General features: G+C 43.4%; 2 protein-coding genes across 2 annotated transcripts in view; one reads left to right on the top strand and one right to left on the bottom strand.

The window, feature by feature from the left end:
- Positions 1–8,722, bottom strand: part of LOC140909014 (pannexin-1) — a 117,844-nt gene extending 109,122 nt beyond the window's left edge. The window contains exon 1 of the mRNA XM_073337319.2: positions 8,502–8,722. Within this exon, the coding sequence (XP_073193420.2) occupies positions 8,502–8,671 (170 nt within the window). The 5' untranslated portion in view covers positions 8,672–8,722. The remainder of the gene's footprint in view (positions 1–8,501) is intronic.
- Positions 8,723–55,390: 46,668 nt separating this feature from the next.
- Positions 55,391–69,980, top strand: LOC140900767 (transmembrane 4 L6 family member 1). The gene is made up of 5 exons (XM_073318595.1): positions 55,391–55,561; positions 59,444–59,509; positions 68,103–68,248; positions 69,077–69,263; positions 69,960–69,980. Exons 1-5 carry the CDS (start codon positions 55,391–55,393, stop codon positions 69,978–69,980), a joined length of 591 nt encoding a protein of 196 aa, XP_073174696.1.
- The last annotated feature ends 2,109 nt before the right edge of the window (positions 69,981–72,089 follow it).

Raw genomic sequence — 72,089 nt, 5'->3', positions numbered from 1 at the left:
CCATACAGTAAATGTATGTGTTACGTGTAATTTCTACACCTATTTCCTCCATCAGTCCCAAAGAGTATTTTGCCAAGGATTGTCACCTTAAATGATATTTATGTTGCCTTTGATCTTAAGAGTCATAATACTTGATTTAAGATTGGCAAATTTCACAATCACAGTACAGGAACCATCTGTTAACTCAGTGAAACAACCGCACCAGCACAGATATGTATTAAACAGGCATTTACATGGAGGGAGTTTTGAGTATGTAAGTGCTCAGCATGAGGACCTTAATTTGTTAGCATTTTTCTTATATAAAATGTCAACTTTTATGGTAGCAAAAATCATCTGGATTTCAGTTATGCTGTTCATTGTATCTAGCACAGTGAATCGTGCTATAGAAAACCCTAAGAGTGACAGGCCTTGAACAGGACAAAAAACAGGACTAGCCCAGTATAGATACAATAGCTTCTAGAGATTTGGAGCAAGATTCCTCTCTGGTGCAATTCCAATGGCTCTTTGAGTTTATGCTGCCACTTGAAGTTACAGTGATCTCCACTGAAATGTCAACATTTCTCATTATTATATATTGTTTATATTACTGTAGCACATAGGAGCCCCAGTCATGGACCAGGACCCCATTGTGCTAGGTGATGTACAAACACAGAACAAAAATACAGTCTCTGCCCCAAGGACCTTACAATTTAAAGTACAAGACAAGAGATAATGGATGCATACAAACAGATGGGGAAGTAAGGGTAAACACTGAGACCATATTGGTAAGCATGACAGGCAGCAGAATCCGCACAAAAACAGCCTAACCATTGTCAAGATTTGCTGGCATCATTTGCCAACAGTTACCAGACAAGAGGTTGAGTTTCCCCCTATACTTAATCTAGGGACTAACTGCAGCTAAATGTGGATTTTTAATGGCCACCATACAACTAGCTTCACGAAGGTTGAACATTAGTCTTCGTTTAAAAACCACCATTTTCTGGGTTTTGCCCTCCCATATAACTTTCACTTTCTCTATAGTTGTGTCTCTGCTAGGCTTTGTTTCCTTAAAATTCCCCACTCTTGCAACGATTGGTGGTAGCTATGGAAGTAGCACCAGAGTAGACAGGCTGCTGCTGACATTGTAACCTGTGTGTTGTGTAACCCTGCTCGGAGCACTTCTCTATGGTACAGTGGTTAAAATGCCAGCAGCCACCAGAACAGCCTCTGCGCGATTGCTACTGCTAGGAGAGCTGAACCAGTAGGGGGGGAACTTAAACACAGACAAGGCCTAAGATCACACAGCATCAAATCAAATGGGGTGGCGGTGTCTTTTTAAGAAGGTTCAAAAACATTTAGCACTTTCCCTCCATATATTGATACATTTGGGGTTCAGGGAATCCCTAAAACCTTAGGAGAACCCCCAGTTTGTTGCTGGTTGAATGTGGTTATAGCGGGTACATCCCTGAGGTGAAGTTCTGGCTCCATTGAAGTCAAATCACAAGACTCCCACTGGCTTCAGTAGGAAGCCGATTTCACCTCTGGCCTTCTGACACCCAGCTGTTGCTGACCCATGCCACAGTGATTGTTTTGGTGATGCAGATGGGTCATTTGGTCACCTAAAGCTTTAGCTATTAGTTTAGCATCTATGATCAATGTATTGTCTTCATTTAGCTGGACAGGATCAGCCAGTTGGCACATTTCATAAATGATGTTTGATTCTCTGGTAACGAAGGCTGCCCCTTGGTGTGGCTGGATGCAGCTGAGGGCAGGTCTTGGCCCACAGCTCCGGTGGCCTGCTGTGAGAGACTAGATTCACCTCAATTAATGCCTAAATACTGTCAAAACTCAGCAGAGATTTAAAAGATTTATGAGCTGCAGAATTAATTTGGATGGATCAGGGCACTTCATAATCAGCTAAGCCTTATCCTGAGGCATACTGAAGACAGGGAGGAGTTTCACTGAAGAACCAATGCCTGGAGGTATTTTTTCTTTCAAAGGTATAATGCTTACTGTGGCAATGAAGGGAGCAATGCATTTAGTGTATCCTGAGCTCTCCCCAGCACAGCCAGATGGGCCCCATTCGTGTCCCACTCCCTGTTGGGGTCTCTAAGGGTATGTCTACACAGGGATAAAAGACCCATGGCATGGCCACGGCTGGCTTAGGTCAGCTGACTCAGGCTTGCAGGGCTTGAGCCTACTGGGCTAAAAATTGCCATGTAGATGTTTGAGTTCAGACTAAAGCCCAAGCTCTGGGACCCTCTACCCGCATGGGGCCTCAGACCTCAGTCTTAAGTGGAGCTCAGGATCTGGTCCATGAGATTAATATAGCTGAACCGCTTGATAATAGAAAGCATAATATAATTAAATTTAACATTTGGGGGCGAGGGGAATACCAAAGAAGCCCACCATTTACCTTCAAAAAGGGGAACTACACAAAAGTGAGGAAGCTTGTTAAATGGAACAGTCACAAGAGTAAAATGCCTGCAAGCTGCAGGGAAACTTTTTAAAAACATCATAACAGAGACTCAAATTAAATACCCCAAACTAAAAATATATAGTAAGCAGATCCAACAAATGCCACCATAACTAAACAGAGTAAAAAAGAGGCAGTTAGAGGCAAAAAGGCATTAAAATTGGAAGTGAAATCCTACTCAGGAAAATAGAAAGGAGCATAAATTGTGGCGAGCCAGGTGTAAAAGAATGATTAGGCACGCCAAACAGAAATTGAAGCGCAACTAGCAAAAGTCTCAAAAATTAACAGCAAAATTTTTTCAAGTACATCAGAAGAGGAAGCCTGCCAAAAAATCAGTGGGGCCACTGAACAATCGAGGCACTAAAGGAGCACTCAAGAAAGACTAGGCTATTGCAGAAAAGTGAAATTAATTCTTTGCATCAGTCTTCACTGCAGAGAATGTGAGGAAGATTCCCACACCTGAGCCATTCTTTTTAGGTGACAAATCTGAGGACCTGTCTCAGATTGAGGTGTCAATAGGAAGTTTTGGACAACCTGATCAATTAAAAAAACAACAACTCACCAGGTCTAACTGGTATTCACCCAAGAGTTCTGAAGGAACTCAGATGTGAAACTGCAGAGCTACTAGCTGTGGTATGTATCGTATCCCTTAAATCAGTGCCTGTAACAGCTGGAGGACAGCTAATATGATGCCATTTTTTAAAAAAGGCTCTGGAGGCGATCCTGACAATTACAGGCCAGGAAACCTAACTTCAGTACCAGGCAAACAGGGTGAAACTGTACGAAAGAACAGAATGATCAAACACACAGGTGAACACGATTTGTTGGGGAAGAGTCACATGGCTTGTGTAAAGGCCTCACCAATCTCTTAGAATTCTCTGAGGGGGGTCAACAAACATGTGAACAAGGGTGATCCAGCAGATCTAGTATACTTGAACCTTCAGAAAGCCTTTGACAAGGTCCCTCACAAAAGGCTCTTAAGCAAAGTAAGCAGTCATGGGATAAGAGGAAATGTCCTTTCATGGATCAGTAACTGGTTAAAAGATAAAAATAAAGGGTAGGTGTAAACAGTCAATTTTAGCATGGAGAGAGGTAAATGATGTCCACAAGGGATCTGTACTGGGACCACTGCTGTTCAGCATATTCATAAATGGTCTGGAAAAAGGGGTAAACAGTGAGGGCATAGTTTGCAGATGATACAAAATTACTCAAGATAGTTACGTCCAAAGAGCTACAAAGGGATCTCACAAAACTGGGTGACTGGGCAACAAAATGGCAGATGAAATTCCCTATTGATAAATGCAAAGTAATGCACATGGCAAAATATCATCTCAATTATACATACAAAACAATGGGGTCTAAATTAGTTGCTACCACTCAAAGAAGATGTTGGAGTCATTGTGGATAGTTCTCTGAAAACATCCTCTCAATGTGCAGCAGCAGCCAAAAAAATAAACAAAATGTTAGGAACCATTTGGAAAGGTATAGATAATAAAACAGTAAATATCATAATGTAACTATATAAATCCATAGCACACTCAATACTGCATGTAGTTCTGATTGCCCCATCTCAAAAAAGATACATTAGAAATGGAAAAGGTACAGAAAAGGGCAACAAAAATTATCAAAGGTATGGAACAGCTTCCATATCAGGAGAGATTAAAAAGACTGGGACTGTTCAACTGGGGAAAGGGATGACTAAGAGGGGATAGGATAGAAGTCTACAAATTCAGAAATGGCACAGAGAAAGTGAGTAAGGAAGTTTTATTTACCCCTTCACATAACATAAGAACCAGGGGTCACCAATGAAATTAATAGGCAGCAGGTTTAAAAAACAAAAGGAAGTACTTCACACAACGTACAGTCAACCTGTGGAACTTGCTGCTAGGGGTGTTGTGAAAGCCAAAACTATAACCGTGTTAAAAAAATATTTAGTTAAGTTCATGGAGGACAGGTCCATCAATGGCTATTAGCCAAGATGGACAGGGATGGAACCCCATGCTCTGCCCTAAGCCTCTGACTGCCAGATGCTGGGACTGGATCATGGGGGATGGATCACTTGATAATTGTCCTGTTCTTTGAAGCAACTGACATTGGCCAGTGTCGGAAGGCAGGATACTGGGCTAGACTGACCTTTGGTCTGGTCCAGTATGGCAGTTCTTATGTTCTCAGAGCTGTGCTGGATGAGAATTCAGGCCAGCTTTGAAGACCAGCTAGCTTCAAAAGGAACATTCCTTAATTTCTGTGCACTAGCTCCTTTAAAGAGAACCATCTTAGGTTGCCTCCTCTATGTCTTAGATTCCCCATCAATAAAATTGGGGTAATAATACTTACCTACCTACATCAGAGGGATTTTGTGAGGATTGCCACAGTGTGCCCTTGTTGCCAAGAAGGCCAATGGCATTTTGGGATGTATATTTAGGGGCATTGCCAGCAGATCGAGGGATGTGATCGTTCCCCTCTATTCGACATTGGTGAGGCCTCATCTGGAGTACTGTGTCCAGTTTTGAGCCCCACACTACAAGAAGGATGTGGAAAAATTGGAAAGAGTCCAGCGGAGGGCAACAAAAATGATTAGGGGACTGGAACACATGACTTATGAGGAGAGGCTGAGGGAGCTGGGATTGTTTAGTCTGCGGAAGAGAAGAATGAGGGGGGGATTTGATAGCTGCTTTCAACTACCTGAAAGAGGGTTCCAAAGAGGATGGATCTAGACTGTTCTCAGTGGTAGCTGATGACAGAACAAGGAGTAATGGTCTCAAGTTGCAGTGGGGGAGGTTTAGGTTGGATATTAGGAAAAACTTTTTCACTAGGAGGGTGGTGAAACACTGGAATGCGTTACCTAGGGAGATGGTGGAATCTCCTTCCTTAGATATTTTTAAGGTCAGGCTTGACAAAGCCCTGTCTGGAATGATTTAGGTGGGGATTGGTCCTGCTTTGAGCATGGGGTTGGACTAGATGACCTCCTGAGGTCCCTTCCAACCCTGATATTCTAGGATTAATCAGTCATGGTTTGAAAATGAAAATTACTGTGTATTGTAATACTAAGCATTATTATTTGCAGAATGCTGCCTTTTCAAAGAGTATTGCCCTGTTGTCCCGGTCATCTGGAATGGCATGAATCCAAAGGTTTTATGGAACTAGATTATCCTGCATGGCTTAATGCCTTTAGCAATCAATTTCTTATTTAAAAGATTTAACAATTACTTGTAGGAAGTAATGTCCTGTAAAAATTAGACTATAAAAATAAGCAAAGAGTTAATTTAAAATCATTAATGAAAATTTTCTCTGTCTATGAAATAGGCATGTGAATTAATGTCACTGACTTTAAAGTACATGCAATCAAATTCAGAGAGTGCTGTGTGTGAATGAGCATGCTGGTCCAAACAGCAAACTGTTCAGCTTAGTATTCAAATAGTCCAAAGGGCAGCCCAGAAAAATACCATTACCATCACATTCTGTAGGACAGATACAAACTCAAAGTTTGGATGCCCATAAGCAGAGTGGGGTGAAATGGCTGCAGTACAGTTCTAAGCACTCAAGATCTGAACATTTTGGTGCTAAATCAAAACTGGTCCTGTTTTCCCAAAATGCTCACAGGAACATGGGACCATTTTCAGTTCTATGAGCCTAGCATTATTATTTTTTCCTCACTAAAATGTCAGTAATTTTCTGAGTGAAAAAGTCCACTTTTCAGTGAAGTTGCTGTTTGAAAACGTGTAGTTTTATAGTTTTGCTGTAAAACTGTTTTACACAATTCTGCAAAATGGAGAGATTTCTGGGAGTGTGAATGAATTTGCACATTTTCTTCACAAGTTTGCACAGCTCCATTTGTTAGTCATTCCTTTTTTTTTTTAAAGCAGAAACAGTGGTTATAGAATGTTATGCCATTTCTTCACTCCTTCTCCGTAACCATCATATCCACGCTAAAACAAAAAGTGAGAAGTCCATTCATTTCACTTGCTAATACTGCATTTTTGGTACTTTTATCGTAATTATCTGCAAAGCTGTGTATGGTTTTCACCTGAAGTTATTTTAAAAAAATACTTCTTGTATTGCTTGAGACTTTTCAAACTATCATGAACATATCAGTAGGGATGTATGGAACAATCCTGCATTGGCTTGGTGTTGCCTAGATAGCCATATAGGTCTTTCCCATTTCTAACTTCTAGGACAATACAAAGTTCTGAACTTTATCACGATCTGCTAGTGAGGACTCCTACATCTGGGCAGGATCCTATTTTCTCCCAAACCCTACCCCCATCCCTGTGCATAGTCCCGTACCGGCTCTCTACAGTAGGTGGAAGGTCCCTTAATTTTCTTAATAAAACTGAAACTTTAAAACATCCCCATGTGGGCCTCAATGAACACACAATGTTCAGAAGTATAGCCGTTATGCCAGTTCCCAGGGCTACAGGGATACCTGCTCCTCTAGAGGTCTTCCATGGAGTGTAACGGATGGAGAATCAAGCTTAGCTGTGTGTGTAAGAAGAACATACACATCACAATACTGTGGTCACAGCTCGGAAAGGTACTTAGGCACATGTCTAAATTTAAGTACATGCATGTCAGTGGAAATACTCACGTGCTTAAATTTAAGCACTGACTTCTGTGGCTCCCTGAACCGAGGCCTATATGTGCAGTATACAGTATGTTTGTATGGACCATCTTCTTCTCATCCCACTCGTACATGTGTATTTGAATCTTGAATAAGTCTTTCCCATCTCTAACTTCTGTGGTTCCACATAGAATCATAAAAATGTAGGTTTGGAAGGGACCTTGAGAAGTCATCAAGTCCAGCCTCCTGCACTCAGCCAGCACCAAATAAAACTAGACCACCCCTGACAGATGTTTGTCCAGTCTTTTCTTAAAAACCTCCAATAATGGGGATTTCACAACCTCCTTTGGAAGCCTATTCCAGAATTTATCTACCCATATAGTTAGAAAGATTTTCCTAATATCTAACCTAAATCTCCCTTGCTGCAGATTATGCCTATTACTTCTTGTCCTACTTTCAGTGGACATGGAGAATTCATCAGTCCCCTTTATAACAGCCTATAAAATATCTGAACACTCTTATCAGGTCTCTCCTCAATTTTCTTTTCTCAAGAGTAAACATGCCCAGTTTGTTAACCTTTCCTCATAGGTCAGGTTTCCTAAACTTTTTATTCCTCTCCTTTGGAATCTCTCCAATTTGTCCACATCTTTCCTAAAGTGTGACGCCCAGAACTGGACACAGTAGTCCAGATCAGCCCTCACCAGTACCAAGCAGAGCAAGACAAATACCTTCTGTGTCTTTCTTATCATATCGCTGTTAATACACTCCAGAATATTAGCCTTCTGGGCAACCACATCACATTCTAGACTCGTATTCAGTTAGTGATCCACGATAACCCCCAGATCCTTTTCAGCAGCAGTATTACCACCTAGCCAGTTATTTCTCATTTTGTGGTTGTGCATCTGCTTTTTCCTTCTTAAGTGAAGTACTTTGCACTTGTTCTTATTGATTTCAAACCAGTTTTCCCAATTTGTCAAATTTCACCAGTTTACAAGAGATTCTCTTCAGTTTTCATTGTGGAAAAGCTGTGCTTAGTGGTGACAGAACTGTGATGTCACCTTGGGCCAGCACTCACAAATACCTGATTTCCCACATGAATCCTGGTAAAGCAAAGCTGCAATTAAAAAAAAAACAAAAACTTTTAATCCTTTGAGAACTAACACCTGAAATTCACCCTTCAATAAGTGTCACAGCAAGTATCCAGTCCTTGCACCCCACCCCTATTTTATCAGTACTAAGGAAGAGAAGCCATTTTAAACAGCAGAGGCCTGATCCAACTCCCATTCAATTCAGTGGGAGTCCCTCAACTGACTTGAATAGAAGTCATATCCAGCCTTAAATGTATATTGCAGCCATACTAGCAAAACTTTTTTTTAAAACTAAAGTCCAGTGACGGCACAAACTTAAGACATTAAGACAATATGGGTGACCTAAGGATTTTTCTCTCGAGACATGAGATCTGATTTACCAGAAACCTGAGGGACTTACTCATCTTCTGTGAGGCTTTGTCCTGTAATCAGATTCTTCCCAGTTGGTGCATAGTCCCAGTTCTCCTCCACAATCCCAACATAATAGGTTCTGGTAGTTGCTTCTAACACCACAAACAGCCAAAGGAATTTAAGAGCCAGAATGCAGCCACCATACAACACAGAAGGCATTTGTAGGTGTAATTGCAACTCAGGCAGCAGAGATGGCTCACCCCTCCCTCCCTTTAGCTCTCAACAAGTTACAAATAAGGAATGGACAAAGCAAAGCTCCTCCTATTCAGCAATTTGGGGCTGGGATAGGCAAGAAAGCTTGTGCAAGCAAAACAGGCCTATTGAGGGGTTGCTATGGTGACAGGACTTTTGCCAGCCCTTCAATGAATGTGTAACTGGCTTATTTTTGTTTGCCTTTCAGACTACAACAAATCAGTGTTTTGGGAAGTTTGGATGCTTGTAAGTCCTTCCTCCTCTTTTACCAGAAAGTGTGGTTTGTAATGTTAGGCCAGGATTTTTTGGTCCTCATCACATCCACATATTTTTTTAATATTTGCTTTTCATCATTTCTTTATACCTTAAAAGCTAGACTCTTAGACTTTGCTTAGTAACTTTAAGTCACTGGAAACTAGGGTGACCAGGTAGCAAGTGTGAAAAATCAGGACAGAGGCTGAGGGGGTAATAGGTGCCTATATAAAAGACAAAGCCCCGAATATCAGGACTGTCCCTGTAAAATCAGGACATCTGGTCACCCTACTAGCCACTGCACAGTTGAGAACAATCAGCACTTTCTAAAAATCAGGCCCCTTAAAATTCTTTCAATTTGGACACCTAAAAAATGGAGGCATCTGGCATAGGGTTGCCAATGTTCTAATCATGGAAAACCAAACGCCCTTCCCCTTCCCTTCCCTGAGATCCCACCCCCCCTCTCCATCACTCACTCTCCCCCACCCTCGCTCACTTTCACCGGGCTGGGGTAGGGGGTTGGGGTGTAGGAGGGGGTACAGGCTCTGGGTTGAGGCCAGAAATGAGGGGCTCAGGGTGCAGGAGGTGGCTCTGGACTCGGGCACAGAGTTGGGGTGTAGGAGGGGGTGCGGGCTCCGGGAGGGAGTTTGGGTGCAGGAAGGGGCTCAGGGCTGGGGCATGGTGTTGGAAGTTGGAGCTCAGGTGCTGAGCGGTGCTTACCTCAGGCAGCTCCCGGAAGCAGCTGGCAGGTGCCTCCAGCTCCTTGGGGGAGGGACGGCCACAGGGACTCCACACGCTGCCTCCACCCTGAGCTTCAGCTCCACAGCTCCCATTGGCCAGTGGAGCCAGCGCTCGGGATGGGGGCAGCACGCAGAGCCCCTGTGGCCCTCCCTCTGCCTAGGAGCTGGAGGGACGCTTCCAGGAGCTGTGCTGGGAGCCTGCCAGTCCCACTGCGCCAGCAGTGCCACCAACTGGACTTTTAACGGCCCAGTCAGCAGTGCTGAGAGGAAGCGCCAGGGTCCCTTTTCAACCAGATGCTCTGATAGAAAACCAGACACCTGGCAACCCTAATCTAATATCATTAGTCACTTTTGAACATCCAGGCCTAATTGTCTAGAAAAGAAGACTACACACAATTATATATGCAAAGTATATTTGGAATACAAATACAAACAATGTTAAAAGGACATTATTAAGATTGCAATGACAAGCACTCAAATTAGGAAATGTCAGAATTAAGATTGGTTGTTCTCCTTTAATTTAGCCCCTTTTGCATATTCATTTTGATACAATCTTTAATTACATGATCACCTATTTTCCATAGATGGCTTATTCTGTGTGCAGGATGGATGATGCTCATTTAATGCACAGCTGTTGAATATTTTGTTTTTCCCCCCCCATTATTCAGCGTTTGGTCCCATGCCTTATTTACTGCACACTATTCAAACTCCTCCCTGAAAACAGAATTATTAATTTCCTCCTGGGATTTTCTGTAGTGCTCAACACCATGGTACCGGAATGGTTTACTAACATTAATGAATTTATATTTACAACACACCTGTGAGATGAGGGTGGTCTTATTATCCCCATTAGACAGATGGGGAACTGAAGCACAGAAAGTGATTTTGGGTGCTGCATCTGAGATTCCCATGACCTGATTTTTCAAAGGAGTTAACATTAAATAGTATTTCATATGTTCAAAGTGCAACTTTCATTGCAGACATGAGTACTCAGCACTTCTACAAATCAGTCCTCAGGGTCTCAAGTTGGGCAACCAGAAAATAAGGTGCACACAATGAGTGACCACCTGGTAACAGTTTGTTTTGCCCAGCATCACATCTAGGACTCTGGGGCAAAGACAGGGACAGAATCCAATTCTCCAGGTCAGCATTCAACTGCCTTAATCATGAAATCATAGGTGCCGTGTTTCTAATCTGTCGGGGGGTGCTCCCCCTGGCTCTGCCGAGGCCCTGCCCCCACTCTACCCATTCCCCCCAATGCCTCACCCAACCTCTTTCCTGCCCTGTTCTGCTCCCTCCCCCAAGTGCACTGCACCCTCACTTCTCTCCCTTCCCCTGCAGTGCCTCCAGATGCCACGAAAACTCTGATCCACAGCAGGAGGTAGGCGCTGGGAGGGAAAGGGATGCACTGATTGGTGGGACCCGCCAGCAGGCAGGAGGCACTGCGGGGAGGGAGAGGTGTTGATGGGGGGCTGCCGGTGCATTTTTTCCCCTGTGGGTGCGCCAGCCCCTGAGCACCCACAGAGCGGCCTATTCATGAAATCTTTTCTCCTAGCAATCACCTTCCTCAGTCATGACACACCTTCCAGCTTCTGCAACAAATTAAACACGAGTCCTACAGACAACAGTATCCTTCACTGCACAACCCTGAGTCATACGTAGAGCAGGTATCCTGTACTGAATGAGGCAGGGTCCTGTCGAAAATATGGTATGGGAGCACGTAATTATGTTGCCAACATTGTATGTCAAAAACAAGGGCTGTTTTCATAAACCCCCGCCTCAACCCTCCTCCTGATAGGATGATGATAATAAATGAATGAATAATAATACAATAATAAATAAGAATAATAAGCAGTACTCATGTATTCACCAGGGGTATTTCTTTCTGCTTTTTGCAGCACTCAGCAACTTACAATCTGGATGAAGAAATAACGGACATCCCTTCTAATAAGGGACTGTTGGCAACCCTAGGGCTCTCCCGCAAAGATGCACCCATGAGTACTAGCCCCCTGCTGTTGAAATACTGGATAAAAGGTGTCCTGTGCTGATTTAGTACAAGACAGGCAATTTTCTATTTAAATAAGGGATGTCCCTTGTAATATGAGACTGTTGCCAACCCTACATGTAATTAAAGTCTGTATCACAATGCATAAATGCAAAGGGGCCAAAGTGAGATTGCATAAGCAGCTTGAATTCTTAAGTTTCCTTATTTCTGAGTGCTAGACTTTGCAGTCTTAATAGTGTTCTTTTAATGCGTTTGTGTGTGTGTATACAATTTCCTTGGTTTTCAAACAAGCAAACTGAAAAACCAGAAATGCCCTCATATGTTATCATATTGACAACAAAATGGTTCATCAGCGGGTTGGAACATTTTAGATCCTCCTCACAGATCTTTACCACTTGAGCTAATGACGTAACTGATAGTAGTAGTAGGTTGTCATCCTCTATATGGACCAGCACGGAACCATGCATTGAGACGGGGGTTTCACAGAGAGTTGCTGACAGCAGAAGAATGGTGCGATTCAGGAATCTTGAATTCCATTCTATACTTGGGGGAGAGAAGGGGGTGAAGTGTTCTCTAGGGGTCACAGACCCTTCTGCCTATTTGCCCCAAATGTGACCTCTTCTGCCCCATCCCCTCCAACCTGTCCCTGTCCCAGTCCTGTCCATTCCCCACCCCCGGCTCCTCCTCCCAGTCTCATTCTCTTCACCTAGCCATTCCCACTCTCCAATCCTCATACTTCATCCCAGTCCCAATTCACTTGCCCAGCCATCCTCAGATTTGTGTCTCCTCCACCACATTGCCTTAAAAATTCATGCTGAGGCAGACACGTGGCATGCAGAACTTCAGTTCAGTTAAAAATAGGCAAAATGATAAGCACATGAAAACAGGGTCTATAATGGGAAGTTTTGGGCAACCTTAGTAACTGGTGCTACCAGACTCACCTATAAGATATTACCCCCAGTCCTGCCCTGATTTACAACATGTACAACCCCAATGATTGGGCAGAAGTTGGCCCTTTATAGTCTACTTACCCCTTTGTAAGTATGATACATATGTGACCCTTCAGTTAACATTGGTTTTTATGTACACTAAATTACAGCTGTTTACCTCTGCACATACTCAGTGAGCTGTGGCCATTGCAGTACCATTGGAGCTGGCATCTGGGTGGCCCATGATCCCAGACCTACCTGCAACCCTTGTGCATGGTATAGTCTATATAGATCAGTGGTTCTCAAACTTGTTTGATCATGCCCCCTTCTTTCTGTCTGTAGTAGTTTATGTCTCTCCCCCTGCACCTGCCACACAAGTACACATACCAATTAAAAATAATCAACATGCAACTCTCACTAAATATTAAAAACAGCAAAGCATTGATTCAAACAGAGCCATTCAAGTATATAGTAAGGTAGGTAATTTTAAGTGAGATACTGCTTACTGGCATCACACTGCTACTAGTGTGATGGGTGCGCCTGTTTTCTGGAGCAGAGCAATCTCATGAATTGCACGAATGAAGCATTGTTTCAGAGTAACAGCCGTATTAGTCTGTATTCGCAAAAAGAAAAGGAGTACTTGTGGCACCTTAGAGACTAACCAATTTATTTGAGCATAAGCTTTCGTAAGCTACAGCTCACTTCATCAGATGCATATCGTGGAAACTGCAGCAGACTTTATATATACACAGAGAATATGAAACAATACCTCCTCCCACCCCACTGTCCTGCTGGTAATGAAGCAACAATCCATTGCAATAAATGTGCACAATGTGTTGTAGCAAACAGATTAATGTTCAGATGGCAACGACTTTGTATAAGGCTAGGCAAGCTTAACAGAAATCTGTCAGAATGCACAGTGCCATCTGAGGACCTGATATGTCTGGAGGAATCAGCTTTGCTAGTTATTCATGGTTGCAGGTAAAATGTGCACAGTATTTGTGACAGGTTCTGCCCAGGGTGCCTTCTGGAACTGGGGTGCCACTGAGCCCTCTGACCCACCAGCCTGGGCTCCCTCTCTCACTGTGCTGCTGTGACAAGCTGCAGACCCGCTCCCAGTCCTACACTTCCACCAGCATTCACACAGGTAGGGACACACCCAGCTGCAGTTCCATGCAGGCTCTCTGACCAGCCACTGCATGAAGCAACAGTAGAAAGGCTACAGCCAAGGTAACTCTCAGCTCCCCAGGCATGCACCCCCTCTGGAGCATAAAGCCAAAATTATACCTTCTTGCACTGCACAGGGATTTGTGGAAAAACACTGACATCCCAAGATGGAGTCCAGAGTCATGTGGCCTGGTCACAGGCCCCTGCATACCTTGCTGAGTCATAGCAGCCATTACTTACAGGCTGTCTGGAATGTTCACAGGAAGGTGAATTTCTTCCAGGGTTCATGGTCTTTGCTTATGGGCCATCAGCACTGTCTGGCTTCTTTGTTGTTGTACCTGAAAGACTGACAGTGGGTGTTTTCCAGAGTAAGCCCATTTGAAATACAGATCCCAAGTCAATATTCATAACTTCAGATACAAAAATGACATGCATACAAATAGGATAATCATATCCAGTAAATTGTAACTTTTTCATTGACACCTCACATGACTTATCTTGTACAAAATGCATCATAATATTACTATAGTAAGTAAATGAGGTGCAGTGTCACAATATTTTTTCTAAAACTTCTCACACCCTCCCAGATTACATTCCTTGCCCACAGGTGGATTACGATTTATTGGGGCCCTAGGCACAAAGAACGTTGTGGGGGGTGGAGACACACACACCATGGGGCTCTGTCTGCTGCTCTTCCCCTTCCCCCCACGGCCCTACCTCCTAGCCTGGCCAGAAGTCAGGCCGTGGGTAAGAACTGCCCAGGGAGTGTGGACTGCTGTGGGGAGCTCTGGACCCTCCACCTGTCCTAGACGGCATGCCCTGGGGGCAGGGACACGGGCCAGGGGCTGCTCTCGGGTATCCTGGCTCCTTGCCCAGGGCAGGTGGAGGGTCTGGGGCTCTCCACAGCTGCCCGGGCTCCCTGGGCAGCTATTACTACAGTCTAGGGTGACCCTCCATCCTGTTTTGGCCAGGACAGTCCCCTTTTTAAGCCCTGCCCCAGACTTCCCAAACTTTTTGGCAAAACTGGGCATTTGTCCAAAAAGGGACTCGGGGGAGGGGCAGTGTCATTGAGGGGAGGGACGAAAGATGGGGAAGGGGGGCCCCTAGAACTGAAGGTCTGTTTACAAATACAGGGAGCAAAGGAGCAATGTGTATTTATTTTAAAAAGAGGGGAAATTCTGGCTGTCTAAAAGACCCATTCAAATAGAGAAGGAATGAATCAAAGAGGGTAAGAGGGGAGCAGAGAAAAGCCTAGATAGCTTATATATGATGTATTGGGCTGGCTGGAAAAGTGTTTTTTTTTTTTTTTTAAAAATCAGCTATGGGGGAAACCAACTATTTATTGAAGACAAAGGAACCATGTACAGTTGCTGCACTTTATTGTACTGCCTTTATTGTTTTAAATGAGTTAGAACTGCCTATCTTATTGCAACTGGTTTAAGAAAGAAAAACATGTAATGACTTAAAATACTTCAATTATTCCTGTGTAACTTAGATATGAAATGTAAATTTTCCTTTTTAAGTGGTCTGAGAAGCTGATGTAGTCAGAGCGTCTGAGCACAGGCTGTGGAGCCAGAAAAATGAGTTCTCTTCCTTGCTAGACGATCTTTGCTTATTGCATAACTTTACATTGTGTGAGTTTCCACATCATAAAATGATTTTTACTTACTTACCTCCCAGCAGGGAGTGAGGATTAATTATTTAGCTTTTATACAGCAGCTTGAAGTTTTAAAACACTCAATATAAACTACATATTTATGGGGAAAATACTAGATTGTAAGCTGCTCAGGGCAGGAGCCTTGTCTCTTTACAGGTCAAAGAATCAAACACTAATATAAAATAGGCAGCATAGAAATAAATTATGAATAAAAATAAATGGTTCGATGCACTTAAAGCTGTCCTCTTGTCAATACATTGTTTGGATTTGAATTAATAACCCTGCTGATACTTGTGACACTAGTTCTGGAGCCTGTAGTTTCAGGTGAGTGAGTGTGGACAGCTGCAGCTGTCCGTACACATAATACAGCATTATGCCAGAGAACTCTGTCTAAGTGCCAGACATTGTAATAGCCGAGTCATGAGGTTTTTTATGAAAACAGTATTGTCTATTGGTGAGTGTTGGAGATGGGCAGTCAGGACTCTTGAGTTCTCTGATTAGCAGTGATACTTGATTCACTCTGTGCTTGAGTGTAGGCAATGCACTTAACCTGTGTGTTTCACTATACTCATGTGTAAAGTCGGGGGGGAAGGAGAGGGGCTGGAGGGGGCAGTTCCATGCAGGAAGGAAGGGGGAAGGAGAGTGGCTTGGTGGTGGCAGCTCTGCACATGGAGGGGGGGAATATGCTTACCTTACAGCTTCTGCATCTGGCCTGGCCAGGGGGAAAGGAGGAGCATGACCCCTGGGGGAGGGAAAGAAGGCACCAGAGAAGGTGGAGCCAGAGTTCTGGCTTGTGGGGGGCCCCCCCAATTGGCTGGGGCTCCTGGGCATGGGCCCCATGGGCCAATGCAGTAATCCACCACTGTCTGTGCCCATCCAGGGCAGCCCACCTCCCACTTTGAGAATGTCTGATCTAGATCCATAGATGGCCCCCATCACTGTGATATCTGAGTGCCTCACAAACTTTAGAGTTATCCTCACAAGAGAGCTTTGAGATAGGACAGTATTATCTCCATTTAACAGATAAGGGAACTGAGGCACAGAGATTATTATTCATTAAGTGACATGAGGAAATCTAGGTCAGAGTCAGGAAGCGAACACAGGCCTCCTGAATCCCGGTGTCCAACTCATCAGCCCAGCTGGCTCTTGCTGAACTTATAAATGGTCAGCTTGGTGAATGCCTGGAAGAGGTCAATGAGGAAGTCTCTGGAGCTATAGGGTGGGATTTTCAGAAGTATTTAGGGCCAGATTTTTAAAGGTATTTACACAGCTAAAGATGCAAATTGGCATCTACTGGGATTTTCAAGAGTGCCCAGGCATTTAACTACAATTGATTTCAATCCCATTAGGTGCCTATCTGTATCTTCAAGCACCTAAATACCTTTAAAAGTCTGGCCTCAGGAGCACAAGCCCCACTGACTTTCAGTGGGGTCTTAGGCTTGTGTTCCTTAGGCTTGTCTACACTAGCATTTTACAGTGCTGCAACTTTCTCACTCTGGGGTGTGAAAAAATACACCCCCTGAGCACAGCAAGTTTCAGGCTCTTTTGAAAATCTCACCCATGATGCTTAGCCTGTTTGACCTCAGTCTGCTATAGGTAACAATCCTGCAGTGGCAAGGGGGTGGATTAGATTACCTAAAAGGCCTTTTCCATCTCTAATGTCTGTGCTTCTCGGAATCACCAATACAGCAATTGAAAAAAAAAGAAAAAACCAAGTAAACCACACACCAACCCAGTTTCATAGCACTTGAATGAGGCTGGCCTCATCTGATCCAGAGACAATGTAGACTGCTTTTACTGAAGTATCTTTATGCATTTCTTTATGTTAAATATTCCTATTTATAATGCATATATCTGTATCTTTAACATAATCTCTAAAGCCCAGGAGGCATAGTTAAGCCCCAGGAGAGTGAAAACTAAAACCACTGTTGATAAGACAAAAGACAAGTATAGTCCAAAGGATGAGCTATGCTCTTATTTTCAAGATCAGACAATTCTCCCTCTTATTTTCCCCCCCAACCGCTTTTGAGTCAGACCTGCTGATATGGTTTAATGTTTAGCTATCAGCCTTGCTGTTCCCTGATACAAACTAAGTTCACTATCACAATCAGTTAACTGTGAAAAGAAATTTGGAGAATCTATTTATTACTGCTATCATAAAGGCAGTGAAAACAGGAGACTGGATCCTGAGAGCTGAGGTGAACCCACAAGTCTCATTCCTATCTTAAAAGTCTTGCTCTGTTCTCACCGCTTCTACTTCAAAGACTTTGTCTGGCTTCCTAACATCTCACTTCATTCTACTCCAGCCCATTTAAAATGCTGGTGTTAATAATCACCTTCCTCTTCCATTGCTTAAAGCTCATCGCTCAGCTATTCAAATAATCCCAAATTATATTACTATGTTTCCAACATTAATCACTAGAAAGAAAAAATGGGGGAATGGAGATGGTAAAGCTGTCAGAAAGTTAACTTAGGGTTGACAGGTTTCAGAGTACCAGCCATGTCTGGTGAAGTGAGCTGTAGCTCACGAAAGCTTATGCTCAAATAAATGTGTTAGTCTAAGGTGCCACAAATACTACTTTTCTTTTAACTTAGGGTTGTTGCTCTTATAAATTTGAATGTGAAGTAAGATAGATAGGCAGACTAGTCCATGATCAAGCAAATTCTGACTCTCATGAGTAGCCCATACTCAGGCAAGTAGTCCCATTGAGCTCAATTGCACTATGTGCCTAAGTCTGAGTTATTCATGTCACTCACAGTTTGCAATATTGGGTCCTTACTATGTAACCTATGAAAACAAGGTCTGTTTGTATTTTAATATGAAAACTTTAGAGTATTTCTCTGAGGGTAAAATGCAACCTGTGCACTATGTAAATTTCAGTGAAGTCATCAAAATACAGATTAAGTGGAATTAAAGCGGAACATAGGCCGTGTACTGGCATCTGCTTAGGCTGAATTTCAACCTGGCAGCTTTACTATTGCCTTTCCTCTTTTTTTAAACTAATGAGTTTTACATTTTTTAAATTTCAATTTTTATTAATGTTTATATATACACAGCTACAAGAGGGAAGGAGAAAGGCTGGGGAGGGGGGCAGCTCTGCACAGGACGAAGGAGAGGGGCTTGGGGGAGGGCCAACTCTGCGTGGGAGGGAGCAGGAAAGGAGAGGAGCTCAATAAATTCTAGTTTTGCCACTGATTATCGTAAGAGGAAGATTAGGCCCCAGATGTATATTTGCTGCAACAACTTAAAATCTGAATAGTAAATCAACTTCCTTGCTCCTTACTGTGATAGTTATTTGCAGAACAGCAATAATGTGTGGATGCGATTAGCACCATATACTGGAAAACACTTTAGCCTGGCTTCACCCTTTACTAGACCTGGCAGCCTTGTATACATTAATGCTTCACTACCTTGTTGCATCATTAAATTGAGGCATGTCTAACATTCGTTAAGGTGCACATCACTATTCAGAACAAGATGAAAGAACAGTTTTGCCCTGACATCTGGGAAATTCTTGGGAACTTCCCCAGGCAGTGAAGCAATGCATTGAAATCATTTTGCCAATCAGAATGTTGCCAGCACCCAGTGCCGAGAGGCTGAACAACAGCTTGAGTTGGTTCGTTACCCGGTGTGCTGCACCCAATAATCACAACGGGGTGGAGAAGCAGAAAAGTTTATTTGAAGCTTCAAAAAGGTACAGGGAGATTTGAATCTCAAATCCTGTACAACAGAGCAGGAAGTTACACAGGCTTTTATACATCCTTTTTTCCAGCATACTTATCCAATAGCAAGCTGCTCCAAGTATCCATATAGCCAGCCAATCCAGTTCCCAGCTAGTTCCCTGATTCTCTGTATCATTTGTTAAACTATACATAAAGCTGCTTTATTCAGCATTGTTCTTCCATATCTCCCCTGTTTGGCCTTGCTTAGTTTCAGGCAGTCTGACTCTGCAACATACTGTTGCAGATTCTCAGCATAACTGCTGTGTGTGCCTCCAGGCGGGGGGGCCAAGGACACTTGGGCCTAGCATGCAGAGCTGCAGTGAGTGCCTCCAGGCAGGAGGGGGTGGGGCAAGGACACAGGGGCCTAGTGCGAGGGGGCTTCATCGACACTTGTGGTCTTCCATCCCCTCGAGTTACCTAGTGGCCATGCCCCAGTGTTCCCAACAAGAATGTCCACAGACCTTTTAGAAAACAGTCAGAGGAGCCATGCCACAGCTTTTTCCACACATTTCAAATCCAAATCTTGTGCAAGGTTGGGTATTTTCAAGTTTTATTATAGAAAAAACATTTTAAAGTCATGAATGATTATGTCTCAAGCACCAGTTTGGAAATGAGCCTTAAAGGGAATTTCCAAACTCTGGTATGATTACCTGACTACAGGAGCTGCTTTTCTTCAACCACATCTATTTATAGGAAAGCCCCAGGTTTTTGAATTCCCAAAACCAAGACCATGACTTCCTAAATGTCATTCTCATATATTTCAGTAGTTTGCTTTATCCAGTCCAATAAATGACTTGCAAATTTGAGTTGCGATCAGTTTCTTAAAAATATTAGATGTTTTGTTTTTAAAGAGTATTTTTTAAATAGTTCTCTTTTTTCCTTTTGTGTTTCTGAAAAAGAGGGTTCAAGATCAGTGCTCCATTGTAGTAGGTGTAGTATATAAACATGGTAAGGGACAGTTCCCTCCTTGAGAAAGTTACTGTCATGAAGTGTGGGGGAGTCCAGGCCCTGCACCCTTCTTCCTGGGATTCACCATGACTCTCAGCCAGGCAGTAAAACAGAACGTTTATTGGACAATAGAAACAGTCTAAAACAGAGCTTATGGGTACAACCAGGACCCCTCAGTCAAGTCCTTTTGGGGGGCAGGGAGCTTAGACACCAGCCTTGGGGTTCCCTGTGTTCGACTACCCAGCCCGAAACTGAAACTCCCCAGCCCCTCCTCCTCTGGGCTTTTTCCCTTTCCCCGGGCCAGGAGGTCACCTGATTCCTTTGTTCTCCAACCCTTTAGCTCTCACCTTGTAGGGGGAAGGGCCAGGCCATCAGTTGCCAGGAAACAGGGTGTTGGCCATTCTCTGTGTCCAGATTCTTGCACACACCTGCCCTCTAGGGCTCTGCAATGATCATACACCCTTATCCCACCACCTAGATACTTAACTGCATAGGGGAAACTGAGGCACCCCCACAATATTCAGAGAAAACATTAATAACAGTCCCACTTCATCACAGTTACAATCTAAACAGAAAAGGAGTACTTGTGGCACCTTAGAGACTAACAGATTTATTAGAGCATAAGCTTTCGGTTATGCTCTACTAAATTTGTTAGTCTCTAAGGTGCCACAAATACGCCTTTTCTTTTTATGGATACAGACTAACATGGCTGCTACTCTGAAATCTAAACAGACAAGACAAAGTGGGAGAAAGGAACAATTATGACCCACTTTTTAAAGAAGAGGAACTGAGGAAGAAATAGATTGTGATTTGTCCATGGTCACATAGAAAGCTTGTGGCAGAGTCAGGAATTGAATGATTATGTTCCAAATCCTTAACTGCAAGAGCATCCTTCTGCCTCTGTTTTCCCAGGCATGGACACATACTATCTACCAACTATTACATTAATTAAAAACAACTTTACTCACAATATTTAATTTTAATTATTTTTTGAGGGACAGACATTACCGGCAGTGGGTGAACCTCAATATGTTCTGAGGTCAGATTCTCTTTGTAGAATGGGATGCTTAGGCAAAGCTTATTTGAATTACTCCAAGCTTTTTGACTTTACACAATTCAGATGGAAATCTCATGAAAACATCCAGTCTCACAAGAATTCCAGCACTTCTACTTTAATCCTGGATAGAAATTTTGTGAAAAAAGCTTTTCTTGCACTATATGGCTATTTCCAGGTCTAGTCCCTAATTGAACCTGGCAGTGTAAAGGTTACTGGGACCAAAGGGTTAGTGCAAAGGGAGTGTCAAAAGTGTTATATAAGCATATCAGAACTGCAAAAAATACTTAACCTTTTTCATAAAATGCTTCAAAGCACTTTACAAAAGGAAGGTATCATAACCCCATTTTACAGATGGGGACCTTGAGGGACAGATAGGTGAAAGGACTTGCCCAACGTCACAGCAGGTCAGTAGCAGAGCTGAAAATAGAATCCAACTCTCCTGATTCCCAACTGAGACCCCTTATTTACTGGGCAATATTGCCCCCTAAAAGCTTTGGTTCAGCTTGTGTTCTAAAATAAGCTAAAGGCTCAGCTGTGTGGAGGGGCAGGTGGGAAGAAGAAAGCTCAATTTTTATCTGAGCCAATCTCCCAGCCCTGCACGTCTCTTCTTTTCTAGTGCATGACCTACCCAAGTCCAGTAACTACTACAAGGTCCAAGAGAGATGCACCCACTTATGCAAGGGCTGAGTTTAGACCCAAGTTTTTAGAATAACTGATCATAGGAGAGAGAACAACTTGGATTTGAGGATTGTAATGGAATCAATAGTCCAACAACAAGAAATAAGGTGCTTAATAGAACGAACTGCATGTTCAAAGGAGAGATTATATTAAATTTCCAAAAGACTGAGTAAGTTAAGTGCATTCAGCCTCAAAAATCTATTTTAAAAAGAACAAAATCAGAGAGTTGTGATCCTAATCACTTGTGGTAACTCATGTATCTATAAACAAACAATAAATAAGGCTGATCCTTGTACAGAATTTCAAGGGACATTTATAAGTTTCTTTATGACTTCAAGGGACATTGTTTATGGGCTTCTCTCTGGTGATAATCATATCTCACAAGCATTAAAGAGCTTAACTTTACAACACTACTGTAAGGCAGGGAAGTATTATCCTTATTATACAAATGAGGAAACTGAGGCATGAGATAGTTAAGTAACTTTCCCAAGATCACACAGGAAGTCTGGGCAGAACCAAGCAGAGAATCCAGATCTTTTGCCTCCCAGTCCAGTGCTGTACAACAAAACCAACATTTCTCTTTCTTGTTGCTTACTTCCTCAGATTAGGGCTATTTGGAGATTAAATTGTTTTCATATGTGACTTTTTAATGAGAGTATTGTTTGAAAGAAGCTTTGTTAGCCTGACTAGGCCCCTTTTATACCAACCCATGCCTTTTTGAAGGAGGAAATCTGCGTCATTAGACAGGGTAAAGGCCTTCTACCCCAGTGGCATGTTGTCATTACTAAGACTAATGGCACCATGTAGGTGTTTCCCCTTTGGTGTAGTTGGCCAGATCTACCTGCAGAGACACAGTGAGATCCATATGCAACTCCACTGATTGTGCTGGCAGTTAAGGGCACTCAGCACCTGCCCATTGGGTGGGTTAGTCTGGAAGTGTTTGTGATCATTCAAAGGCAGCAGTGACAGGACAGGATGGACCTCTCTGTGGACAAAAGAATATGGCAGCAACTTATGTTTTCCCTAAGGCTGGAGAAGACAGCCTGGACTAGAGGATTTAAAAAAAACTTTGACCTTCACTGCACATATTGTAGTATTTCCAGTGCTTTAATGACACTGGGCCAGATTCACTAGCGGTATAAGTTGGTGCAGTTCTGTTGACTTTAATGGTATTGACCCACTTAATGTCATGGTAAATTCTGCCCACAGGATTTCAGATTATTATACTGCCCCATTTTCTATCTCACACACACCTGGGAGTTGTGGCAAGAGTTTCAGGCACTGAAAAGCCCAATATTTAAGGTAGATAACTGAATAATTGAGGGTGCAGAACAGCCTCCCTGGGGAGGGAGTAAGTGGTGTGATTGCTTCTAGACCATAGGCTGTTGTATTTGCTGAAGGAGTTTAAAATGACCGATGTTCTCCAGCTGATCTGTTAAAGTTCTCTCACTTAGAGGAACTGGTGGAGGAGATGTCATGGCATTTTGGAAGTTTGGTATCTTGCCCACATTGAAGCAGCATGATTTTACACCACTTGTGGGATATTTTCAGCCCTTGTAGAGTCCTTAGTTTGTCTAAAGAGCTTTGTAATAAAGACCAACCCTGCCAGTCTTAGCTGACTTTGCTGCTTTCTAGTTGAAGAAAATTGTATTGTAGCAGCAGTAAAGGCCTCCCAACCTAGTATTAAAAAAAATCAGCATCAAGTAAGGGAATGAAGAGTGAGAGAGCTCCCCCTTCTCTTAGCCCAATTGCTACACAAGTTAAAACAAACAACCCTTGCTACTCACCTGAACGTGTTCACTGCTTATTTCCAGACCATCATTTGCCTTTAAGGTCAGTTCTTAACCCCTCCCCAGCATCCCTGCTGCTGCTTTTATACTGGTCTCTACCAGACGACCTACCCCTGCACATTTGCAGTCACCCAGCTTTTACTCATTGCATCCTTTCCTTTTAAGTGCTTGAACCTGTGAGGAGCTGAGCACCTTCAGTTCCAACTGATTTTAGTAAGATTTGAACGGGCTCAAAACATGACAGGATCAGACCCTTAAATTCCATCACTGCATTGATTGTCTACAGCTTCAGTACATGTAACTTGGAGTCATAGCTTTAATCTGTGCCTACTGACATAGGGAAGTTGTGTGATTGGTAGTTAGACTAGGAAAGTCTCAGAGCCAGGATGCTTGATCCCTGCACACACTACTGACTTGCTGCGTGACTTTGGGCAAATGACTTAAATCCAAATTTTCAATTTGGGAAACTAAAATTAGGCATTTAAATTAGGCATCTTTAGGCACCTAAACAAATGGCCTGAGTTACAGACGTGCTGAGTGCCCACAGTTCCCAGTGATTAAATATGCATTTAGCTGCCTAACTTTCGGCACTCAAATTTGATAATTCTCGACTTAGTTTCTCTCTGGACTTCAGTTTACTCATCTGCAAAATGAGGGATAATTAGATTTAATTCCCTCACAGCAGTGTTGTGAAGCCAATGTAATTAATGTTTGTCAAGCACTTTGAGATCTAAAGATGAAAAAAACCCACAGATAGGCAAAATTATTATTCATTATTTATATTATGCAATTGGACTTGAAATCAGAAAGGATGACGACAATGATTTGTTTCTGGTACACTCACTATGTGCTTGGAGCTGTACCAACACATAGGGAGGCCCAGTCCCTGCCCCAAAGGGCTTGCAATGTTACAAGACAGACACACCAAGCAAAGGGTTGGGAAAAGGGGTACAACTTCCTAGAAAAGCGGTCAAGGTGGTGACTGGTCACAGTCTCAGGATAATATGCTAATAGACTTTTTTTTCTAATTTAGCTAGCAAGGTCTGGATTACCAACCCTAAGCATTCAAAAATCATGACTTAGGAGCCCAACAAACCATTACATTTTAAAAAAACTAATAAATTTAAAGTTGTTCTTTTTTGCCTTCTGCTTTGAGTTTTTAGGGCTCATGTTTTTGAGCTTTTCTTCACAATCTTGAGGGCTAAAATTTTACATTTTGTTTTCAAATAAAAGCTGAGAGTCTCACATGACTCCAGGAGCTGAAGCTTTAGGAAACATACCAAATATTATGAGACTTGTGATGAAATTGCAAAAGTTGGGCTCTCTGGCTTCACATACATGCATATCCAAATACACACAAGGCAGAGAGAGCCAGTTTTAGGTTGGAATATAACTCTACTTATCTCTCAGGGAATAGTTGAATGCCTCCTGTTGTTAACAAACAACGTTGTCATTCTCTGACCACATGCATTCTCCCAGGAGGAATCTCAGCATGTACAGAGCTCTTCCCAAGACCCCATACACCACTTAAACTCTATGTTAAAGGTTTAAGAGTAGCATAAGTCCTCATGTGTGACTTTTGCCCTTGCAGCACCTGTCCTGCTCTGATCTAGCGTGAAGGCCCTGCCTTGGTTAGAAGTTCTTTGATTTCAGAAATACCCTAGCCTTATTTCCTTTGTGACCTTGTTTTTAAATACTAATTGAGTTTCATTTAAAATGCATCTTGTGATATTATTGGTATTATTCATATGACGGGAGCATCTGGAGGCTGCAAATGAGATTAGGAGCCCATTGTGCTTGGTGCTGTATAAACTCATGTAGCTCCTGTCCCAAAGAACTTGCAATCTAAATAACCAAGACAGACACAGGGCAGGAGAGGAAACAGAGAGGTGAAGTGTCTTGTCCAGGGTTCCATAGCAGGTCAATGGAAGAGCCAGGAACAGAAAAGATATGATCCCTTTCCTTCCCTGATGTTCCTTTCAGCTTGTTGTAACAGGACAATATGCAGATTTAAATCTTTTGGGTATCAATTCTTATTATATTTTTAAGAAGTAGCATTCTGTAAGAACATCTAAACTGAACTTCTAAACTGAGAATTGCTTCATTGCACACATCTCTCAGTGTGAGCTTCTCATTTACATGGTAGTAATGTAGTTCTTGTGAGGCAAGTGTTAGGTGGTCTTGTTTAGCACTACAAAGAGATTTTAAATTACAGGGTTGGTTATAAACTCTCACCAAATCACTACCTTGATTTTCATATTGTCATTATTAAGGTTGTGTTTGGCTTCTGAGCTAGAACTATTTCCCTTGATAAATCAAAAGTAATTTAATTGTAAATAATAGAGACTGAAGTAAATGATAGCAGGGGATGATTCCACACTGACTTGTCAAATCACTTGGCAACATGGTGACTTACAAAATATGACCCAATTCCTGCATTGTGATCCATACAGCCACATTGCTGTATCCCTATGAAACCCCACTATGTTCAAGAGAGCTCTCAACACCATTTATTCAATTGTACATGGAACTATCTATGATACTTTTATGGCCACAATATCTGAACACCTCACAATCATTTGTACTTATCCTCACAACGCCCCTGTGAGGTAGGGTAGTACTACCCACTCAGTGCCACAAGTACTAAGGTGCCACAAGTACTCCTTTTCTTTTTGCGTGACTTCTCCAAGGTCATATGGGAAGTCAGCGGCTAAACCAGGAATTGAACCCAGACCTCCTTAGGGCTAGTCCATGACCATTTCCACAGAGACCCTCTTGCCTTATGGGACCATTTTGATAGATCCTACTACAAAGCCCCAAGGAAGGTGTTAACACCAGAACACTGGCTTGTGTGCAATCTCTGAAGTTGCTATGAAGAAAAACAGATAATGCATTCCTAGGGCTGTAGCCTATTTGTTGCAGCATAACTGTTCAAAATAACAAGTTTCTTAAAAATCAGCACCCAGTGTTTCTTCCTGTCAACAGCAAAGAGCATAATTCCCTCAGCTTTCTGGATTTACAGGGCATCAAAAAGCTAGGTTTACAAGACGAATGAATTATCCAGCATGTACAAGCTTCACTCTAAAGTGCTAGCTTTTATTCTTTGGATGCAGGACAGGCTCCCTCTAATGGGCAGAAATGAAGAGTGTTCTTATGTGTGGTAAGTCACAGTACAGTCACTTGGGTGAAATTCAATGCTACCTGGTACATAGGGCAAGGGACAAGATTTAAAGGATTGGGTCCTCCAGTTATCAAGTGCATCTTTCTCCTAACTCCTTTTTGATCCTGTCTCCACCTTAGCATCTTCCCCCTTCACCTGACTTCCTCTGAGTCTTGCCCTTTCCTCAGTACTCTTAGGTCTGGTCTACACTATAAGTTTATGTCGGATTTAGCAGTGTTAAATCAAATTAACCCTGCACCCATCCACACAATAAAGCCATCTTTTTCGACATAAAGGGCTCTTAAAACTGATTTCTGTACTCCTCCCCAATGAGGGGATTAGCACTGAAATCAACATCACCGTTTCGAATTAGGGTTAGTGTGGATGCAATTTGAAGGTATTGGCCTACGGGAGCTATCCAACAGTGCACTATTGTGACCGCTCTGGACAGCACTCTGAACTCAGATGCACTGGCCAGGTGTAGAGAAAAAGCCCCGGGAACTTTTGAATCTCATTTCCTGTTTGGCCAGGCGAGCTCATCAGCACAGGTGACCATGCAGTCCCAGAATCGAAAAAGGGCTCCAGCATGGACCGAACGGGAGGTACTGGATCTGATCGCTGTATGGGGAGAGGAATCTATGCTATCAGAACTACGTTCCAAAAGACAAAATGCCAAAGCATTTCAAAAAATCTGCGAAGCCATGAGGGACAGAGGCTCCAGCAGGGACGCAACACAGTGCCAAGTGAAACTTAAGGAACTCAGACAAGCGTACTAGAAAACCAACGTGCTTTGCTTGGTATGGGAGAGGAGGGTGCTGCTGTTATGAAGGTTGCAGAAGCCGAAAGACTATGGCTTACCATGGCCACCTGCAAGCCAAATTCTGTTGCCTGGAATTGTGTGTGCGATCTCTAACACCAAAGCCGGAGGCACTCAATATAAGATGTAAAATGTGACCTTGTACCAAAATCACATGTGCTGTGTAATGTGAATAGTGTTGTTCGCCGTGAAAGAGTATAGTCATTGTTCTGCAAAATGTATCTTTTTAAATACTTCACTCCCTTTTTTTCCTCCAGCAGCTGCAAATGTTTCAAGCCTCCCTCCTCCGTCCCAAAGGCTATCTCAGATAAGGCGACGAAAAAAACGCACGCGCGATGAAATGTTCTCTGAGCTCATGCAGTCGTCTGGCACTGACAGAGCTTAGCAGAATGTGTGGAGGGACACAACAGCAGAGTATAGGAAAGTGGCCGATGAACGTGAGGAGAGGTGGCGGCAGGAAGTTCAGAGGAGGCATGAGGCGATGCTGGGGCTACTGCGGGATCAAACGGACATGCTCTGGCGTCTGGTGGAGGTTCATGAACGGCAGCAGGATCACAGACTGCTGCTGCAGCACCTTTTTAACCACCCTCCCTGCTCCCCGAGTTCCATAGCGTCATCACCCAGATGCCCAAGAACGCAGGAGGGGGAGGCTCCGGGCACCCAACCACTCCACCCCAGTGGACAGCCCAAGCAACAGAAGGCTGGCATTCAACAAGCTTTGAAGTGGCCTTTTCCTTCCCTCCTACTCTCCTCCCACACCCCACCCGGGCTACCTTGTGAGTTATCTCCCTACTTTTATAATCATTTAATAAAGAATACATGTTTTTTAAACCATAGTGACTATTTCCTTTGCAAGCAAGCTGTGATCGAAGGGGGGAGGGCGGCTGGCTTACAGGGAATTTAGAGGCAACCAAGGGGGTGGGTTTTCGTCAAGGAGAAATAAACAGAAGTGTCACACAATACCCTGGCCAGTCATGAAACTGGTTTTCAAAGCTTCTCTGATGCGCAGCGCTTCCGGCTGTGCTCTTCTAACCGCCCTGGTGTCTGGCTGTGCGTATTCAGCAGCCAGGCGATTTGCCTCAACCGCCCACCCCGCCATAAACATCTCCTCCTTACTTGTGGAGATTGTGGAACACACAGCAAGCAGCAATAACAATGGGAATATTGGTTTTGCTGAGGTCTGAGCGAGTCAGTAAACTGCACCAGTGACCCTTTAAACGTCCAAATGCACATTCTACCTCCATTCTGCACTTGCTCATCCTGTAGTTGAACAGCTCCTGACTACTGTCCAGACTGCCTGGGTACAGCTTCATGAGCCAGGGCATTAAGGGGTAGACTGGGTCCCCAAGGATAACTACTGGCATTTCAACATCCCCAACAGTTATTTTCTGATCTGGGAAGTAAATCCCTTCCTGCAGCCATTTAAACAGACCAGAGTTCCTGAAGACACGAGCAACATGAACCTTTCCTGGCCATCCCACGTTGATGCTGGTGAAACGTCCCTTGTGATCCACCGGTGCTTGCAGCACCATTGAAAAGTACCCCTTGCGGTTTATGTACTCGGTGCCCTGTTGGTCTGGTCCCAAGATAGGGAGATGGGTTCCGTCTATAGCCCCACCACAGTTAGGGAATCCCATTGCAGCAAAGCCATCCACTATGACCTGCACATTTCCCAGAGTCACTACCTTTGATAGCAGCAGCTCAGTGATTGCATTGGCCACTTGCATCACAGCAACCCCCACAGTAGATTTGCCCACTCCAAATTGATTCCCGACTGACCGGTAGCTGTCTGGCGTTGAAAGCTTCCGTGGGGGTATTGCCACTCACTTATGAACTGTGAGGGCTGCTCTCATCTTGGTATTCTTGCACTTCAGGGCAGGAGAAAGCAAGTCACAAAGTTCCATGAAAGTGCCCTTACACATGTGAAAGTTTCAGCGCCACTGGGAATCATCCCAAACCTGCAACACTATATGGTCCCATCAGTCTCTGCTTGATTCCTGGGCCCAGAATCAGTGTTCCACAGCATGAGCCTGCCCCAGTAACACCATGATCTCCAAATTGCCGGGGACCGCAGTTTTAGAGAAATCTCTGTTAATGTCCTCATCACCGCACCTCCTCACCTGGTTTTTCAGGTGCTGGTTCTGCAGAAACTGCACAATAATGCGCGAGGTGTTTACAATGGTCATAACTGCTGCGGTGAGCTGAACGGGCTCCATGCTTGCTGTGCTATGGCGTCTGCTCGGGCAATCCAGGGAAAAGGGGGCGAAATGATTGTCTGCTGTTGCTTTCACGGAGGGAGGGAGGGAGGGTTAACTGACGACATTTACCCATAACCACCCAAGACAAATTTTTGGCCCCATCAGGCATTGAGAGCTCGGCCCAGAATTCCAATGAGCAGCGGGGACTGCGGGAACTGTGGGATAGCTACCCACGGTGCACCGCTCGGAATGCCTATGCTTGCCATGGTACTGTGGATGCACACCGCTGAATTAATGTGCTTAGTGTGGACGCATGCACTCAACTTTATACACTCTGTTCCCAAAAATTGACTTCTGTAAAATCGGAGTACTTTCGTAGTGTAGACATGGCCTTAGGTCTTCTCTTCACTACAGTGAAGTCGAATTATACCTCAAGTGCTGTCCCTATCTCAAGTCCTGTGCACATACAAAACTCCTTAACACGAGTATGATTATGCTTTTAACTCAAGTTGGCTGGCCCATCAAGGGGTATAGGTTAAACCCGGAGTCAGCGCAATGCACCAGCTGCTAACAGGACTACTCTGTGCAGCTCATGTTTTATTTTTCAATGTGATGACTCATGCCTGAGGTAAGCTAACTCAAGGGGAGTTAAGTGTAGATAACTTGAGTAAGATTTAGTTTAGTTCATAACTCATTATACTTCATGGGCCAGATCCTCAGCTGAGGTAAATCGAAGTCAATAGAGTTATGTTGATTTATACCAGCTAGGGTGATCACCTGTCCCTAATTGGGCAGGACAGTCCTGAAATGTACATTTCAAGTCCCAGTCCCAGGCTGAATGACAATTTGTCCCAAATTCCCGGCAGCACCGTTCCGCGCCTGCCTGAGGTTCAGTGGTGGTGCCAGCCTCTTCCCGGTGGGGGGTGGGGCTGAGGAGGGCCTTAGCCCCTCCCATGCCATGAGGCCCCTCCCTCTGCTTCTCCTCTTTCCCTGAGGCCCCACCCCTAGCCAGGCCAGAAACTGTAGCCGGGCAGAAGTTAGAGCCACCCAGGGATCCTAGGCTGCGGTGGAAAGCCCCAGACCTTCCACCTGCCCTGGGTGGCACACCCCAGGGGGCAGGGACACGGGCCAGGGGCTGCTCTTGGGCAGGTGGAGGGTCTGGGGCTCCCCACAGCAGCCCAGGCTCCATGGGTGGCTCTTACCACTGCCTGGCTTCAGCTTCTGGCCTGGCCAGGGGGCTGGGCCTCAGGGGGAAGAGGAGAAGCAAGGGGAAGGGCCATTGAGGGGGCGGGGCTCCTGCATGTGTCCCATTTTTGCATTTTGAAAAGGTGCTCACCCTAATATTACCAGTTGAGGTCTGTCTCTGTTATCTCTGTGGGTCTGGCCTCAGCTGTAAGTTCTGTTCATATTCTCCTGGACACCAAACAGACTATGGCCTACTTTTTTGAAAGTGGCCTCTGATTTTGGGAGATTCAATTCAATTTTCAGGACCCCAACCTAAGCCATTTTCCAAAATCAGCAGCCACTTTTGAAAATGTAGGGTTATCACTAAAAATTTAAACAACGAGGAGTCCTTGTGGCACCTTAGAGACTAACAAATTTATGTGGGCATAAGCTTTCATGGGCTAAAACCCACTTCATCAGATGCAGGGAGTGAGAAATACAGTAGGCAGGTATAAATATTACAGCACATGAAAAGATGGGAGTTGCCTTACCAAGTGGGGGGATCAGTGCTAACAAGGCCAATTCAAACAGGGTGGATGTAGCCTATTATTTAATTTATTTTATGGTTTGTTTATTTATTATTTTATTATATTTATTAAGTGTCCTCGTTAGCACTGCTCCCCCCCTTGGTAAGGTAACTCCCATCTTTTCATGTGCTGTAATATATATACCTGCCTACGATATTTTCCACTCCATGCATCTGATGAAGTGGGTTTTAGACTATGAAAGCTTATGCACAAATAAATTTGTTAGTCTCTAAGGTGCCATGAGGACGCCTCGTTGTTTTTGCTGATACTGACTAACATGGCTACCCCTCTGAAACCTGTCACTAAAAACTTAATGACTTAATGAAAAGGCAGCATTGCCCAGTGAACTCCAGATCACCAACATCATTTATGATCACATCTTTAGGGAACTTTAAACTGCTATATCATTTTAAAAATTATTAAAACTTTGCATGAACCTATAATTTAAAGATTGCAAGGTACTTTACACATTAATTAAACCTTAGTCATATCCTTGAGAGGTAGGCAAGTGCTGTATTATTATCCCCATTTTACATGTTGGTAAAGATGTTATACCAATAAAATAAAAACCAGCAGGATCTTATTAACGGGGAAAAGGCAAATGCCACATTTATTGTGAATACAGAAAGAATCATAGTAAGCAGTTATAGCTATAACATTCCATTCAATTTCCTATTTATTCACACATTCATTCATACACACACACACACACAGGTTCTGCAAGGTTGTTATCATAGTTACCAGCCTTAGAGTTGCTCATGCCAAGCCACTGGCCAGGTGGCCTGGACACGAGGAGGAAGCAGGGCCTTGTCAGATGCTCATCTGATGCTCCTGGAAGTTGGTTTGCAGAATCAGACCCCAAAGTTCTCACTTTCTAGAGTCCATTTTTATAGGAATTTCTTCCTATGCCAGTCTATGGGAATTGTTTCATCATGCTGTTGCTGAATCAATCAGCAGACGGCACATTCCTGTCTGCTCCATGCTGCCAGATGTTATCTTGTTCTTTGGTTCTCCCATTCTTGAGGCTGTTGGGTGGATTCCAGACTGCCCTCCGGGAGTTCTCTGGTTATTTCCATTGACGCCTTCTTCAGCCGATGGACACTGGATTCTTAGGCTGGCACCTCCTTGATCATTCAGTTATTATCCACACAAAGCATCCATCCACATACATCCTCTATCTCTATTTTAATCCCAATTGTTAACAAAGCGAGATGAATACAACAAAAGGGCGGGGAGTCTCTGGGTGCTGTTTCTGTTGTTACAGAGTATTGCTTTGAGTCTCTCTCTGTGTGAGTAGTTGTTGTTACAAAGAATTGCTTTGAGAACAGACTCTGTTTTAGAATGTACTAACACAATTAGCAGCTTGCAAGTTTCACACATAGAGGGAGAGAAACAGTACCAAAAACCAAGAGACCTCTTAATTAGTAATATCCTGGAATTTAAACTCTGGGAAATCGAACTCATTTGTGATTTTAATACAGAACTTCTTTAATATGATCCAACAAAGAGAGGCAGAGGGGTTAGCCACAAATTTTCAAATGCGGCCATTAAATATGGGTGCCTCAATTTTCAGGTGCCCAGATTTAGACAATAAAATATAATCCAATGTCTGGAAGTAGAAGCTAGACAAATTCAGACTGGAAATAAGGTATACATTAAAATTTTAACAGAGAATAATTAACCACTGGAATAATTTACCAAGGGTCATGGTGGATTCTCCATAACGGGCAACTTTAAAATCAAGACTGGATGTTTTTCTAAATGCTAAACCCTAGGAATTATTTTTGAGGAGTTCTGTGGCCTGTGTTATACAGGAGATCAAATTAGGTGATCACAGTGGTCTCTTCTGGTCTTGGAATCTATGAATCTACCTTAAATGTCTAGATTTGGGATCCTGAAAATTGAGTCACCTGAATTAAAAAGCCACTTTTGGAAATCTGGCCCTAGGTGCCTTGTCCAAGATAACACAGTGAGTCAGTAGCATAGTCAGAAATAGATCCCAGTTCCCTGCTTTATTCACTAGATGCCACTCCTCCGTGTTTTCCACTGAATGCATCCGATGAAGTGAGCTGTAGCTGTAGTTCACGAAAGCTTATGCTCAAATAAATTGGTTAGTCTCTAAGGTGCCACAAGTACTCCTTTTCTTTTTGCGAATACAGACTAACATGGCTGCTACTCTGAGTCCTCTGTTGTTGCTGTTTTTTAAATTAAGTGTCTGATCCAATTTCTACTGAAGTGAATGGAAAGACTTCCAGAAGTCTTGGATCAAGTTCACAGAGCCAAATTCTGTCCTGATTTACACGTTGATTTTCATGGGATTATCTGGGTGCTAGCCAAGACAGAATATGGACTATATGGTAGCCATTGAGTACAGAGGTTAGCTACGTACGCTCAAACTTGTAGGAATATCTTGGAGAGGTCATTATTGAAGGCTTCATGGGAGAAGTAGTGCATTATAAGGATGAGTTTGAAGAAAGAGAGGGGATTTGGAACTCAGGAAGAGGAATGCATGTTTTCCCCCTGAAACCAGGCAAAACTGGGTATTTCTTCTGTGTATTGCTTTTAGTTCTTCAGTTCATCCTCAGTTCAGTGCACCCAAGTGAACCCCAAATTCAAAGTGAAACTCAGGGGGGGTAAACATATATGAAACAAAGCCAGAAAAAAAGTGTTGCATTGAAATCCTGCAAATTGAAAGCTTAAAGCTTTGCAAAAAGAAAAGGAGTACTTGTGGCACCTTAGAGACTAACCAATTTATTAGAGCATAAACTTTCGTGAGCTACAGCTCACTTCATCAGATGCATATCGTGGAAACTGCAGCAGACTTTATATATACACAGAGAATATGAAACAATACCTCCTCCCACCCCACTGTCCTGCTGGTAATAGCTTATCTAAAGTGATCATCAGGTGGGCCATTTCCAGCACAAATCCAGGTTTTCTCACCCTCCACCCCCCCCACACAAATTCACTCTCCTGCTGGTGATAGCCCATCCAAAGTGACAACTCTTTACACAATGTGCATGACAATCAAGTTGGGCTATTTCCTGCACAAATCCAGGTTCTCACATCCCCCCCACCCCCATAAACACACAAACTCACTCTCCTGCTGGTAATAGCTCATCCAAACTGACCACTCTTCAAGTTTAAATCCAAGTTAAACCAGAACATCTGGGGGGGGGGGGGAGGAAAAAACAAGAGGAAATAGGCTACCTTGCATAATGACTTAGCCACTCCCAGTCTCTATTTAAGCCTAAATTAATAGTATCCAATTTGCAAATGAATTCCAATTCAGCAGTTTCTCGCTGGAGTCTGGATTTGAAGTTTTTTTGTTTTAAGATAGCGACCTTCATGTCTGTGATTGCGTGACCAGAGAGATTGAAGTGTTCTCCGACTGGTTTATGAATGTTATAATTCTTGACATCTGATTTGTGTCCATTTATTCTTTTACGTAGAGACTGTCCAGTTTGACCAATGTACATGGCAGAGGGGCATTGCTGGCACATGATGGCATATATCACATTGGTGGATGTGCAGGTGAACGAGCCTCTGATAGTGTGGCTGATGTTATTAGGCCCTGTGATGGTGTCCCCTGAATAGATATGTGGGCACAATTGGCAACGGGCTTTGTTGCAAGGATAAGTTCCTGGGTTAGTGGTTCTGTTGTGTGGTATGTGGTTGTTGGTGAGTATTTGCTTCAGGTTGCGAGGCTGTCTGTAGGCAAGGACTGGCCTGTCTCCCAAGATTTGTGAGAGTGTTGGGTCATCCTTTAGGATAGGTTGTAGATCCTTAATAATGCGTTGGAGGGGTTTTAGTTGGGGGCTGAAGGTGACGGCTAGTGGCGTTCTGTTATTTTCTTTGTTAGGCCTGTCCTGTAGTAGGTAACTTCTGGGAACTCTTCTGGCTCTATCAATCTGTTTCTTTACTTCTGCAGGTGGGTATTGTAGTTGTAAGAAAGCTTGACAGAGATCTTGTAGGTGTTTGTCTCTGTCTGAGGGGTTGGAGCAAATGCGGTTGTATTGCAGAGCTTGGCTGTAGACGATGGATCGTGTGGTGTGGTCAGGGTGAAAGCTGGAGGCATGCAGGTAGGAATAGCGGTCAGTAGGTTTCCGGTATAGGGTGGTGTTTATGTGACCATTGTTTATTAGCACTGTAGTGTCCAGGAAGTGGATCTCTTGTGTGGACTGGACCAGGCTGAGGTTGGTGGTGGGATGGAAATTGTTGAAATCATGGTGGAATTCCTCAAGGGCTTCTTTTCCATGGGTCCAGATGATGAAGATGTCATCAATATAGCGCAAGTAGAGTAGGGGCTTTAGGGGACGAGAGCTGAGGAAGCGTTGTTCTAAATCAGCCATAAAAATGTTGGCATACTGTGGGGCCATGCGGGTACCCATAGCAGTGCTGCTGATCTGAAGGTATACATTGTCCCCAAATGTGAAGTAGTTATGGGTAAGGACAAAGTCACAAAGTTCAGCCACCAGGTTAGCCGTGACATTATCGGGGATAGTGTTCTTGACGGCTTGTAGTCCATCTTTGTGTGGAATGTTGGTGTAGAGGGCTTCTACATAACTTTGCATAACTCTAATTATTAGAGGAAACCACTTGTCAGACAATTTTGCATACAGCAAGGTATACAAGTAACCCTTGGCCATAGGTCAGAGTTCACCAGATAGTATCATCTCCAAAATATTTTCAAGCTTGCACAATGTTGTCTCAGCAACACTTCTGTGTAATTAAGTAAAATGAGTTTTGAGACAAAGCAAGTGGACACATAGATAACAGATCTTTGGATAAACATCTGGCTGTTTTGAGTCCAGATCATAGAAAGCCATCTCAACCCTTCCCCCACTCCCTCCCTTTTCCTCTAACTACTCACACTGGCTTTTGCAAACAACCCTTGGCTGTGCAAACAACTGAAGGTTTCAGTGAGATCACACAGCAGGCAACATACTGTCAATGGATAAATATGTGGCTTGTTTCCCAAGGTCTGTCTCCTCGTTGTATCATTGCTGATGTTGAGCCATTGCTGTAAGAGTAGATTGGGCTAGCTATTTCTCACCATAAGCCAAGCTTTGTACATTGTCTGAGTGGAGAAGAGAATGGAGATAGGTGCATAAGGGTACAGGAAGGGATACAAAAAGAAAGAGTATGCGGAAGGGAGGGAAAAAAGGAGAGCAGATTGAAAGAATATAATGTAGACAGGTAAATTAAAGGAGAAAGAAGGACCAATTATTTCAAAAGTTATGAAGTTGTTACAAGCACATGTACATTCAGAGAACTCTATATAAGTTTAACAATAACAATATTAATGAAAGTCAAGACATCTTTATAAGAAAGAGATTGTAGCACACACACTTATAAAGACGGTAGAGTGCATGTTTAAAACCTAGTCTGAAAGGATTCATGTTCATTCTTGATTTAAACAAAGTAGTTTGCTGTGTTATATTGTTTTGTTGCATTTTATTGCCATTTCTGGTAGCACCTACACACTTTCCAAACAGAGAAGACATGATCCATTTTGTGAAGAACTCACAATCATTTCGCAATATGTTATAACATGAAGTGTGTTTGTCCCCCAGATCTGGGGGAAGGCAATGGCAGACCCTTCCCCAGGAAAAACAGCCCTTCACTTTCCCAGAGTTGAAGAAATGCCTGAACAATAGAAGATCATCATAAGATTGGAAAAAACAAAGTGTTTGTGATAATGCCAATACTAGAACAAAATCTGCTTTCAGTAATACTAGTGTCAACCTGGAGTGATGCTTCTGACTTCACTCCAGATTTATACCAGTATAAATGACAGCAGAATTTGGTTGTTTACATATAATGTAAACAACTAAGAGGACCTGTTATAGTTAGTACACCATCTCTACATTAATAACAGAACAGAGCTATTAAAGGAGTAAGTGGGCAATCAAATATGCCCTGCAAGACAGAATGATGGCATAATTAGATTCCAAATCACACATTATACTATACAAGGTAATATTACAGCTGGAATTCTGATTATTAATATGGTGTAGATATATATATGTTTACATTTCCTTTCTCAGAATCATAGAATATCAGGGTTAGAAGGGATCTCAGGAGGTCATCTAGTCCAACCCCCTGCTCAAAGCAGGACCAATCCCCAATTTTTGCCCCAGGTCCCTAAATGGCCCCCTCAAGGATTGAACTCACAATCCTGAGTTTAACAGGCCAATGCTCAAACCACTGAGCTATCCCCCAAGTTACTTGTGCCACTAAGCTTAACTGGAACATTAATAAAGAGTTTATGGCAAAAAAAAAATACAGCACTGATGTACAGCTGATCAATATAAGCAGGGGACATTGATCAGTGGAACAGAGCAATGCTTTCATTGCCTTAAAAATCAATCCTGGAGGGTGACAGACACACACACATATATATACTCAGCTTGGTTACCAGCCTCTCCACAGACAAAGTTCAGGGTTTTTCTAATAAAGCAAATTTTTGGTTTATTTAGGGCAAATTAATCTCTCCTGAAAGTTTGAAGAAAGTCAGCCAAAGACTAACAGACAGACAGACTTTTGGTTTGGCGATTTGAAGCATAGACAGCCATCCCGCTGTCTTTGAACCATCCTATGCTACGTTTTTGTTTTGACCTGCACAGGAAGGTAAGTTGATCTATCTCAGTTTAATGGGGCAGATCCTCAGTTGATGTAATTGGAGTTCTGGAACTAGTTTTCTAGGAGCTGTGACAATTTACACAAGTGGAGAATCTGCCCCCATGTATTTAACAGCCTTTCCCTTTGAGCACAAAGGGTATGGAAGAGGAACAACAATAAAACAGGGGTTCTGTATTCAAATTAAACCTTTTATTTGCTTTTAAGAAGCCTGAAAAGGAATACGTTGCTTATTGCCCTTCACTGGTAGTGAAGAAAAGAGGAAAATCAGTATTTATAGAACTGTTTGGGGTTTTTTTGGAACGTCGCCATTTTGATTCTGTATTATGTCCAAACTAATTGGCAAAGTAACCATTTCTTAAGGTAAATGTTAAAAAGGCAATTTCACGTGTCACAAGCTATCTTTGGCATTTTTACAATGCTGTTTTTCTTTGGTGTTTCTATTGAATACTCTACATATTATTAACTAACCTTCTGAAAAGATAAAGATCACTACTTTCAGACCCAAATGGTGAGCTGGATTCACTCACCCTTACTCACGCAGAGCAATGCTTTCTGTAGTACTATCAGGGGGATTACAGACCCGAAGAGATCCATTTTAGAAATGAGAAATGTACTCCTATTGGCTCCTCATTTGACATTACGATAAAACCTCACTAATTCTCAGTTCACTAATCCTCAGAACCTCATTGTCTTCACAAAAGAACTAGCCTTCTCTACTGCCTTCTCAGCAAAGATCAATAGTAGGTGCTATAATAGTCTCATATGCCTAAGATTTCATTACTTACACAATGCACTCCTGCGTATTTCCTGTTATAGTATGCTACTTATCAGACATAAATAAATCTAAAGAACAAAGACATTTTTGATGCCAGACTTTTATTTGGTTGCTTCTTGCTTTCACAATGGATCTCCCAGTTACTAGTGAAAATGAGTGAGGTGCTATTGTTTACTTTATCACTGGAAAATGTGCATTGCATTGCATTAGCACACGTATGTTTGCCCTCTGATAAAGGGCACACTTGCAGGCTTTTTATGACATAAGTTCTTTCTTTCTTCCCTTTCTTTGATCTTTGAGCACTTCTGCTCCAGACATCCAAGGTGAAATTCTGGCCTTACTGACATCAATGAGAGTTTTACCACTGATTTAAGTGGGGTAATGATTTCACACACACCCCATTTTTGGAGCCAGTTTTGTCACTTGCAGACCACATGCAACAGCACATTACTTCTGTTATCTCAGGTAAAAAGTTTCTTGCACGTTGAACACCAGATCCTCAGTTGGCTGTAAATTGGAATGGCTTCATTAAAATCAATGATAAGTACTGTAGATATAAGCAGCATTTTAGCAGTGTAGTGGGAAGGTAGGTACAGGCAGTCAGGCTTGTAGGAGGCTAATCCTGTGCTGGACAGGAGGGCTGCTGATGGGTCTAGCTAACTCATGACATCACTACCCTATATTAGACCAGGGATAGCTAGAATTAAGAAACTGAGGTTACTGTGCAAGAGAGAGAAAGAAGAGACTTAAAGATAAAGAAAGGGTAGGGAATGGCAACTGATTGATATGCCTATCTAGAAAACAATTTGTACTGGTCTGAACACAAGATCCTCTTTAGGAAGCTTACACCTGGAGTGAGTTAGCCATGAACCTGGTTGTTGTTTCGAATCTTTATGCAACAAGCACAGGTGAGGTGGGCCATATAAATGCATGGATGGATGGATGGATGGATACCATAGTATTGTAGGACTGGAAGGAACCTCGAGAGGCATTTAGTCCAGTCCCCTGCACTCATAGCAGGACTAAGTATCATATAGACCATTCCCAATAGGTATTTGTTTAACCTGCTCTTTAAAATCTCCAAGGATGGAGTTTCCACAACCTCCCTAGGCAATTTATTTCAGAGCTTAAGCACCCTGACAGGAAGTTTTTTCTAATGTCCAACCTAAACCACCCTTGCTGAAATTTAAGCCCATTGCTTCTTGGCCTAGCCTCAGAGGTTAAGGAGAATAATTTTTCTCCCTCCTTCTTCTAACAACCTTTTAGGTACTTGAAAATTGTTATCATGTCCCCTCTCAGTCTTCTTTTCTCCAGACTAAGCAAATCCAATTTTTCAATCTTCCCTCGTAGGTCATGTTTTCTAGATGCTTAATCATTTTTGTTCCTCTTCTCTGGACTTTCTCCAATTTTTCCACATCTTTCCTGAAATGTGGCACCCAGAAGTGAACACAATACTCCAGTTGAGGCCTAATCAGTGAAAAGTAGAGTGGAAGAATTACTTCTTGTGTTTTGCTTACAACACTCCTGCTAATACGTCCCAAAATGATGTTTGCTTATTTTGCAACAGTGTCACATTGTTGACTCATATTTAGTTTGTGATCCACTATGACCCCCAGATCCCTTTCTGCAGTACTTCTTCCTAGGCAGTCATTTCCCATTTTGTATGTGTGTAGCTGATTGTTCCTTCCTAAGTGGAGTACTTTGAATTTGTTCTTATTGAATTTGATCCTATTTACTTCAGGCCATTTCTCCAGTTTGTCCAGATCATTTTGAATTTTATTCTCCAAAGCACTTGCAACCCCTCCCAGCTTGGTATTGTCTGCAAACTTTATAAGTGTACTCTCTATACCATTGTCTAAATTATTGATGAAGATATTGAGCAGAACTGGACCCAGAATTCATCCCTGTGGGACCCCACTTGATATGCCCTTCCAGCTTGATTGTGAACCACTGATAACTATTCTCTGGCAATGGTTTTCCACTTTATAGTTACTCCAGCTGGGTTGCATTTCCTTAGTTTGTTTATGAGAAGGTCATGGAACATGGTATCAAAATCCTTGCTAAAGTCAAGATATACCACATCTACCACTTCCCCATTCTCCCTTGTTACCCTCTTGTCTGTGTTAAACACTTTTAACATGACATTGGAAAGGACACTACTGCGTTTTGTAAGGACAAATCCTGGCCCTGGGTGTGCTTCACTGAAGGAAGCAGTAGCTCCTGACCTTCCTGTCTTGGATGCACACTGACCTGACCGATCCTGAGTATGAGACCCAATACACTGTAGGGCACTCCCTCCAATACTGGTAAACTGTCACTGTTCAGAGGGGCCAGGAACCCCCCTAACAGTCCTTTGTGGATTCTGACCTGCTCTTCTACCCCATCCTCACTAAGATCACATAGGTTATTAAAGCTGTAGGATGCCATCACCTTGTACAGCTCTTGCCTAACACTTACTGTGTTATGTGGGATTATGCGGGAAGGCTCAGTCCCCCTCCCTTCATGGCTGGGTTTGGAGGAGTAGTTTTACCACAGTGGAGCCCATCCTCTCCCTGAGTGAGATCATTTTATGGGCCATGCAGTCTGTTCAGTTCTCCCTGGCTGTCAGTCAGCCATAGGGAAGACTGCCCTTCCCCTACCCCAAGTCATGGATATTGGGGAGCTCATATATGGCAGTTTAAGGCCAGAGTCACAGACTCTGCCTGTGTGGAGTGAGGGGGTTTTGCACTCAAGGGGGGCTCCTAAACCCTTAGGAGCCACAGATGTGACTGTGAAGCAGGCCTAGGCAGCTAGTGAAAATATTGCTTGATCGGGGGATGGGCTGCAGAACACTGAAAGCCACCGGAGCACAGACTGGAAAGGTTTCATATCGCTGGCATCTCCCATTACAATACTCCAGTTAAACATAACCTAGCTCTTGTATAGATCTCAAAGCACTTCACACAGGAGGTGAGTATCATTATCCCCGCTTTACAGATGGGGAAACTCAGGCAAACGGAGGTAAAATGGCTTGCCCAAGACCACCCTGCTGTCCAGTGGCAGAGCTAAGAATAGAAGCCAGGTCTCTTGAGTCCTTGGTGGTGCGCTATATATTAGGCCACGGTGCCTCCCACTATGTATACCTATTTTATTATTTCAATTATTTGTGCTGCATGACAAATCACAAATCAAACACACTTGCTAATGCAAGTGTGTAGCAGGAGCAGCAGCACCCCTACCTCAACGTTGTCAGAGTGCTATTGCCCAGGCAGAAGGAAGCAGAAGATATAAGCTGGCCAGGCAAGTGGCACCTCTCAGCACTACAGTTGCTCTAGGGGCAGAGACTATCAGAGAGCAGGGAGCTCTCAGATATTTGGTGGTTGTTAATGGCTGGGCTGGTGCAAGTGCAGCCATGGCCTGTTACTTACAGTGCTTTATGTGTATATTTTACCAGTAATTTGCGATTACATTTTCTATCAAATCAAGTACCTGGCCGTGCTCAGTATGTCTCTTCCCTCAGTCTAATTTGTCTGTGTTTAATATTTCTTTTAAAATTTCATGGTATTATTTTTTGCTGAGCCCATCTCTTGTGTTCCTTCAAGGCCTTTCTTTGCCCTCTGCGCGTCCATTGTCTCCTGCCCATCCCTGTGTATAATTTCCCTTCAATATTCTCACTCTCTCTTACTTGGGACTGTGCTCTTGCTTCCCTCCCGCCCCCAGCGCACACACACACACACACACTTAATCAGACCTCAACCTCTTTCATATCCCTCCACTCATCTTTCTTTCCCTGTCTTCGCTCACACTTTTCCCCTCTTCTCCTCCATGGCTCACCTTGTCCAGCCCCACAGAACTGCACACCTTCACCATGCACCTGCCTACAGCATGACAGCCCCACCCTGGCTTTCACCAGCTGTGGTTACTACCTGCAGGGTGACCCCAACACACACCCTGTCCTGAATTTTCCCCAAACCGTCTGCCCTGATGTGTCCAGCCCCCTCCTGGGCCATGCAGAGAATTAATACATCTTGTTTGCTCCTTTAAAGAGACAAAAGCATATCACTGTTTATTAACTTACCTGAGGTAAATCCACCCTTTCCTGCAAACACAGCACTGAGTTGGTTTATAGTAAAAATAAAACCATTTTATTAGCAATAGTACATAGGTTAAGTGATGCCAAGTAAAAGAAATAAAAGTAAAAATGAAACACACTTTCTAGTGACTAAAACTGAACCTAGCAAGGTACAGGCTTTGTTCAAGATGTTTTTTCTCACCAATCTTCCTTTGTCCCAGTCATGGCTGAATTTCTCGCAGTCAGGACCTTCCACAGAAGTACAAGGTGCTGGCTTCCCATGGCTTCCTAAGTAAAAGATCTTTGCTTAAGCAGGTTTCTCATCTATATTCAGTTCCCAGAGACTTCACCCCTTCTTGGTTGAAGGACCCATCTTTCTCAGCTTGCAAGAGCGCTGTTCCCTTGTGTCTGTCTAGTGATTGATGCCAAAGACGGCTTCTGTCCTTGCTTATATCTTCCAAAGTTTAATTATCTTGCTTCAAGAGGGAGGATGACCTCATGCTGTTCTTCCCTTCCTATGGAATTTCCATCCCCCTGCTGATTTCTATATAAATGGGGCTTCTGTTGGTTTTGGTCACACCTTGCTTAATTTCACTGGAGACAGGTAGATAGCTGCCTTCCCTCCTCTCTGGGCAAAACCTGTTTCTCCCTTTGTTTGGTCACAGACTTTAAAGCATAATATCAATGAGTATCCACAATTCCTTAGGTAGTGTTAATACATACAATTCACAATGATATTAATCACCTGTGTTTCATAGGCTTTCATAAATCACCTCACTAGTTATACTTTTCTAATACAGTAATATTTACACAAGCAGTTGATTCAGTTGCTTACCACTTGAGGTTCAGACCCCCTGTCTTTATAGACCAGATAAAGTTTCTCTTCCTCCCCCGCTTGTTAGGATTGTTTACCTAGTATATAAATGGACCTTCATTGACTCTGTTGAATCATATTAAAAAAGTTCTGTATTAAAATCACAAATGAGTTTGATTCCCCAGAGTTTAAATTCCAGGGTATAACTAATTAAGAGGTCTCTTGGTTTTTGGTACTGTTTCTCTCCCTCTATGTGTGAAACTTGCAAGCTGCTAATTGTGTTAGTACATTCTAAGACAGAGTCTGTTCTCAAAGCAATTCTTTGTAACAACAACTACTCACACAGAGAGAGACTCAAAGCAATACTCTGTAACAACAGAAACAGCACCCAGAGACTCCCCGCCCTTTTGTTGTATTCATCTCACTTTGTTAACAATTGGGATTAAAATAGAGATAGAGGATGTATGTGGATGGATGCTTGGCGTGGATAATAACTGAATGATCAGGGAGGTGCCAGCCTAAGAATCCAGTGTCCATCGGCTGAAGAAGGCGTCAAGTGGAAATAACCAGAGGACCCCCGGAGGGCAGACTGGAATCCATCCAACAGCCTCAAGAATGGGAGAACCAAAGAACAAGATAACATCTGGCAGCACGGAGCCGTCAGAATGTGCCATCTGATGATTGATTCAGCAACAGCATGATGAAGCAATTCCCATAGACTGGCACAGGAAGAAATTCCTATAAAAATGGACTCTAGAAAGTGAGAACTTTGGGGTCTGATTCTGCAAACCAACTTCCAGGAGCATCAGACAAGGCCCTGCTCTCTCCTCATGTCCAGGCCACCTGGCCAGTGGCTTGGCATGAGCAACTCTAAGGCTGGTAACTATGATAACAACCTTGCAGAACCTGTGTGTGTGTATGAATGAATGTGTGAATAAATATGAAATTGAATGGAATGTTATAGCTATAACTAACTGTTTACTATGATTCTTTCTGTATTCACAATAAATGAGGCATTTGCCTTTTCCCCTTTAATAAGATTCTGCTGGTTTTTATTTTATTGGTATAACATTTTGGTGGAGAATTGCAAAAGGGGGAATACTGGTAAAAAACCTCAGTTATTGTAAATATTGGTGTGCACACCGCCAGCTCTATTGAGCTACGCATTTTTATTAGGTTAACCAGACCTGCTGGCCTCCAGGAAGGTAGCAGGGGGAAAGCGTATAGATTAAGCTTGATTATCATACACATTGTAAGGAGAGTGATCACTTTAGATAAGCTATTACCAGAAGGAGAGTGGGGTGGGGGGAGAGAAAACCTTTTGTAGTGGTAAATACCCATTTTTTCATGCTTTGTGTGTATAAAAAGATCTTCGATACTTTCCACAGTATGCATCCGATGAAGTGAGCTGTAGCTTATGAAAGCTTATGCTCAAATAAATTGGTTAGTCTCTAAGGTGCCACAAGTACTCCTTTTCTTTTTGCGAATACAGACTAACATGGCTGTTATTCTGAAACATAGTCATTGTGAATCACTAATTAAGAGTCTGAGACAAAAATTGGGCTTTGCCTCTAAACAGGTAGCAGCCATTACAGCAGGTGAAGGGGGAGAAGGTCCTATGTATGGCACCCCCAGGCATAATTACAAAAAGAAAAGAGTGAAAAAGTTAACTCTGCAGAGGCTGGAGGGAATTAAGCAGCTAAACTTTGTGAAAATGTTAAAAAGGAAAAGTGTTAGAGAAAGAGCATTCTTGGTTTCTTTGCAGCCATTCTGAAGGGAAAATGGGCCCCGAAATGTCTGTAAATTAGCCAGGCAAAAATAAACTATCTGATTAAAATCATTTGACTGAACAATTTAGTCAAATTTGCTAAAAGAACAGAAGGGGGTTCTATTGGAACTTAACTGCCTCAAATGTATAAAGGGAATGTAAGATGTAAAAAACAGAGCAGTGTGGAAGGGATGTTAAGGAAAAGAAAATGTGTATGTATCTATCTCTGTGTGTGTAAATATGTAAAGTTCTAAGGACCAATTGGTTTTGTTTTTGTTTTAAATAATGCCACTAAAAATCCATTTGACTCTTTAATTCAAAGTTGCAAAACTGACAGACCTTTTTGCTAGACACAGGTAATTAGTGTTGTTTGGCTTTGGGATTTGGCATTTAACCCTTAAAAGGTAACTCAATGCTTTACAGAATTTAAAATGTTTTTAAGTTGTGGCTGCAGCAGGGCAGTCAAAATCAGGAGAATAGAAAAAAAGATTCTGGATTCTTTTTGTTTGTTTGGTTAGTTTTTGTTTGTTTGTTTTTGTAACAAAATAGCAGATGAGAGCTGTAGTAAATAAATAAAAATAAATTAAAAAAGACAGTGCCCCTCTGAAGCAACAGCAGGGGTGAGGTGCACAAAACAAAAAGAAGCAATGTTAGAAACACTGAGTCTTAAAATGGCTCTGAGTAATCAGACTGTCACTTTGATAAAGGTACATGAAAACTCTGTAAGCAAAAAAAGAAATAGTGACACCTTATGTAAAAATGGATCTGGATAATGTTATAGAAGTAGAATTATGGAAGGAATGTGCGTTTGCCCCAGAACATGTGCAGCGTATATTGCAGAAGGGGCAAAAGAAATGCAAATATACCATGCTACTTAATTAAAATGCTATTCGGGCTCCAAAGGGAGCCACAATAGGTTGGGTTTTCTTTTTCAGATTGTTGTGTGTTTTGGAAGCAGAAGTTAAAAAAGTGATCAAAACTCTGGTGAAAGTTGATTGTGTCCCTTTTAAGATAGAGTCTCTGAGCTGCTGATGGCTTTAAATCCAAAAGCAGGAAGCATCTCTGAAAATGCAAATTACCTAAATGATAAAGGAAGGAAAGAACTAGCAGCACAAAGGAGCTGCAGATAAAGGACACACCTCGTCAGCAAACAAATTGTCTAAATAAAAGGCATGGGATAACAAGATAATTTTAATAAATTTAATGATAATAAGTACCCCTGTAACAATGTATAGTGTGTATGATTTTTGGAAAAATCCTTTAAGGTCATATGGTAATGATGCTTCTCAGCTATTACCTGTAAATAAACTTAAAGCTTAACACAGCAGGAAAAACATTATAAATTTGGTCTGCTGTATAAGAAGGGAAACTGAGGTACCTCACCTCATGGATTTAATGACATTGTAAGGAGAGTGATCACTTTAGATAAGCTATTACCAGCAGGAGAGTGGGGTGGGGGGAGAGAAAATCTTTTGAAGTGATAAACACCCATTTTTTCATGATCTGGGTGTATAAAAACATCCTCGCTGCATTTTCCACTTTTATGCATCCGATGAAGTGAGCTGTAGCTCATGAAAGCTTATGCTCAAATAAATTGGTTAGTCTCTAAGGTGCCACAAGTACTCCTTTTCTTTTTGCGAATTCAGACTAACACAGCTGCTACTCTGAAACCTGAAAAATGACTAAATAGTGGGGTAATTTCCCCATAACCCTTAAAAGATAAAAACCATTGAAACCTGGCCTGCCTATAGAACAAAAACAGGAAAATATGGGGGTAATTCCTCTGTTTTGCCTGCAATCAGCAAGGGTATTTGTAAAAGAAATATTTTAAGCAATAATCTGCCACCACAAAAAGGGGTAGAAACATGTTCTTTTGTCTTTCAGAAAATCAGGAAATGCTGATGCCAGCTGAAGAGCAACCCAATACCATGAATCTACGGTCACAATAGAAATTGTGTTTTGTGTTCTATGTTTTGTCTTGTCTTGTTGCTAGCACTGTTGTGTGTTTAAAAAAAAAATAATGCAGAACAGCAGGTACTTAAAAATAAATTAAGCTCTCTGTCCCAGCTACAGGACAGCCTGATACAAAAACAAATACATGCCAATGTAGGCTTGGTCCAAATTGGTCTGGGTAACCTAAAAGCCCGATGGAATCTTTGGCAATGGCTTAATACTACCACATGGCTTATGCATACGAAAAAAATTAGAAATAGGAAACTACACAGCCATAGCTATGGGATGCACTGAAATGCAGATACTTGCCCTAGCTACTTTGGAACACGAAATGTTCTGGGTCATATTGGGAAATATTAAGGGTTTGATGCATTTGTTAAAACAAAGAAAGAGATCAGGTCAGGCTTGACAAAGCCCTGGCTGGGATGATTTAATTGGGGATTGGTCCTGCTTTGAGCAGGGGGTTGGACTAGATGACCTCCTGAGGTCCCTTCCAACCCCAGATATTCTATGATTCTATGATCATTGTTTGACACTTATCAATATGAATGGATGCAATACGTTTCCAGTATTGTAAAACCAGATTTGTGAATGGGAGAAATTGTTGTCAAAATTGCACACCAACAGTCCCTGGAGGCAAAGGTATTGAAGGTTAGCCCACTCCCCATATTACACATGGGATCCTTCTGGCTACCCTGGACCTCGAGCCAGTGGGCTGGGGAGGGAGGGAAGCTATTGGACACTAGAGGTTGTACCGAATGGACTCCTCAAAAGTGGGTGTGCCTCACCTTGCCTGTTGCCCCAGAACCTTGTAGCAAAGATACATCACTAGGATCATGTATGTGGGATGAATAGGAATCACAAACTCAAATTGCCTCATAGTACCTTCTCTTGAATAGGTTACATAGAAAGTGACACTGATGATTATAAATCTTAGTGTCAAAAGGGGGATTATGTTGGATCATATTAAAGAAGTTCTGTATTAAAATCACAAATGAGTTTGATTCCCCAGAGTTTAAATTCCAGGGTATTACTAATTAAGAGGTCTCTTGGTTTTTGGTACTGTTTCTCTCCCTCTATGTGTGAAACTTGCAAGCTGCTAATTGTGTTAGTACATTCTAAGACAGAGTCTGTTCTCAAAGCAATTCTTTGTAACAACAACTACTCACACAGAGAGAGACTCAAAGCAATACTCTGTAACAACAGAAACAGCACCCAGAGACTCCCCGCCCTTTTGTTGTATTCATCTCGCTTTGTTAACAATTGGGATTAAAATAGAGATAGAGGATGTATGTGGATGGATGCTTGGTGTGGATAATAACTGAATGATCAGGGAGGTGCCAGCCTAAGAATCCAGTGTCCATCAGCTGAAGAAGGTGTCAAGTGGAAATAACCAGAGAACCCCCGGAGGGCAGACTGGAATCCACCCAACAGCCTCAAAAATGTGAGAACCAAAGAACAAGGTAACATCTGGCAGCACAGAGCCATCAGGAATGTGCCGTCTGCTGATTGATTCAGCAACAGCATGATGAAGCAATTCTCATAGACTGGCATAGGAAGAAATTCCTATAAAAATGGACTCTAGAAAGTGAGAACTTTGGGGTCTGATTCTGCAAACCAACTTCCAGGAGCATCAGATGAGCATCTGACAAGGCCCTGCTCCCTCCTCATGTCCAGGCCACCTGGCCAGTGGCTTGGCATGAGCAACTCTAAGGCTGGTAACTATGATAACAACCTTGCAGAACCTCTGTGTGTGTGTGTGTGTGTGTGTGTGTGTGTGTGTGTGTGTGTGTGAATGAATGTGTGAATAAATATTAAATTGAATGGAATGTTATAGCTATAACTAACTGCTTACTATGATTCTTTCTGTATTCACAATAAATGTGGCATTTTGCCTTTTCCCCTTTAATAAGATCCTGCTGGTTTTTATTTTATTGGTATAGCAACTCTGCCTAATGACTGGGCTGGTCAAAGGAGCACACACATTCCTTTGTCTAGGGCAAACTATTTACGAACTCCCCCTGACATGCCAGGTTTAAACACACATTAGTGATGATCCCAGCATATATCCGTAACTCTTAATACCCACCAACTACATACAACATGCAAGAATATTAATGATCTATTAGTTTTCCAATGACACATTACATGGCACCTTTTAGATACAGATTATAATCATAGTGAGTTGGGGTACACTGAATTGGTCAGGCCATCTGAAACTCATTACCTGATAGCAGCGAGCCCCTGGCTCTCTGGCCCTGGGATGCTCTGAGAGTCATACCCTCCCATCACACACTTGAACCACCCCATGCTCATCTTATACGCTGCCACCATATGCACACAACCCAACTATCAACCCTCTGCAGTATCTGCCTACTTTCCCCAAGCCGCAGTTCCCCACCTCTGCCATCCTACAAACTCTTATTCTCTCACCTGGCCCAGTGCTCCAACCCCCTCACCCACGTCTGAGGTCCTATCTGCTGTGTCTCCTCCTTCTCTTCCCCCCTTGTTGGCTGGTCTTTAACCAATTGGAAGAGTCACAGTTCTGGGGACAGGCTGGGACCCAATGGTACTCCTGACCACTTTACAGTGAGAAGCAGAATTCCTTCCAGTCCCTGCTCAGCAATGGGCCTTGCAGAAGAAGTGGAGGAAGAAGCTGCTGCCTCTTGTGGTTTGCTTCCTAGTGGCTATAGAAAGTGTTGCAGGGAGCAATAGCAGTTTATTGGACTCAGAGGTGATCAAACCTCTTGAGGCCTAAGCCCAAACCCCATGTATCAGCTGACTACGGAACCAGCTCTACACTACGGGCAAAGACTGGGCCAGACTTTGACGTATAGCAAAACTGCTCTGTGAAAAACAAAAAGACTTTTCTTTAAGAGCGTCCCACTGTATTTCACCATCATCTTGTACATTCTCTTGGCTTAATACATTCATATTTATTTTTTGCATTACATATGTTTCTTTTCTTGGCCTTCCTAATTTGTGACATCGTGCACAACTTAAAAGGTTGTGGCAGGAAAAAGGACTGCACCGACCTACAGCAAATCAATGTGACCTAGTGGGGGCATTGACCAGTGGAACAGTGCCTTAAAAAAATCAATACTGCAGGGTGACATGCAGCCTGTGCGCTGGCCAACCAGGGATAGTTTTGGGTATTTCCTCATTCTTTGGGGAGAAACTCCTGTTTGTTTAATGGAATCTATCACTCAAGAACATTTCTGTACCTCTCTGAGGCTGGTACAGGGAGAGGGGAAATATAAAACTTGAAGCCAGTTGAAAAATCACTTTGCTGTTTAGCGAGCTGAAGCACTGGTAGCTATTTTAATCCTGTATAGCCAGGTAAGCAGAGATATTTTCTTACTTTCTTCAGCAATACATAGATTAATGTATTGAGAGCTCTAATTAAAAAGCAGAAGGCTACTGCAGACACAGTCTTGTTCACTGAAGTTGCAGGGAGTGGGTTTGATTCTTCTTTGTAAGATTGGCAAGATGTTCAAGTCTCTCTGGTATGTCTTCTCTTCTGTAACTTGATCAGATTCAGCCCTGATGTGGGCAGGTGCAAGCTGCAATGACTTCAGTGGGAGAAGCCCTCACTGAACTTGGCTGTCGATGCTTAGGTTGATTCTCCTTGCAGTCTGAAGCGATAGTCAGACATTTCAAAGATAGTGTACCAGATCCTCATCTGGTGTAAGTCATTTTAGCTCTGCTGAAGTTGTTTGAGCTATGTTGATTTACATCAGCCAATGATCTGGCCCTATGGGTATATCCGAAAGCTGCACAAGGGGAATATGAAACTTCCCTACATGATTTGACTTTTACAGAAATGTGGTTAAGCTGTATGTGCTCATTTTGAGAAAATGGTAGTGCAAACAGACAAGGGTTGGCATGCACAGGAAGAGAGCAAGGGTTAAAATGCAAAGTTAAGTGTAGATGGGCAAAAGTAAATTTTTTTAAGAAAAGGCAAACACACAAGGCTGACAAAGAAAAAATGACAAAGGAAAAATACCTACATCCATTTCCCCTCCCTCTTTGTCCTTCCTTTGTAAGTTGCCTATCTATTCAGATTTTTTTTCTCTCTTTGAGCCAGGAGCTGTCTTCGTAAATGATTGTAAAATGCTCTGCCCAATTTTGGGCACTGTCTGAATAGTAAGTAATGATAGCGAGAGGCAAGAATGACCTTTCTTAAACATATCACTCTAAAATGGTTTAATTACAGATAACTTGTTTAAAAGATGAATTACTGTATGTAATGCTTGTAAAATGCTCAGAAGGTATGGTATGTAAATGCTAAGTTTTGTTGTTAAATTTGTAGCAGTGAAGAACAATGCAAATTACACTCTTTAGAAATGCAGACTGACAAAAAGACTGGCAATCTCTACTATATGACAGTAATATCCTGCATTTCTTGGAATCCCTTCACTGTAGCCCTCAGTTCCACTGTACCAAGTTCAAACTTCATGTCATACACAACTCACTGGTCCTTTCTTCTCTCCTAACTCATTGCCCTGACGTCCCTTCTCTGCCAGTAATGCCAGCTTCAACCATCAGCTTGTCTGCTTTTCCCTCAAATATTTTTCTGCTTTCTTTCACGCTGCTCCTTATGCATGGGACACCCTCCATGAACTGCTCTCTAAAGCTACTAGCCATTCCCCCTTCTCATCCCTTCTCAAGATCCACTTCTGCCACAATACCAATGAAAAATCAGCCAATGTAAAATGGCTAAACTGAGGAGCATTCCAGGCACTGGAAGTCTGATATTGACTTTTTTGTTATTCCAAAAATATTCGTACAGTATATATAAAAATGTATGTTTGTGTATAAAAATTGCATATAGTTTGATCATTTTCTCCTTCCCCTACACTTTATAAATCACTCCTCTTTTTAGATGATAAACTTCTTGAAGGCAGAGATCTACCTGCCTGTATCTATCTCTATTTTATACAGTGTTTAGCACAATGGGTCCTTGATCCTTTTAGTCACGATGCCAATATGAATATTTATTAATAATAGCAGTTATAATAATAATTGTGGATTTCTACTAGATGTTAATAGCACAGTGCAAAAAATAATAATAAAAAAACCCCAATCCCAGTAATCTCAAACTTCAAAGCTCTCATGGAGAACTATTTGTGGATCAGGTTCCAATATCAATCAGACCTCCCTCCTTTGGGGGTTGGTGATATCTGTGAGTTTAGTATTAAACCTCTAATCTGTTTCTGTTCTTTATGTAATATTTTAGCAGTAGCCTCTAAAAACTGTCGATTGTGTATATAGTGCACTAACCCTGATAGGGACATGTTATCTAAAGATTTCATTCTGATTGAACCAGCTGATGAAGAAGCACACCACACTGAAATGCAATCAATCTATCGTCTGTACAGTACTAAAGTGGGTCATATAGAAGCCCTCTCACATCAGAGGAGATAGAATAAAGAAATTTCTTTGGTGGGAACATCATGGAGTTTCCCTTTCCCTTTGTCCCTTTCCATGGGTTTCAACTTGAGAGGATGCTGTCCGGCCTGGGATATGGAGCCTTTCTTTTCTAGATCAATGGTGTGAATCCAACCCAAATCCACAGTGACTGAAAGTTACCTTTCAGTACCTTTCAGTATCCTATGTGAGAAGGACTGGAAATATGAGTTCACTTCTTAGTGGATAGATTTCCATGCCGTAAACCACTCAATCACCATTGGTATTATCTTGTAGTGTTGTTATAGCTGTGTTTTTCCCAGGATATTAGAGAGACAAGTCAGGTTAATATTTAAAAATTAAAAAAAATCAAATGAAGATTTGTTGTATTACTAAAACAAGGTGAGTGAGGTAGTATCACTCCACACCACACCATTGACCTAACTTCTGATGGAGAAAGAGACAAGCTTTTGAGTTTACTCAGAGCTCTTCTTCAGGTATGGGAAAGGTACTCAGGTAAATACAAGCTGGAACAGATTGTTTGGCAAAAGTAGTTAACACATATTCTAAGAGACCATTCAAGGTGAAGTGGCTTGTTAACACCTGACCATGCCTCATCTTTTAAGGTGTTGTGCGGGATTCCTTTAGAGGACTGAGAGATCAGATATGGAGTGATCATTTTGTGAAACATGTTCACCCATGGGTGATATGGGCTTTTTGTCTTTTATCATTGTTCTGTGTGAGTTCGTTTGAGAGCATAGTGATCTGGTTTCATCCATATAGTTGTTATTGGGGCATTTAGTGCATTGGATAAGGTATGCCACATGTTGTGATAGGCAGGCATAGGACCCATGGATCTTGAAAGGTGTGTTGTGGGAGGTGTTGATCATCATAGCAGTAGAAATGTGTCTGCAGGTTTTGCATCTGGCAAGATCTGGTGCTGCTTTGAATTGGTGGGTTTGATCTGTGGGGAGCTTGCTTCTGATGATCAGCTTGGCAAGGTTGCGGGGTGGTGACCTGAAGACGAGTTCCATGTAAGCTCAAAAGCTCATCTCTAGGACCAACAGAAGTTGGTCCAGAAAAAGTTATTACCTCACCCATCCTGTCTCTGTCTTTTTTTCTTTTTTCTTTTTTGTAGACTGAGTAGAGAAGCAAAGAAATGAATGGGCATGAAGTCTAAATCATGCTCTCCCTCTGAGGTCTTGTCTTCCTCGGAAATTTTCCCCAATTCCAGTAGTTAATAGCCATCTGCCAAGGGAGCTGCATTGGTGCAACGCTTAAAGGTAGACAAGGAAAACAGTGATTTGCACAGTGGACTTACCCCAGTTTCAAGCAAGTATAAGTGGTGCTGGTGCAAACTGAGGGTTTCTTTGTCTGTACTTTGGGATTAGACCACTGCAATTACATCAGTGGCTGTCCCTTGGTTGCTGGCATTTGGGGAAATGCTCCATGTAAACAAGGCCTTAGAAGGAATCCTTCCAGGATTAGCAGTGTGGGGAAGCTTTACTGTTGTTGATGATGCCAAATGTGTGCTGTGGAAAAATAGTGGCCCCCAATAGCTTAATTATGGAATAAAGATTCACTATTGGGTATGAGACACCAGGCATGTTTTTAGTATAGAACGGGACATATTAGCCTGAAAACCTGAAAGCCAGAAAATATAGGGCCGCTGCTTTTCACAATATAACGGTCTTCCCACTTTTCTGAAGATGAGATGACCTGGCACTATTAGCTAATGAGTGTCTCAGGCAAATATCTGCTCTCCACAAATACCCACAGAACTAAATGTACCTCTGCACTGGTTTTCTTTTAAATAAGTTTAGCGCTCATATAGGGACCAATAGACAGCCCTGAAACTGAAGTCCTCTGCTCGAACAAGCACACCACACAGGCAACTGCAATGTAACCTGCTCCAAACCATGCTATCTATGCACCTCATGCTGAGCCTGAAGATCTAACCAATTGAAAGAGGATGCCTCAGTCTCCATGCCTATTCAGTCCTTGACCCCACTCCTTACACTGTTAGGAAGGGCACTAGTTAGTGCCAGCCACAGTGGTGATCTTAATGATGTGAACAGCTGTTCTGTAGGAACTAGAATGAAACCATCAATTCATTTCACATAGGACACAGCCATTTCACACAGGACACTGAGCAACCAATATTTGTTTACTACTAACCAGGGCCAGTTTTGAACTGGAGGCGAACAACTCTATATAGTAGAGCCTTTCTTAAATAAATGGTTAATTGAAAATATCTTGCTTCATAACAAGTGTCACATACTTTACAGTTCTCTCCAACAAAGAAAGAAAACGATTGCCTTGTCAAGTCTCACTGTTTTTTAAACTGTGCCACGACCCATACTTTCCTCTCTCATTTCTTTCCACAGGGGTGAGCTACAATGTGCACTGGAAAGTGTTCAAAGTGCATTGGGGTCGTGTTATTCCCATTAGCTGTATGTGCCATAATCTCCAATCTTCTCCTGTACTTCCCCAATGGAAATGTTATAGAGCCCGACAAGATAACTGATTTGGTCTGGTTTTTCCATGGCATTCTTGGAGCTGGGATACTGGTAAGAGAGAAGTTTTGTCATTGTTGTTGTTGTTTTAATTATTTCAACTTTTTAAAGCTTATCAATGCCTCTGTCAATTCCAAATAACAATCCATGGGGGCTGCCTTTACATTTGTAGATGACACAACTTATCTGTGGGAAAAAGTTTAAAACTATCTGGGGTCTAAAACTGAGAAGGCATCTTTCCAGAGGGCAAAGGGGAAATCACCTATAGAAAGAAATATAACTTCTTTATGAAAATCCTGGTGTCCAAAGAAATTCCAAATTACAAATATTAGAGGAAACAAAAATGTTGGCTTTTCATTATTTAGGTAGTAAACACACACACAAGTTTCTTTCAGGCTCAATGTGTAAATTCAGCTTTAGGTTGTAAGTTCTCACATTTATTGAGTTGTGTTGCCTTGTTGCTCCTTCCATTGATTTTATTCTCACCTTTCATGAGGCACTGAAGCTTGTTTGGGCTTGCCCTTATTGGAGCTGTTGTCAAAATCAAGTAGTGCTGAACTGCTCCTCTATTTTGTGAGCACTGTTTGAGTTCCAAATAGCTGTTATGAAAATGGTTGAACTTTTTTTACTTTTGGTCATTTTTCTGTGAACATGTGTATGACCAGCTATTTGTCCACATGCATGTTTGGGGAATGCCTGTTCTTTGTGTGAATTCCCACAGTTGTATATGCATTGTGTTTGAATAGATTGTATGAAGTGCTTGTCCTTGTCTTTACATATTCAGTCATGCAATCAAGGAGCAGGAAAAAAAGCCATGCAACTGAGGTGATGAATCATATACCACAAATAACGAACAGTAAAGAGTCTAAGTGAATAGACCATACACACTAAATAGGCTGTCATCTCCTCACATAAAGGAGGAGATGAAATGTACTCCTCACTGAATATTTATGAACAACACATCCATAAAAATCAAAGTCTGTTCTCGGTAAGGCCCGGATCCAAAACCCACTGAACTTAATGGAAAAACTCCTATTAAGTATAATAGGCTTGGATCAGGCCCATATCTCACAAACAGAAAAATGAGTAAATTGTCTGCTATGAATAGCTTGCCTGGCTCTTCTTGTGTACCGTCCACCTACTCCATAGGCCTATCCCTCATGCTGAGTTCTGGATGTATGAACAGGGAATCTGAACAAAGATTAAAACTGTACCATAGGTACCTGTGAAAAATTCATACCATTCCAAGCCCAGGGGCCACTGGCTTTCAATGAAAGGAAAGACTAATGTTCAGCATGAGAGCCCTGTGTCACATTCAGAACATGACTTCTCTTGAGGGCTCTAATAAGGCTAGGCTGTGGCCAGGATGGTGCGCATCAAAAGTGGACACAGAGAGGGGAAGAGGCGTTTGCATTGATCTCCAAAACGCTGACAACCGCACTACGAGTAGTTATTGATCAGCAAAACAGTGCTGTTAAGTGTATATGTTTTCCATGAAATTATGTGATAGACTGAGAAAGAGGTGTGAATAGACAAAGTGTGGGAGAAGGGGAGTATTATCTCCACGTGACAGCAAGGGAACTGAAACATGAAGAAATTAAACAACTTGTTCAAGGTCGCATAGAAAGTCAGTCTCACACTGGGAACTGAATCCAGGCTCCTGTGTACCACGCCAGCACACAACCTTCCCATTTAGTAGCCAGCTTTGGCTCATTTCAACCTTGCTCTCTCCTTGTCTTCCATGGCTGCTTTTTAAAAGACATGCCCTTATAAAAACAGAACACAGACCTTTATTTTGCTTAAAACCCCTCAATTTCCTTAGTTTGCAAATTCAGACATTTAAGGAAACGCAGAATGACTCATTTGTTACGAGTACTCGATGCTGCAAACGTAGAATGGCACCATTGGGAAATGACTGAGACCCCGCAACACATAGACCCCCACCTCACTGGTGCCAGCGTACTGGCAAATTTTCATTCTAACCTCAAAAGGCAGGAAGATACAGATGCTCAGAAAAGCGAGACGCACCAAACAAGCCCTGCACTCCAAACAAATGAACTTGCTCCAAGCCGAGACAAAATAGCCCACTCACAGACTGGACAGGAGGCCTTCAAGGAAAAGGAGGGTAGTGAGGGAAGCAGGGCTGCTGATTCAGTAGATGGCACTCTTGCCTCTCAGTCAATACTCTAAAATGCCTGAGGAGGGTACTAGAGGACCCTGTGTTGCTGGGGTTGCACTGTTGACTACCTCATTGCACTTTTCGCAACAGGAGGATTTTTTAAATCCCAATGTCCTAGCCAAATTCCAACAGAAGTATTTTCATTCTGCTCACATAAATTCCCCACTGAGGTTCAGTTACAATGGACGTTATATTCTTCGCTTTCTGCCCATAGCACTTGTGGAAGTGTTGTGATGAGCTGTTAAAGGGATACTGTCAGGTTGAAATCTAGTCAGTTTAAAAAAAAAAGAGAGGTAATAGTAGTTTCAAGTACTCCACCTGCCCCCGAGTCCATCCCGCCTTCCATTCCCTTGCTAGACAGCCACAGTGAAATGCTTTTCTCTCCCATGTTCCTGCATGAAAAAGCTACACAAATGACAGTGGACTCAGCTATTTTATGAACATAAAGGGGGATTCTTTATTCTGGTTACTGGACACAGACAGACCATGTAGTTCTCCAACCTGTGTTGTCTAGGGCAGCGTTTCTCAAACTGGGGGTCCACGAGGGTACTCCAGGGGGTCTATGGGCCCCGCTGATCAACTCCTCCCTCAACTCTTCCCCCTCCCTCCCAGCACCTCCTGCACACCGGGGAACAGCTGTTCCCCTCTGGCGTGCAGGAGGCGCTAGGAGGGAGGGGAAGGAAGGGGAAGGGGAGCGTTTGGGGGAGGGGATGGAAAGAGGCAGGAAAGAGGAGGGGCATGGGTGGAGCAGGGGCAGGAAGAGGTGGGGAGGGGGAGGACCTTGGGGGAAGCTGTGGACTGGGGGCAGTGCTTGGGGCTGAGCGGGGGACTTGGGGGTCCCCAGCAAAATTTTAAATCAAAATTGGGATCCCCAAAACTAAAGTTTGAGAACCGCTGGTCTAAGGAGACCCTATGTGGCGTGATAGGACATCCTGCCATGGCACAGTCATGGACGGGACTGATGGCTACACCTTATCAACTTGACTCCAACTAATAATTACCATGGATCAAACTGAGCTGAGCTCAGAGACTGTTGACTGAATTGTGTTGTTTGCACCTTCCTGTGGTCTAACACAAAAGGTCAAATTCAGGGATGATGAGTAAAATGGTGCAATTTAAAGCCCCGCACTCTAGTTTAGGACCAGATTCTCAACTGGTGTAAACTGGTGTAAATCCACTGAAGTCAATGGAGCTACATTGGTTTACACTAGCTGCAAATCTGCCCTTCAGTCCCCTTAATACTGCACTGAACTTCCTTAGGCCTGGTCTACACTGGGGGCGGGGGATCGATTTAAGTTACACAACTTCAGCTACGTGAATAACGTAGCTGAAGTTGACATACTTAGAACTACTCACCGCAGTGTCTTCAGTGCGGTGAGTCAACTGCTGATGCTCCCCTGTCGACTCCACCTGCGCCTCTCGCTCCGGTGGAGTCACAGAGTCGACAGGAGAGTGCTCGGTGGTCGATTTATTGCTTCTAGACTAGACGCGACAAATCGACCCCCGCTGGATCGATCGCTGCCCACCAATCCAGCGGGTAGTGTAGACAAGCCCTTAGAGTCAGTTGGAATACCATAGACTACCTAAAGTCACTCTGCCAATGCGCAAGAGAGTCTCCATTGGTGTACCACACAGTGAAGAGCCAGGAGAAGCTAAAGTAGCTTCATCCTATGATCCCACTTAATTCACACGTTGTCCAACTAATGCTGAGTGTATGGAGACCTCGCACATTAATTCAATATGTGCTTAACTTACAGGTTATTCTGCCAGCATTTATGATGCTGGGTGCAGGTGGAGCTGGATGTTGTGCTAACAGATGTGGGGTAAGCAACAATTTACGTGCTGAAAAGGGCAACCACTATGATCCGTGAATAACGGCCCTTAAGTGGAAGCTGAGCAGATGGAAAGGCACAAAGCATGCAACCACTGACAGTCCAATCCTCCCAATACAGAAATAGGGCTTGACCTACAGAATCCCTGTGCTTAGCGTATGATTGATTGACCCCATCACAGAAGCAGCCTCATCTAGCAAGAATGTTAATATATTGGAGTGTTTATAGAAACTAGTATCTATCCCAAGGCCAGATTTGGAACATTTAGCCACAATAATAAGTGTAGAGTGGAGTGGGACAAAGTTGCACTACCCCACTCCAAGTAGAGCAAATCACTGCTCCAGTTTCCTGGTGCACAGGGGGAGTTGGCAAACTATACCATCCTCTAGGGTGGCACAGCCTAGCCCCTTTCCTGTGGCTGTTCATGTGAGGACAGTGCCAGGGTCCTGCCTCTCCTTCCTCCCTCGGGTGATGGGCTTTTCCATGGGTGCGTGGAGGGAGAAATCTCTGTGCTCCCCTATGTAACCCTTCTGCCCATCAGAGTTGGCAGCAACAAGGGCCGGGTTCAATATCTAGGGGTTCCATTCCAATAACACAATGCAAACCGGCTCGAGCCCCCACCCAGTGACCTGGGACAAATATATACCACCCCCACTGGGCGCCTCCAAGAGGCAATACTTCCCCTCTCGCAAGCACATAGTCTGAGTGTAGCAAAAGCCTTTTAATAACAGAGAAAAGCAAGGTGGCATTATGTTGGGGAAACACCACCAACAGGATTCATAACACAACCCATGAGCAAAAAAAAACCCACCCCAGGCAAATTGGGGCATGCCCTTTTCCCTTTGGTTCTTGAGTCCAGCAACCCCAAATCACCCAAAGTCCCAAAAGTCCAATGCCCCAAAAGTCTCTGTCCCTGGTCAGGGCAGCCCCAGAGTTCGAAAGTTTATCTGCAGAGCTTTACCTCCCAACCTGGGTGGAAATGGGACGGGGGTAAGAGGCACCTTACATGATCTGAAGCTGACCGCCCCATAGCTCCATAGCGGCGCTCCGCTCCGCCAGTCGCCCCACAAACTCCTTCGCTCAGCTGCGCTGCGCTCCGCCAGCCGCCCCACGAACTCCTTCGCTCAGCTGCGCGCCGCTCCGCCAGCCGCCCCACGAACTCCTTCGCTCAGCTCCGCTCCGCCAGCCGCCCCACGAACTCCTTCGCTCAGCTCCACGGCCCACAAGCAGCTCCTGCCATCCACACACTGCTCCGCGTCGAACTGCTTCACCAGCCGTCCCGCAAACTGCTCCACAATATATCTTCAAGCTCCCCCACTACTTAACACAACACTCAGTGATTTCAGCTCTTAGGTGAATTCAGCTTGTAGTAGGGGAGCCCCAGTGCTGGTGCACTGTCAGCCCAAAGTGAGCTCAGCAGCCTATAACTAGACTTCTAATGAAATCAAAATTAGCTCTGATATTCCACAGTGGAGAGAGGAGGAAGTGCAATTAGCATGTAAGGCCCTCACCAAGGGGCCCATGCCACCAAGTATTACTACTTGTCCCCAGCCTCTCTCCCTTCACACAGTTTTGGAACCCATGACCCTTGCCTAGCGAGTGCTACTTAGTTGATGGTGAATCCCTCCATCATAACAAAAGGCCACATACAGTTCCAAGCACAGTTCCCATAATCAGGGTAATAACAATTTATTCTTCCTGCCCCAATAACAGAGACACTGGGGATCCCACAGCAGCCAAAGTGACCATTTAGGCAGCTATGGTCTCATTCTAGGCATGGTGGGTGTGCCTATGCAAATGAGATCGGCCCCTGAAGTTCTTTTCCACAACTTGCCACACCTCACCACCAGATGTCAGGGTGGAGCTCATCCTGACACTGCTTACACCTAAATGCAGGGACTGGGGCTGTCCCTGACCCTTGTACCGAGCTGATGTGACAGCTGCCATCTTGTCCAACATACCAGGGAGTGAACAGGGTACCTACATCTAGAAGTGAAACCTGTTACAGGTTGAGCTAAAGCCAAGTCTCTCTAGCTGGGGCTGTAACAGACTCACATCTTCTGCAGGGCATCACTGAGGGGGACCTATAACCCACATCCTCTAGTGAGTTACACACCAGAGATGGAAAGGCTCTCTGTGCTCTCTCCACCCACCCACAGGCCAGGGAGAATTTGTCCCTCAAAAATTACAAACATGACAGAGCAAACAAACTGTGAGGGTATCTCAATTAATCTCCATGCCTTGTACATTAATTGTTGTTTCTGATGTACTGCGGTTTTCGTTAGCCAGGATAAACTGATTTAGAAATGTTTTTCTAGTCCAGTTCCTTGCTAGCAGTAGCCTGTAACTAGAACTGAGCAATAAAGTATTTTCATCAATACCTTTCAGTTTACATTTAGTAAGACTCATAATGAGATCATTCTACATTGTTAAGGTGCTTTACTAAATTTAAGGAATTTAATCTGATTTTAAGTAATTGCCTTTGATCTGACAAAGCATTGGATGGACATGGCAACAAGTCACAACCTAAGACATGGCCGTGTGTTCAGTTGCTCTGCAGTACGTGCTAAATCACAACAGGTGAAATAAGCTAAATGGGGCTCAGATCCACCAGAATTACTGGTGCACCCCAGACACAGCTGTTCCTCCAGTCTAGTCCCTCACCACCACCCCCAGCAGAATTTCAGACGGTTCCTCCCAGCACAACACTCAGGCTAGACAGACACTCCCTTCTAGCCCCATAGGATGTATTCTGGTTTTGTTCCCACTCCTGAGTCCTTGATCCCTCGGCCAGCTAAGACAATAAGAGGCATCTGACTGGCACCACTTAGCTCCACTATCCTTCCACTTGCTACTCTGCCACTGACTCACTACTGCATCCCTGACTGTGAGCTGAGATCCCAAGAGTCTGGCCTTAGCCTTCCCTACTCTGACAGCTGGTGCATACACACTTCAGCTTTACTGTTGTTATTATTTGTATTGTAGTAGAGCCCAAAGACCCCAATGTGGAATCAGACTCCATTGTGCTAAGCACTGTAAATGTATCTAGAATGAAAAGACAGTCCCTATCTCAAAGCGCTTACAAGCTAAATATAAGACAAGAGCCACTGATGACTATAACAAACAGTGGAAAAGGTGACAATCAGACTCTACAAGTAACTACATGGAGAAGAGATGGCTGATAGCAAACAGTTCTTTAATCTAGCAGAAAAAGGCATAACAAGAACCAGCGGCTGGCTGCTGAAGCTACACAAATTCAGACTAGAAATAAGGTACAAATTTATGAGGAAAGGTAACTGACACTTGGAACAGCTCACCTCGCCACGTGGTAGATTCTCCATCACTCGCAGTCTGAGTCAAGACTGGTTATATTTTTACAAGCTATTTTACAGCTTAAGCAGAAGTTATGGCTTGATGCAGAAATTAGATGGGGAGAAGCCCATGGTAACAGAGGGATGTTCTGACTAGTGTAATAAGCAACAGTCTCATTATACCAACAGCTCAGCCACTGTTGAGTGATTTATAAACACCGCAGCAGAGATGAGTTTTAAGGAGAGATTTGAAGGATGATATAAGGAAATGGCTCTGCAGATTTTTTACAGGGAGCTGGAATATTCAAAATTGGTTTGCCAGTGATTCACAAACAATGACAAGGGGCTTCAGCAATGGGGGGGAAAGTTTGTACAGTGGTTCGCATAATGGGGCCCTGATCCTCACTGGGGCCTTTGGGTGCTCCTGCAATACAAATGGTAAATAAGTATAAATCTATCTATCTATCTATCTATCTATCTATCCTTTTATTTGTCTTATTAAGTTCTCCATTTCCATCTGCAGTGATTTCTGCAGACTAATTATATGTTATGGAATGGATATTTCTGTTAATACATTTTAAATGATTGCCTTTTAACTTCATTAAATGCCCTTTTGTTCTTTCATTATGGGAACAGGTATAATAATTTTTGGAAAGTAACAACCTAGGTGAGCTTCTGTGTCCTGCAGGAGGGGGTGTCCTCCTCCAAAAACATCCTCACCACTATGCTATAATGAGAGGAAATCCCTCAAATATTTCCTGTAACAACAGGAGCATCATTATCTAGTAGTCCCTTAACCTGAGCCATTTATAAGAGGTATCAGTGCAGGGCTAGCCTGTACCCACTTCTCGCAGGGAAAGGGAGGGCTTAAGGGATCAGGCAAAAATCACAGTCTTTTGGCTTTTAGTGTGTAAGAACCAGGGGAGTCAGGTGTGAGCTGCAGCACTAGATCCTTCAACGGATCCCCCTACTGCCCACTAGCAAAGGTGGGTGGGTATAATGGGGAACTCAGCTTGGGACCTGTAAAAGGGAATAGGAGACATACTCAGGCCTGAGCTGCCCAACCATTCCTGGAGACATTGTGCCTAAAACAGCAGCACAGTCACCCCAGGAGCAGCCTCCAATGTCCTGCCCTTCCACTCCGCCCAATTAAGGGCAACAGCTTAAAGCCCACAATCTTGTCCATAATTTGGGTCTCCTGCCTCATGATGCAGAAGTAACATACCATAAAACTTCTGTGCTATATATCATAATGCACAAGGGGGCCTAATTAAGATTTGCAACCTCAATTCTGGCTTTTCCTAATTTCTGAAAAAAGAATGGGAGTACTTGTGGCACCTTAGAGACTAACCAATTTATTTGAGCATAAGCTTTCGTGAGCTACAGCTCACTTCATCGGATGCATTCAGTGGAAAATACAGTGGGGAGATTTATATACACAGAGAACATGAAACAATGGGTGTGATCACTCTCCTTACAGTGTGTATGATAACACCCATTGTTTCATGTTCTCTGTGTATATAAATCTCCCCACTGTATTTTCCACTGAATGCATCCGATGAAGTGAGCTGTAGCTCACGAAAGCTTATGCTCAAATAAATTGGTTAGTCTCTAAGGTGCCACAAGTACTCCTTTTCTTTTTGTGAATACAGACTAACACGGCTGCTACTCTGAAACCTAATTTCTGAGTGCTTGATGTTTCAATCTTGGCTGTAACGTTTTTGTAGCTTCCTACGTTTTTAAAAAAGCATACTGAAAAAATCACAGAAATTCCATCATGTGGAATCATAATAACCTTCACATGTTTCATCAATAGGTTTGGAACTGTTAGATCTACAACACAAACCTCTGCCATTTGACCTAAGGCAGTAACCAATAGCAGTAGTAGGTTGACATCCTCTATGTAGATCAGCCACTCAAGGAAAATGAGACACATTTTTACCAGTGGGTTTTACAGATGTTTGCTGACAGCAGAGAACATTGAAACTCAGGAATCCCAAGTTTGATTCCATGTTCTGGACTGGAGAGTTCTCCAGTGGCTAAAGACCTTTCCCCTTCTGCCCCCTCCTGTCTTAGTCTTCATCTCCCGCCCCAGCTTCTGTAAGTCTCCACCACAAAGCTACTTCCTTCTCCTCCACGCTGCCAAGGCACCAGCAACAGAAGCATTAAGATCACTGGACAATCTTCCTGGTGGCACCACAGCAGCCCCCCGTAGCTCCGAGGAGCAGCTGCAGGGAAATTCCTGCTCAGCCCCTGCAGCCCCAGCCTGGAGCACACTCAGTCCCGGTGGAAAAACAATGCATTTTCCCTCATGTTGTTCCTGGAATTGGCTGAACCATTTTATCCAAAACTTTCTAATAAATAAATCCAGGCTGAGCCAGGCACCCAGCATGGAAAATTGCATCCCAAATGGTTAAAGTTTGGCAAAGTTATAAGCAACCAAAAGTACATCTTATAACCGGACGTATTAGGCAGCCCTAATTAAAGGCACCACTGGTAGCACCACTTATCAAAGTTTTCCATATACAAACAGCAACCATATACTCTTAGATGATTAAAAGTGGCTGGCTGAGGGAACCCAGGAGATGCAGTGAATCAGTCTTATGCGCTGCCATCACTGGCGGATCTGCTATGGAACTCCAGGCAATTAAAGCCATGAAGGGGTAAACACCAGGGAAGGAGAAAAACTATGTGAGCTAAAGGACAATGCTATTATTTAAGTTAAGTGCTAATGTTGATTTATTTAATCCATGCCTGTTGGGTGAGGTGCTCTGTCCCCCTCTAGTGGCACCTAGATCACCTAGAGATTAATGAGTCTGCTACAGCCTTGGCTAGAAGCTTTTAACTCATGCAGTAGAGCAGTGGTCCTCAAACTTTTTACCTTGCGCCCCCTCTTATCCCTGTCCTCACCCCCCCGCCATGGAGGTGGGAGCGGGGCCATGGCTCCGGGAGGGTGGGGACATAGGCAGGAGTAAGGAGGCTGAGGCTGGGGCCACAGCTGGGGGTGGGAGTGGACCCTCGGTGGTTGGCTGACCCTTCGCCAGAGGCCGAGGCCTGCAGCCGAAACTGGGCACAGAGCCCCAGGCGCAGGGTGGGCAGCTAGGACCCCGGGCGCAGGGTCGGTAACCACGGCTGGGAGCCAATCCCTGGGCACGGGGCCAGCAGGCGGGACCCTGGGTGCAAGGCCAGGGCCAGAAGCAGAGCTGGACAGTGCTCCCTCCCCGCCCCCCTGTGGGGGCTGGTCCGAGCCCGAGTCTCACCCCCCCGAAACATTACTCTGCACCCCCCCTAGGGGGTGCACCCCCAGATTGTAGACCTCTCCAGTAGAGGGTCATGCACTAAGCTTTAGAGCAGAGGTGGGGAACCTTTTTTTTATCAGGGGCCTTTGACCCACAGAAAAAGTCAGTTGTGGGCTACACACAGTCCCGCAGGAGGGTGCAGAGGCTCAGGGCTTCCCCTAGGCTCTGGGGTGGGACCAGAAATGAGGGGTTCAGGGTGGAGGAGGGGGCTCCGGGCTGGGGTGGGGGGTTGGGGTGAGGGCTCTGGCTGGGGGTGCGGGCTCTGGGGTGGGGCTGGGGATGAGGGGTTTGGGGTTCAGGAGGGGGCTCTAGACTGGGTCCAAGGGGTTTGGAGTGCAAGAGCGGGCTCAGGGCTGGAGCAGGGAGTTGGGGTGCAGGAGGAAGTTCGGGGTGCAGGCTCCAGGAGGGAGTTTGGATGGGGGGGTTCCAACCTGGGACAGGGGGGTTGGGGTGCAGGTGGGAGTGGGGGGTCTGGAAGGGAGTTTGGGTGCAGGAGGGAGAGACTTGCAGCAGGTCAGATGAAATGAAGCAGTGGGCCAGATCCAGCCCACATGTCATAGGTTCCCTATCCCTGATTTAGAGGTCCCAGGTTGATCCCACCTGCCAATGACCAGGGTCTATCAGGGGTACATTGACACAAGAACAAATGGATATAAACTGGCCATCAACAAGTTTAGGCTTGAAATTAGACAAAGATTTCTAACTATCAGAGGAGTGAAGTTTGCCAGCAACTGGGAATGGGCGATAGGAGATGGATCACTTGATTATTACCTGTTCTGTTCCTTCCCTCTGGAGCACCTGGCATTGGCCACTGTCGAAAGACAGGGTACTGGGCTAGATGGACCTTTGGTCTGACCCACTGTGGCTGTTCTTAGGTTCTTATGTTCTGAAATAGCCTTCCAAGGGGAGCAGTGGGGGGCAAAAAAACTAACTGGCTTCAAAACTGAGCTTCATACATTTATGGAGGGGATGGTATGATTGCCTGCAATGGCATGTAGCCAATCTGCAACTGCTAGCAGCAAATATCTCCAATGGCCGATGATGGGACACTCGATGGGGAGTCTCTGAGTTACTACAGAGAATTATTTCCCAGGTGTCTGGCGGAGGGAGGGGGGAGGGTCTTGCCGACATGCTCAGGATCTAACTGATCACTGTATCTGGGGTGAGGATGGACTTTTCCCTCAGGTCAGATTAGGAGAGACCGGAGGGAGGTTTCGCCTTCCTCTGCAGCCAGGGGGATGGGTCACTTGATGGTTTCAACTTGTGTAAATGGGGGGTTCTCTGTAACTTGAGGTCTTTAAATTATGATTCGAGGACTTCAGTAACTCAGCCAGAGGTTCTGGGTCTATTACAGGAGGGGCTGGGTGAGGCTCTGTGGCCTGTGATGTGCAGGAGGTCAGCCTAGATGGTCACGATGGACTCTTCTCGCTTTACAGTCAGGGGAGCGAGCCTCCCAGCCCAGGTAGACAGACGCGCACTAGCTCTGCTCGAGCTAGCACGCTGGAAATAGTAGCACGGGCGGCAGCTCAGGCCAGGCCCCCGAGTCCAAGCTCTCCTGGCCCCCTGGTCTGGGCGTTGGTGCTAGCCTGAGCCATTGCCCATCCCGCAACAGCCACACTGCTATTCGAGCTCGTGCAAGTCTATCTACTTGGGCTGGAAGCACGCTCCCAGCTGCAGTGTAGACATACCCATCCAGTCCTATGTTCCTAAAGGTCTGGGCTTCACCCACCTCTGCAGGCAGGTGGGATGCAATTTGCACCTTTCTTCAGCCCAGGGGGTAGCTGCACCAGAGTTGGAAAGATTCAACAACTTCAAATTCCTGCAGCAGTGAAGCAGGCCCCAAATTACGGTTGTTATTTTTTATTGCCCAAAGTGCAAAACAGCTAAAGAGGGATTCCCTTTCCATTCACAGTCTGAGGTGTCCATAATACTCTGTGTCCATACAGATGATGTTCAGGGCCTTCTCCCTTTCAGATGCTGCTCTCTGTGTTGCTGGCTGTGCTGGGAGCTGCAGGAGGGGTATACTGTATGGTCATCTCATCCTTGGGACTGATTAGTGGGCCTCTTTGTGACACCGGTGATGGAGTATATATCTACCCTTTCCGGAATGACACACTGACGTAAGTATGAGGTACTGACTCTTCCAAACTGCAAGGGCCAATTTTTGCACCCTTCGAACAGCGGATCTAGGTTTTTCTGAACTGAATTGATGTTCTGCGCTATCAGATCCTGAATCTATATTATTCTGAGTGAGCAGGCCCCAGCCATCCTTCACTTGGTCCAACTTCTCTGGCCTATTCTCTGGGAAGCTGCCTGCTTTTGTTTTGGAGGACACAGGTGCTTTGTTTCCATTGCGCTATTGACCAGACTTGTGTGATGGCTGTGCGATACTTTTATGGGACTGTATGAGATTTGAGCCTTGACTCCTATTAAAGTCAAAGGGAGTCACATGGCTAAAACATCACACAGTTGGATGGAAATCTACCAAATTGAGCCCTCTCCCACATCCCTCTGAAAAGCAAAGCAAAAATCTCTTCATTGGCTTTTTGCAAGTTAACCCTGACAACATCTTGCAAAGTGGACTGGAGAATGCTGATCAGATATTGCAACAGATTATGGGCACATTTTTGATATTCTGTGGACTTTTGTATTTTGCCATTAAAATTGTCCTGAAACAAAACACAGGATCTTATGCAGGCAGCCATGTAATGCAAGCCTAATTCTCCACGGCCCTGCACCTTATGTTGTCATTTACACCTTTGCAAAGTATAAAATGCTACCAGACCACTGTGTTAGAGTTTTACATTCACTTTACGCTTTGCAAATGACTTCTAAAGATAGCAAGAAGGAGAGAATCAGGCCCAATCTTTGAGGTACAACTCGTAACAGATGAAGTCTTTTTGAAACACTCTTCATAATAAGTTGTCAATTATTTTTTCTATTTACAGAGACAATTATTTGTTTAATCAGACAACATGGAGCATTTGCAAAGAACCTGAAAACATTATTATGTGGAATATTGTCTTGTTTTCTCTTCTCTTGGGGATTAGTACAATTGAAGCTTTTCTTTGCTTTATTCAAGTCATCAATGGACTTATTGGATTCATATGTGGCACATGCATGAGGAAAAGAAAGGTGAGTATCTGATGTAAGATATCACAAAGTAAATATTATTTTTACTAGTTTTTATCAGACTTTACGATAATTTTAGCCCCACTTTTGACAGAACCACAGTAAATTGTCCTGATAGTGTATAATATCAGATATGTAAACAAATGATGCAAATCTCAAGGACTTTTTAAATAGTTGGACAAATAATAAAAAGTAATGCCCCGTTTAAAAAACATAACACTAGTTATTCCCACATGGAGAGGGGACAAAGGGTCTGATGCTGTGGTTATTTAGGACTACCTTTTCAAAAGCAACTAATGATTTGGGGAATCTCAATTTGCAGGTACTGAATTTGAGCTACATAAAAAGATCTGATTTTTAGACAATGCTTAGCACCCACCCTCTGAAAAGCAAGTGTCTCATGTTGGGCACTCAATAACTGAGGCACGCAAAGTCACTAGTCACTTTTCAAAATGCAGGGATTGAAGCCCATCTATGGACATACAGGTTTCAAGATTATGTTATCTGTGGGTTGTAATGAGGCAGAAATCTTTTTTTGGCTTGCAAGTCTCTTCTTTTGCAAGAAAAACACCTTTACATTTTGATTTCTCTCCACAAGGAGGTTGCTATTTATTTTAACTTAATAAGATTCCTGTAGCCAGCCTGATATCCATCTGGAACTTTAATTAACTTGACATTCTTTCCTTCCTTGTCTTTCAGACACATATTGCTGGAATGTAAATCACCTACAAAGAATGCTAGTGACAAGCATAGACCTGCGGGGATTCATGTATAATCATAATGTGTTGTGCTGTATTTGTGGGGGCAGAGGGACCCCAAGATGTTCAGGAGTTTCAAAACAACTCCAGAACATTTTATAAAGATATCTGGATGGGAGGGGGTGGATTAACTAGAACTTTTGAGGTCACAGATTCTTTTTTGTCTCCTCTAAGAACCCAGGCTAAGTCTCTGGTACTGGCAACATGATGCTGTCTTTTCAAGAGCGCCTGGCATATATAAACATTCAATCACAAACATTCTCCAATTAAAATTCACTGCTTACCCCGCAAGTGCTGCCCTGTGTAGCAAGCATGTCACTTTGAAGTTCTGACCGTTGTGTATGGAAACCTGGACTGAATGTAATCATTGCTAATATAAAGATTTATCAGCTGTACTGAACTCATCCATGCTGGTTGGATGTCTAAAGATGCTCATTAATGCTCCCCAAACCCTGTCCTGGCCCTGTGTAAAACTGGAATAGATTCTCTGGCAATGCTCTATCTATGTTTGCAGTGTTGTTGTAATCGTGTCGGTCCCAGTATATGAGAGAGACAAGGTGTGCGAGGTAATATCTTGTATTGGACCAACTTCAGTTGGTGAGGGACACAAGCTTTCGAGCGTACACAGAGCTCATCTTCAGGTCATGCTCTGTCTATTTCTATCCCTTTGGTACGTAAGCACTGGTCTTCAGTCAATACTGGGCTCAGAAAGGATATTTTCAGGACCTAGCAGTAGCGATGTTGCTTAATTAGGGCCAATATTTGTAGCACTGTGGAGGCCCGGTGTAGCAGGCAGCTGGCCAGTTTCTAACCTGCTTTAACCTCTGTGGAGCCAGCCTCCACTCACACTTCTGTGGGTGCTGTAGGAGGCTGTGGTGGTCTGTAAAGTGCCAATGCTGCACTGAAAATCAGCACTTCAAAGGTAATAATGTTGCACATTGGTAACCCTGGAGATGCATTTGCCCCAACATGCAAGGCATGTTATATAGTAACCAACTAGCCAATAACTAGTCTTATTGAACTATAAGGAGGAAAAAAAATTCAGACTCATTTCCAGGGGAGTCTGATATGCACATCCTAGTGTAGAACATATTCATATTCAGTATTTAGTTTTTTTAAATTGCACTTCTGATCATTCTTGTGCACGCTTTTCTGAGAAACTGAAGCTAGCCCTGAGAGGCACCAAATGGCATCATTCTCAGTGCTACAGCAAGCAATGATCCCACAAAGTGCTGAGTGTGAGATCAAGCCCTAAATGCTAAATCCATGTGATTGGTAAATTCCAGAAAGTCTGTGAATTCTTTGTCATTTTATTGGCCACTTCAAAGGCTAATTCCTACAATTGTCACTGATTCTTCTGCTTAAGACAAAAAGTAGTAAGATATTTTACATATATATCAGAAGCTCTTCAAAACTGCCTAACTGTAAAGTTAGGTTACTTTGGATCTGTTTTGCAAAAGGAGAAACCTTTGTTTCCTCTTTCAAAAATGTTTTTTGACTACTGCATTTGATCACACAAATGGACATTTTTCCCTGTCCCCTTGGGAATTTTCACACAGAAGTATCCGGTCACTCATGCTGTCACCTGATATATGCATGCAGATCCCTCATTCGAACAAATAAATGTCGGTTATGTTCAGGCAACAGGTGTATTTTAGGGGGTGCAGCTTAAGCACCAATATTTAAATTTTTGCCCATCATGTTTTAAAGCATATTCTCTTTAAAAAAAGCAAGAGAGAAATACACAGGTTGGCCAAGGTTTTCAAATACTAATAAAGGATGTGGATGCATCCAAATCCCGTAAGTAGCTCCAAAAGTTCCAGCTGTTCTATACAGTGAAGTATGCAAGGGGCTATGATCAGAGAGGAGGTTTACCGTACTACTGTCCCTTTTACTGCAGCAATCTTTTTATTTTAAAACTGATGAAAAGTGAAATAAAATGCAGCGTTGTCTTTGGCTAAATTGTGTAAATTTTATCCTTTCACTGCATGAAAATGCACTGCAGATTATCCCATGTTTAACAATTTAAATGGGTTGTTTATTGTCATGTCCTGAGAAATGTGCAGCTGCT

This window comes from Lepidochelys kempii, chromosome 1 (assembly GCF_965140285.1).
Source record: "Lepidochelys kempii isolate rLepKem1 chromosome 1, rLepKem1.hap1, whole genome shotgun sequence".
NCBI lineage: Eukaryota > Metazoa > Chordata > Testudines > Cheloniidae > Lepidochelys > Lepidochelys kempii.
The sequence above is the reverse complement of the archived record's forward strand: the minus strand, read 5'-3'. Positions and strand labels throughout refer to the sequence as shown.

Bases quoted from the DNA above. Each gene is read 5' to 3' on its own strand.
- LOC140900767 (XM_073318595.1), top strand. From the start codon at position 55,391: ATGTGCACTGGAAAGTGTTCAAAGTGCATTGGGGTCGTGTTATTCCCA. The intron at 55,562-59,443 runs GTAAGAGAGAAG...CTTAACTTACAG, and splicing joins TTCTTGGAGCTGGGATACTG to GTTATTCTGCCAGCATTTAT. The intron at 68,249-69,076 runs GTAAGTATGAGG...TTCTATTTACAG, and splicing joins TTCCGGAATGACACACTGAC to AGACAATTATTTGTTTAATC.